This window comes from Macaca mulatta, chromosome 14 (genome assembly GCF_049350105.2).
Source record: "Macaca mulatta isolate MMU2019108-1 chromosome 14, T2T-MMU8v2.0, whole genome shotgun sequence".
In the NCBI taxonomy this organism is placed as follows: Eukaryota; Metazoa; Chordata; class Mammalia; order Primates; family Cercopithecidae; genus Macaca; species Macaca mulatta.
In genome coordinates, this window is record NC_133419.1 from 131,133,189 (window position 1) to 131,205,277 (window position 72,089).

The 72,089-nt window shown below is 41.7% G+C and overlaps 1 protein-coding gene across 3 annotated transcripts; it reads right to left on the bottom strand.

The window, feature by feature from the left end:
• Positions 1-954: 954 nt before the first annotated feature.
• SNX19 (sorting nexin 19) lies at positions 955-41,383 on the bottom strand. Of its 3 annotated transcripts, XM_001113851.5 has the most exons (11): positions 39,176-41,383; positions 36,530-36,668; positions 35,169-35,269; positions 34,915-35,034; positions 32,839-32,969; positions 31,476-31,572; positions 30,807-30,987; positions 28,172-28,301; positions 5,649-5,833; positions 4,655-4,742; positions 955-3,587 (listed from the first exon to the last, which is right to left on the bottom strand). In XM_001113851.5, the coding sequence occupies exons 1-11, from the start codon at positions 40,844-40,846 to the stop codon at positions 3,455-3,457; spliced, it is 2,976 nt and encodes a 991-aa protein (XP_001113851.3). In that variant the 5' UTR covers positions 40,847-41,383; the 3' UTR covers positions 955-3,454. The 3 variants fall into 3 exon arrangements, with proteins under 3 accessions (XP_001113851.3, XP_028689999.2, XP_028690001.1); XM_028834166.2 differs by lacking the exon at positions 5,649-5,833; XM_028834168.2 differs by lacking the exons at positions 36,530-36,668; positions 39,176-41,383 and adding an exon at positions 36,349-36,507.
• Positions 41,384-72,089: the final 30,706 nt, after the last annotated feature.

Here is a 72,089-nt window from a genome sequence, read left to right on the forward strand (position 1 = left end):
TTTTTACTTCATCCAGGACCTAACAATTGGTGTTGGGTGCTAAGAGCAAAGGAAGAGCAGTAGCTGGAAATGAATAACCTGGGTAGGACACAGGAAGACTAAAAAATGTTCCAGGCTATGTAAATCAAAACCACGAGATACTAATATCACCTAATACCTTTTAAGATGCCATTATGAAAAAAACAAAACATTACAAGTGTTGGATGGGATGTGAAGAAATTGGAACCCTTGTACATTGTTGATGGGAATGTAAAATGGTCTAGTCAGTATGGAAAACAGTATGAAGGTCTTCAAAAAATTAAAAACAGAATGATATATGATCCAGCAATCCTACTTCTGGGTATTTATCTAAAATAATTAAAAGCAGGGCCTCAAAGAAATATTCATACTCCCATGTTCACTGCAGCATTATTCTTAATAACCAAGGCGTGGAGCCAACCCAAATGTCCCTCAATGAATGAACAAAGAAAATGTGGCATAGCCATACAATGGAAGGTTTTCAGCCTTAAAAACAAAATTCTGTCACATGTTATAACACAGATGAACCTGGAAGACATTATGCTAAGTGAAATAAGTCAGTCAAAGGACGACAAACACTGCATGATTCCACTTATATGAGGCGTCGTCAAACTCACAGAAGCAGAAAGTAGAATAGTGACTGCCAGAAGTTGGTGGGAGGGGAAATGAGGAGATGCTGTTCAATGGGTATAAACTTTTAGTTATGCAAGATGAAAAACCTGTAGCAGTCTGCTACAAAATAGTGTGCTGCTTCTAGTTAATAATGTACTATCTCAAAATAAACAAATAATGTTCTGTACACTTAAGAGGGCAGATCTCACATTATGTGTTTCTTTACAACAATAAGAAAATCACCTTGTAAACTGGAAATTTCCAAAATGGAAATAGGAGTAGCCTGTATTGTTTTTAAAACTTATACATGCTCCTAGGCTCAGGTTTAGGAATTTACTTTCCATTTAGGTTTTATTAAGTCTAATCCAAAAATGTGAAAATGAAACTGTGAGTTATATGTGATGAAAAAGTACAGCTTTCTTGAATTCAAATAATCAATGGCAAGGATCACATTTAGAATTGGACAGAAAGAACACAGCATCCCTGCCTCGTCTTTTTTATAGATATTAAGAAAAGGGAAAGTAGTCTTATTTCAAATATCAAAATTCTGACTTAAATGAATAAAATTTAGTCACGAGTAAATACAAGAAACAAGCAAACAAAACAACCTTCCTGGATTAGCACAGGCCCAATTCTTCCCTGCCTTTTCTCACCCTGCCAGCTGGGAGCATCTTTTCCAGAACCTGTGGCTCTCTACCAGTTGTTACTCTCTTGTTGTCTGAACCTGCTACCCAAAATTGGCAGGTCATTTTCAAAGTTTTGATTGTTCCCTTGGCAATATCCATTATTTCCCTCCTGGGTAGAAGGAGGATCTGAGGACAGCTTATCTTTTTGGGGTACATGGAGTAGAGGTGGGGACTCTTATATAATATGAAATAAAAATAAGTTCTTTGGGCTGGAAGTGTCAAAAGATTCCTTAGAATTTACAGCCACAGGGATTTCATGGTGTGTCTGATGTACTGATTTTGTGCCACATTTGAGCCAGAACTGGCAGCAGATTCAAAGCAACACAGGTGGCTAAGTACACATGAAAGGAAGGTATGGGGAGAGAAAAGTGGCATAAAACAGGGCTGCCCCCTATGCCCATCGAGAATAGGATCTTAGCCCTCACTGAAGGAGCTGAATGATCAGCTCTAATACATTGGCTGGACTCCTGTAGGTACTCATGGAAGGTAGAGATGCTGAGCAACCTTGTCCTGTCAAAGTCTAGGGCTGGAGATGCTTCAAGAACTTTGGAGCCATAAAGTCACTGTAATGGTCAACTTTTAAGGCTAGAAGGAGCCATGAGACATCTCATTCATCTCCTTGCCTTTGGGCAAGAATTGCACACCTAAGCCTCCCAAATAAATCAGACACAATTTAGGGTTAAAAGCCTCCAGAGGAGCAAAAAAGTAAAAAGATTTTACAAGTTTCTCTCACAAACCACTTTGTGTGCTCATCACCTACTTCAGAATCTAAGAGAACTTTGATACTTGTTTTTGACACCCCATTGCCTTCTCATCAGTCTAACTCCAAGACCTTCCTTCAAGTGGCAGGCTCTGGTAATTCAGTGAAAGCAAGGCGCTAACAGGCAAGTGTGAAGCCAAAGGGCTCCCAGTGACATCCTTGACACCTTTTTGCCAGCTATTCACATGTGTTTAATATACAGCACTTCCCTGTGACTGTCTGCATCCTTTTCCATCACCGTTTATCCTTCTCCAGCAATTCCCAATTGCTTTGCCTTGCTAATAGATGTTGCAGTCTGACAAAACACCTTTGCCTTCAGGCTGGTGTTGTTAAAAGACTAATTATAACCATAAGGAACGGGAAATAAGAAGCTATTCCTTGTAAGTTTGCTAATCTTATCTGTTCAGAATAATAAAAGTTCTCTGTCAAAGACTTATAAAGGGAGGTTTCATCCCCCAGGCTTGCTAGTCCTATTCTTTCTGCATTCTTAAGACAGGAGGCAAGTGCTTTACCTTCTCCTTGGAAAAACTGAGGCTGAATATGCAGCTTGTCATGCAATTTTGCTGAAGATATAGAGAGGGTCACCAATTCAAAAACTCCATTGCTCTAGGGCAGGGGGTTGGGAGAAAAGCCAATAAATGAAATGTGTGGTACAAATGCCTTTCAGGAAAGGGTGTGAAGGGTGGGGTGGATTTACCAGAAGCTTTGGCAGTCAGCTTTGAAGTCTTCTGGAAAGGAGAAGTGTAGCCTCCCAGGGAAGCAGCCTCATGACATCTTCCATAAGGCTGATGTGTTGGGAAACAGCAACACATGAGCAAGAAGTTCCTTGAAAAATTTTCTTCCCTCCTCCTTCTTCTGGAACTGTTGGGAAACTAGATTAGACCCAGGAGTCTGGTTTGTGAGAATGGCCCTGAATGAATTTTTAGTTTCCGGTTAGGAACAGAGAGCTCAGAAGGTTGTTTTCTCCTCCAAGGAAATCTGGCCACGGTTTTTTTCCTGTTCTATCCAGAGCTTGTGTGCTGGTGGATTAAGCACATGTGTGCACAGGGCCAGGATTCTGGCAAACAATCTCAGGGAGGATGGCAAAAAGAGAAGCAAAAGGGGCTCATTCCTCTACCTCACAGCTTCTTTTCCTAAAGGAAACAGGATCTACTCACATTTGGAACAATCCCAATGTTCCAAAAGAAACATGGAAATAAATGTGCATGCAACTGGGACACATATACCCCTTCCACCTGCTACAAATGGAGAAGTGGGAGAGAAGTGAGCCACTGAGAACTTAGGCCTTCTTAGCTGTAGAGGGCACAGGCTTCCTGACTGGTCTTTGGTGCTGAGTAACTCTACTTCCCTGAACTGGGAAGAATGCGTGAATAACCAGCTAAGAGGAGACACCCATCCTCTTGGAGTTGCCTGGGGTATCTGAGGCAGAGGTGGTAGCAGCAGACTTCTCAACAGAGGCACTGAGATCCAAGAATTCCAGGATGATGTCCCCAAGACAGTAAATCAAATGCCTGAAACAAATGGGCAAAAAACTTACGGTTTGGCTCAGTGAGGAAACACAAGATCCTGTTTATGACATTTATTTTCTCCTCCCCCATCACCGATATGCTAAACTTCAATAGCTTGATGAAACTTCTGCTAAGAAATTAATGTTTTTTGAACTAATAAAGCCTCTGGCCCTAATAAAGGCAAGAACAGTTTTATATAAGACTAGTTTTACGTAAGACTAAGTTTTATAAAATTCCATTTCTCTTTACGTAGTTACATTAGCACTGCGCTGAGGAACTGTGATAACAAATCCTTGAGATGTCAGGTTCCTAGACACTTTCAGAGCTCCTGACTATTGCTGTTTCTCATAATTAATTACCTTAAATTTATAGGCTGCCTTACAGGCAGTGAGGCAAAGCCAGGATCCTTGAGGAAGTTAACAAACACAGTCTGCTTTGGGGTAGGGTTTGAATGTAAGATTACTCAATACTTCCAGAAGAGTAACAGCCCACGGGATGGAATCTACCTCTTCTGGATTATTCTAGGACTCCTCACCCAGCATTTCTGGTCCCTTTATGAAATTCCAACCTTACTATCTTGTCTACCTGATATGAAGCAAAGACAACTCCTGGTCCTGACATGAATCACAGCTTTGCTATGACGCCAGGGGCTTATGGTGAACATCTTTACGTGGTCTATGACACACAGGCCAGGGTACGCTCTTGGAGCATTCACAGCGGCTGGCAGATGTTGGAAAGAGCACTGAGCAAGTATGCTGAACAAGCCTGGAGGATAAGAGGTCATTTTCAGCAGCTCATGTGGGGGCCTGCATAGGGTTCTTCCAAACACAAATGGTGGTTTGTCCAAGAGTGACTTCCTAGCACATGAAGATCTGCTCGGAAGCCTGATGGTGTGGGTTTTACTTAGTGTGTGGATCTGGACATCAAACTCTGTAGTCAGTGCCCAGACCAAGTAAAGACTACAATCCTATTCTTCGGAATGTGGGCTTTTCACTCAGAAACCTTGGATACCTCTAAGATCAGAGACGGCTTTAACTATGCTGATGTTGGAATAACATTTTTCCACTTACCTGTTGATAAGCGGTTGTTGTAGTGACTCCAAGACTAGACCCCAGCTCACCTGGCATTTGTTCACCCCAAGAATTTCTACTACGAGATCTGAGGAGGAAAAAACAGATGGAATGTGTGTATTACCACTGAAGTTTTAGATTCTAAGGACAGTCTCTCCCCAGGATCTCTGCCGTTTTTACATAGGTTCGGTATTTCGGGCATACCTCTAAACCACACAGCCAAACTAAAATCCTCACAAAACAGGGAAAACCTGAGAAAAATTTGTTTCTTAAGTTAGGTGTCTACATAAGAATGGGCTTCAAAAATTATTTTGTAACCTTGTCACTCAAATGCAGGTACTCCTTCCAATGTAACAGTTTAGGTTGGTAAACACAGTTATAATGATAAGGGTAAATAAAATTGATTGTCCAGAGCTAAGTTCACAACTGTTTCCTAGTTATCACAGTCACAGGCAACAAACTGCCTTCCTGGCCCTCTAAAAATACAACGCAAGGAAAAACAACCCTCTCAGATTTTGTTTTTACTTATTGCTAAAGGCCATGTACCATACTCAATGGCTGCAATTTATTAAGTTGGAGCTTCTGTGGGATGTGTGATTTTCTTCCTTGGTCCCAGAATGCTATGAATTGTCAGAGAATCTGAAGTCTTCATCTCCTGGAAATGGCTCTGAGACCTGTCCCTGCAGGCAGACTTCCCCAGACCTGCCTGCAGGTAGAAAGTTATTAATCTAAATATCTGCAGGATTGTCACCTAGTATTTAGGGTGCAGCCATAGAGTTCTTTTCCATTCCCTTGGCATCAGCTGAGCAAGGGATAAAAGAAATGCAGCCCTGTTCATTTTCCTATTAGCCTGAGAAATGATGGGTCAACAGAGTTTTGAATGTAGCCACATGCAGGGCCCTTTTACAAACAGGAAAAGGTGAAGGGGTAATGGTGGCAAAGCAGAATGGAAGGGAACTGTGACTGGTATAATTGATCTCATTGGTCCACTTACCTGGGAGGACTCCCATCAGGCTCTGCAAAGCCTGTTTCTCAGCAGCCAGTTTCTGCTCCTGGGTCCTTACAGGCCGTGGAAACTTAGGCAAAACTCCACCAGGCCAGATGGACTCCTGAAGAAGCCTGAGGTACTGCACCCAGCGCTGTGGACTTGTTAAATTAGCTACCTGCACCTCTAGCCACCTGTGGTAGAAGAGAGACGAAAGCTTAGATAAAGCTAAAGGAAAGGAAATAGTAAGGCAGCGGACTGACTGTTTATGTTCCCCTGCAGATTTGTATGTCAAAATCCTAACCCTCAAGGTGATGGTAGGAGGAGGTGGGGCCTTTGGGGAGGTGATCAGGTCATGGGGGCAAAGGTAAATGCCCTTATAATAAGAAACCTGAGAGAGACTTCTCACCCCTTTTGCCATATGAGGACACAGGGAGAAGACAGCTGTCTATGAACCAGGAAAAGGGCCCTCAGCAGACACCAATTCTGCTGGTACTTTGATCTTGAACCTCCCGGCCTTTAGAACTGTGAGAAACAAATTTCTGTTGTTTATAAGCCATTCAGTTTACGGTATTTTGTTATAGCAGCCCAAACAGACAAAGATACCATCAGTTACATAAGCTATCAGAACACGACAAAGTCAGCACTGATTCTTGTAATGGAAACCAAGCCAATTCAACAACCTGGGATAACAGAATTTGAAGAATGAGTAACAATAAGAATCGTGTTATTTACTGAGTGTTCACTATGTGCCACCTACTGTACAAGCGGTTTTACAGAAGAGAACACTAAAAGGGCCTTGGTCTCTGGGCAAGGCTGCACCTACACCTTCTCAGCTCTCCTCTGATGGGAAGCATCATAACCTTCTTGGTAACATGTACACACAGCCTTTAGAACTCAGGGTCTGGCGATCTTTATACAAATTCTTCTCTCTATCCTCCCTAGCCATATCCCCTGGACTTCAAGTCCTCATGACTGTCTTAGGGATTTCCTACATCTGCCCTTTGTTCGTAACAGTTCTCTCACTAACAAGGGCCTCTTCTCGCCTTGCCTGAAGAACAAGTCTCAAGTCTGCTTCTGGCAAGACCTTTTTCAACCCCACCTCCTCCATGAAATCTTTGACCACCACAGCTGGAAGTGCTCTCCTTCTCCATAGACCTCCTTTGGCAGGTAGTTCTGGAACAATTGCTTTTTAAAGGTGTTTATAGCTTTACTTCTTCAACTAAATTATAAGCTGTAAGAGTTCTGTGTCTTGTACTTAAAAAAATATTTCCCACAGGGCTTGGTGCTCAAGAAACGGTTGACTGACTAACTGTTCTTATTTCAATGAAAAATTTTCCCTTTGTCTTACTTTCAAAAATGAGTCAATTACTCTGAGGGGGAGGTATACCAAATCTGGAGTTCAGCTGGAAACTTAGAAAGTGGTTCAACACTATTCTTTATCTGTTCCTGCATTTTTTTCAAAGTGATATGGTCAGAAGCTGAGGTTCAAGGCTGTTGAGGCCTCCCCTTCACCCACCTCAGTTAAGACTGACATAGCTGTGTTGGTCATGGATGGACAATCAACCACTTCTATTCATGCGTGGAAGACTCGTTTGATCCTGCACCACATGGCAGCTCATGCCATCGCTCCTCGCTCCTATACTCGAGTCACTTGTCACTCATCCAAGAGCAGAGGGGGCTGCCAAGGCAAACTTTATTTAACCTCCACTCTGCCAGACAGTCTGCATTCCACTCAAGCTGGGCATTCCAGCCATTGGGGGCTGCAATCCCCCAAGCCCAAGGCTCACAACTGATTCTAAGAATAGGAAGTGTGTAAGGTAATAGCAGGGCAAGAATGGCAGCCATCGATGGAGATCAAGAGTGGCACAAAGCTGTTCTTGTCCAAAATAGCCATCACGATCGTATTTGTTATTATTAGGGCCACATCTCCTTTTTATAGCGCTTTTCATTCAGCGAGCCTAAGATGCCTGATGAAAGGGATCCAGTAGCAAGAATTCCTGTTCCGGCTTATATAAGAGGGTCACTAGAGGGAGGTGGCTGCAATGACCTGATCGGCTTCTCTGCAGGGAATTAAGTGACCCAAGGTCTCCCTTCTTCACCTCAAGACATGTATACTTCTGCAACTTTTGCTGAGGAGAATGACTTGTCTTAGGGTCTCATCTAAGTGTCTTGAGGGAGAGGGGCAAAGTCTTGCAAACTAAAATCTTCAGCCACACAATCCTCCCTAGACTGAACATATTACACACCAGCAAACCTGCGTACCTCAGCCATCTTCTGGGCGTGTCTTACAAAGCAAGAGTTAGATTCTTCTGAATGAACATTAATTTATCTGATGGGACAGGACCTCACATGACATTATGACAAGGATATCCTCCTTGTTCTCTTGCATGCTGATTAAGTGTCTCATGTACATGTGTTGGGTGCAAAATGAATTTTATCATGTGGCAAAATATAAATTTCTAAACTTATATGAATCTATAAGACAGTTTTTCAAACTCTAAATGGAAATGTTGGGGAGACACATAAAAGTATGAAAAGGTAAAAATAAGCACCTGATGATAAGGATGAGTCTATGAGTCAAATAAATTTGTGGGAGCTAATAAGCACAACTCACTGACGAAAAGGACTGCCACCTCTGAGTAAGTATCAACTGCTGACGAGACAAATACACTGTCAAGCACTGTACACACAAGGCACAGAACTGGCCAACAGGAGGCCCTGGAAAAAGTCAGGCCCAGGAATGTCAGAAACAGGACTTCTATAAACTAGCAGAAATAAACTCCCTCCAGGCCTACAAAGAGGGACAGAGTTTAGAAAGTGGCTTCTAGTCCCTGGGAGCTGCAGAGTGCCAGCTTTCCTTATTCTTCTCCATACTCTGAAGATAAAAGACACAAACCACACACTTGCACCACACACAATTTAAACATTTGCTCTCTTTCCTGGATTCTCCTCTTGCCTACGTTCTGCCCACCCTTCCCCCTGTTGGCAAACAGAAGCTTTATCCTAGGCCTCTGGGCTCACATGGTCTTATTTCCTAGCCCCAGGCAGCCTGTAGAAGCGTGTAGAAGACCAAGTGCAACACATCTTTCTTGTTCGCAGAACTTCTGAGCGACGGTGTCTCGTTAAAAATGATGAGCATGCCAATCTGGAAGGAAAACATGATAAAGCCCAAACCAAAAACATCACCACCACTACTGCCACTGTCCTCACACAATACAATCTCGACATTTTTTAAGCTCTAATTCAACTTCTAAGACATACTTTATTATCACCCACAATGCCTTTCTCAAGTTGTAAATGGCCATATTCAGGGATTTGGTAGACTCTGCCTTGCCCAACACCTGGATGGAACCAGCTGCCACAGGTTCTTGAGAGCAATGAAGAAGGTGGAGATCTCTTCATCCAAAGATCTCTCCTCTCCCTTCCATCCCCACTTTCCCTTCCTTTGGTTCTGTCATCCTTCTCTAAGGTGAAACTCCATACACACCACCATTTCATTATCTAGCTTTATTAACTCCCCTAATCATGCTTGGTATATTTGGAAACTGGCTACAACATGGAAGACAAAGAGATTAGGTGTAGGATCGTTAAAAGGGACAGACGTCGCAACACCTCTCCATTAACTCTCTTCATCTCGCTATTCTACACTGCATCTTTCTATTCTTATCATAGGAGTGGGAAGGTTAAAAGGAGATTTGTATCCCTATAGAGCTCTCTTTAAATGGAAAGGATGGAATTTATGTGTCTGAAATCTAATACATCATAGGAGCTTTTCCAGCATCAGTTTCTGGAATTTGCTGGTACCACTTACTATTAGGCTGACAGAAATCTAAAGCTTCAAGGTCAAAACACACACATGTTCTTCTTACTATTCATTAGAAATTACTTATAATAGGCTGGGCACAGTGGCTCACGCCTGTAATCCCAGCACTTTGGGAGGCTGAGGCAGGCAGATAACCTGAGGTCAAGAGTTGGAGACCAGCCTGGCCAACATGGTGAAGCCTCGTCTCTACTAAAAATACAAAAAAAAATTAGCTGGGCATGGTGGTGCACACCTGTAGTCCCAGCTACTCAGGAAGGCTGAGGCAGGAGAATCCCTTGAACCCAGAGGCAGAAGTTGCAGTGAACCAAGATTGCGCCACTGCACTCCAGCCTGGACGACAGAGGGAGATTCCATCTCAAAAAAAAAAAAAAAAAAAAAAAAAAAAAAGAAACTACTTATAATAAATCATTTACTAAATACAAATGCTATTGTTTATGTAATACAAGATGCATGAAGTAAATACGCTAAAATAAATATGGTAGGGAATAGCCTCAGATAGCACTGGTTTTATTTTTCCACTACTACTCCAGGTCTGATACTTGATTTAGAGATACCTCTTTCTATTATCCTGCCTTCATCCCAAAGAAGAGAAGAAAAAAGAACCTAAACCAGGTCTCTCTCTAAGCCACCTCTGAATGATTCAGAGCCTTACCAGGGGGCCTAGAAATAGCCAATAAAATGGCAAGAAAACCCCACCATACAACACCATTTTGACCCCAAGACATTCAAAAGCTTCACTTATGCCAGGCAGGGGAGAAGAGAGGATGTGGAGATCAGGGCTTATCAGTACGCTGGGACTGCACATCTACTCCATGTTCAAGGGAACCTGGTCTGAAATAGCCACAGATACAGGAATGAAGCAATGACTAAAAAGGAGACAGTTTAATACTAGTGCTTAAGATGGCACTTCAAGGTTAGCAGAAGGTCATTTCCCATCAAAACAGCAGAATCAAATCTCATGAGTAAGAGGAGAAGGCTTTAGAGACCATGTCTAATCCAATTAGCCAAGTCCCCTTCACTTCTTTTCCAAGACAGCAGCTAGAGCTGAGTGAGAAAGGGTCTTGAATCAGTACAGCTTAATGAAGAGGAGAAAGGGAGAAGATACTAAAATCATGAAACAGAAAATATTCATAAGATCCACAACAATATTCTAAATGAAAATGCCTGGTGCAGTCTAAATACAAGAAAAATAACAGGTCCATTCCTTCCAGCCTATTTATCTATTGGCTGTACCTCTATAGACAATCCAAGGGCAATTATGCTCCAACCTTATCTTAAGATACCAAATATAGTTCAAAGGAAAAGAGACAGAAAAGGAAGATCAAGTTAAAACTTCTGTCATCCTAAATACATCTTCAATAAATTAGAATTATTGACTTATTTCATTACCCTTAGAGCAGGGTTTTCAACCTTGGTACTACTGATATTTCGGACTGCAAAATCTTTGTCATAGGGGCTTTCCTGTGCATTATAAAACATTCCACAACATCCCTGCCTCTCCTCCCCTCAAACTAGATGCTAGTTGTGCCAACCAAACATGTCTCCAAACATCGTCGCATGTCCCCTGAGGACAAAGTTGCTCCAGTTGAGAATCCTGCCTTAGACTTAGGGACTTTTGGATACAATTGTATCAGGCTACTTTCATAGCCATTTTAAACCCGATGGCTATAGCGCAGTGTTTTTCGAACTGTGGGCTGGACATCATTAGAGGTCATATAATCTGTTTTGCTATTTGTGATAACATAAAGATGCATCTCATGTTTGCAGACACTTTTTTCGTATGTATGTACATATATATGTATACATCAGATATGCGTGCATGCATATGTGTGTATGTGCCTGTGCCTATGTGTATGCTCATAGTCGGCTGCAATGTACAATGCATTTTTTACTGTAGGTTGAAGTTTTTTAAAAAGTTTGAAAAACACTCATATAGAGTCAAGAATTAGGAGTTCCGTTCAGAGGAGAAGCCCAAGCCATATTTTTAGCTTCCTGGAAACGCTCCCCATCTCCACCCACCAAGCACCCAGTAAAATGTTTGCAGGGGCCTCAACCACGAACACTGCGTTCTGTACTGCCAGTCCTAGCACAGAAGTGTGAGTATTGGCTCATCCAATCAGTAGCAGCAATCTATAGGGTGGGAGAGAAGGGAGGTCTTGGAGGTGATGGTGTAGATTCGGGACATTCTCCATTAAACAAACTGTTTTTGCCAATTTCACACCTGATAAAAGTTACACTTCTTTTCTCTCTGATGCCATTCCCAGGCCTCTGTCTTCCTGCCATGGCCCCTTCTTGTGTTTACAGACAGTTCCCCCTGTCAGCTCTCAGCTCTAGGCTTCTGTCCTGTAACTATCCAGACCCAAGTTACTCAGCTGTGTCTGAGAAAGTTCAACACTGCTGCCCTCTGACTGTGTATCTAGGTCACCATCCTTTCCTGCCCGGTGCTGGGGAAGAATGAGGAGGAAATGAACCCTGAGGGCAAGAAACTACTTCTTTCTCCCAATGACTACTGTGAAATCTAAAATGGCTCAGAGTTTGCACAATTTCTTCCCTGATTTTCGCTTTCATGTTTTAAATCATGGATCTACACCTTTGAATCATGTATTCAAGGGAAGACTTGACACTCTCCTAAATACCACAGTATAAGAATCTGAGTTTCATACATTTATATCTAGCCACAGTTTTTATTTTTGATTAGTAAAGTACACATCACAGATATGAAATTAATACGTATTAAAAAATGGAAGGATTCTTAAGGAAGGAATTTCAAAAAATCATCTGTTCAACCTTAGTGGTTTTTCCAATCTCACCAACTCCAAATATGGAAATACTGGGCCCCAAAAGGAAATATTTTACATCAAGTGGCTTATATGAACATACAACTTGAGAGTTGAAAGGAAACTTAGAGGTTATTTTATCCAGTCTCCTCCCAAAGCAGAAACTTCCTCTGTCATATAATGGCATAGACAAGGGTTGGGTCCTGTGAATTCAGAAACTTGGGCTTTTATCTTAGTTCTGCTACCCAATTAGCAATGTGACCTCGGGGAAGTGGCTTAATTCCTTCAAAGCATAATCGAAATTCGTTGAAGATGCTCCTTAAACTTTGCCAACCCAAATCTGCCTCCTTGTGTTAATAAATTCCAGTCATTGGTCCTAGTTCTACTCTCTGGAGTTACCAGATACTAGGTTAAATCTCTTCCAAAAGACAACATTTTGCATTTTAAAATTCAGCTATTATTTCTCCCCTACCTCCATTTTACCACCTATACATCCTTGATTTTGCCAAGCTCAAACACACTCAATAAATGTCTGATGAATGAAGGAGAGAATGAACCACTGCTTATCCTGGCTCCATCCTCTGGGTATGCTGCTTTGTTTTTCTTTTAAAATGACGTGCCCAGAACCAAACAGCTCTGAGATGTGACCTGACCAGCAAAGAATATAGGGGATTGATGCCTTCCTTGATTTAGACGCTATACTTCTTATATAGCCGAAGATTGTGTTAGCTTTTTGGCACACACGTCAAAAGCACTGACTCATACTGAGTTTTCAGTCAACTAAAATTCTAAGTCCACATATGAACATTTAAAAAAAAAAAAATCGTGTGCCCCTCTGTTAAGTATAGTCTTGTCCTTCTTTGTGAAATTAAAAAAAAAACTAAATTATAGCTTACAATATTTATTTCTACCAAATTCCATCTTGTTGGCTTTAGATTATCATTCTAAGTTTTCTAAATGTTTTTGAATCTTAATTTTTGTCATCCAGAGTATTAACTACTCCTCTAAGATTAGAATTACTTGCAAATTTTCTGATAAAAAAATTGATCAGAATAAGATGAAGAGCAGTGCTCTATCACTAGAAATTTCCCTCTAGGATGGCATCAGTTTATGATATTATTTAATACTCTTGGGCTAAAGACACTCGACTAGCCACAAATTACTTAAAAGTACTATAGTGCAGGCAACATACTCCATTCTGTCCATATGGATATTATGGCAAAAGTTTGTTGAAATCCATATACAATGTAACTACAACTGCATACTAATCAGGCAGGGCACATTTCTACTGAACCATAATGGTTTCTAGGGTTCCCCATTTCCCTTCCCAAATGCTCACAAACATCTACTTCATCATCTGCTTCAGAACTTTCCAGAGATAAATGTTGGGGTCAAGAACCTGTAACCATTTTTTTAAAAAGGCAAGATACCTGTGCATCTCTAACCCATATGGACAAATGGCAATGTTTCTTAATGACCTTAGGTCTTTAATGTTAAATATAAATTTGTTAAGTTTCATGGGATATAATTCATTTAGGCCATGTACAGGTTTAAATGTACAAACTTTAAAATAGGTTACACGCTCTGTTATTTTCATTTCTATTTTGGTCATCAATTCTACTTTAATCATGTCTGTTCAATTCTTCTTGCTAGGGCATTTTCCTTGACAAAGAAAATAGAAAACAGCCTAGCAAATAATAGACCCATTCATTCATTGTTGAGTGAATAAATAAATGCTTTTACCATGTAATCAGTTAATACTACAGCATCTGTCCCAAACCATTACCTATATATATTTTTTCTTGTTAGTAACATGTGACATGTGTGTTTTTCACCTAAGTCTTTTCCCTTAATATTTATCTACAACCTCAGCTCCTTCTGAGTTGAAGCTTACTAGACCCTGTTCTTGTTAGTTCTATTACTCCTGTTTTTGCATTATTCAGTATGTGTCCCCTCTTTCTATTTTTTAAATATGTTCACCTAGAATCTGATCGCAGTTTAACTACCCTGGTTTCATTTGATGTTGATTCTTTTTCTTCCTCATTGGAAATATGTGTTTAATTTGTTCATTCATTTACTCAAAGCATTGGCTGAGCTTCTTGTAAATGCCCCCCAACCCCCCAAAAAAGACTATTAAGGTTTTGAAGTCAGAAATCTTATATAATTCATTTTGACATCTCCTTTAGCATTTAATAGTGTCATTCACAAATAAACAATCAAATATTTACTGAATGAATCAATCCCGTTGCAAAACTTTCAGTGATACCTTCTGATGTGAATTTTAAGTTAATCTGTTCTTACAGCATGTAAAACAGTTTTTATCTCATTCTGTTATGCTCCTATGAATTCCAGTACCTCTCATCTATCTCTGCTTTCCTTTATCAGCTGTTTTTCACAATATCCAGTTTTAACTTTATCTGAATTTTTTTGTCAATGTCTTACTCTTCACTGGGTTGATGGTCTGCTGACAAATACATTATTTCTGCTGTTTTTGAGTTGTATTCTGTCTGTAGTCAAAAGTCCACCATGTGAATAATCACGTCATGGCACAGAAAATTTAAAAACCTTGCCTTGGTACCAGCTACATAGTTAGCTACTCATTCCATGTTTTCTTTTTTCTTCTAAAGAAACTTACAGATAGAAAAAAAGTTGAAAATATAATCCGGGCCTTAAGTTTTCTATTAAAAAGAATCTCAAAATTATTAGAAATACAGTATGGGCTTCTTCGGGTGTCATCATTTATTTTTATATAAATCAGAGTAGATACTAATCTATCACTTTAGTAAGCAATAGGATTTTAACCACAACCCAGATATGCTGTTCAGAAAGATATTACCGCATCTTTTTAGTTATCTTCTCAGTCTGCAAGGCGGAAAATTATGTGTGAGTCATTCTTGATTTCTCTTTTTCTCAACTTTAAATAGTCACTAAATATAGGTGATCCTACCTCCTTAATATCTCATGAATCTATTACCCCTTTACCATCTCTATAGCAATGATCTTAGTTGAATGCCTCATCACCTTTTCTATCAATGAAACCCCTTCCTAATTTGTCTTTCTAACTTTGGCCCCTTCAATTAATTATTCCTCCACAGCACTATTTAACTAATTGTTCTCAATTGCAAATTTGCTCATGTCATCATCTGTTTATGTTTTGTAAATTGTTTCCTATCAAATGAGTGACAAATGTTTTGTTCTTGGAATGACTCACAGGACTCTGAATGAGCAGACTCCCATTAAACTCTTCACCGTTATTATCAGCCATTATTCTTGCATATCATATATTCCTAATCAATCATACTCAACTTCTTTGAGTACCACAAATACACTGTATTGTTTTACCGCTCTGCCTTGAATGCTGTCTCTCTCTCTCACTGTCTGCTGCCAACTCCCCTCATTCTTTAAATCTCATCTCTGATGTCATCTACCATAAGCCTTCTCTGGACCTCTCATAATCGATAAATCCCTTCTCTGAATCACATATAGAGTTATTTTCAAAGCACTGATTTTATACTGCAACTCCTATTTATAAGTTTGCACCTCCAACTGATATTAAACTTCCTATGGTAGGGGTTTTGGGTCTTTTTCTGTATTTTGATCACTTAACAAAGTGCCTGCCACAGAGAAGGCAATCAATAAATATTGGTTACTGAGTGAATTCATGCTGTATACGGGACAAACACTAGTCTTAAAGCATGGCACACTGTTCAAAATAGGTTCTGCAGAAAGCACACATCCCAATACTTAAAACAGCAAAAACACTGAGCTCTTAATTATTCATGCTTACAGAGGAAGACAACGATAGATTTTTAAAAATCATGGACAATATAAAAATCCTTTGTATGTGGCATCCCATAAGTGTTTATATACACATCTGGCAGATTTGCTTTCCTAATAATCTTTTGTTTAGGCTAATAATAAAATTAAACTGTGGGCCAATACACCAGTAATAGAGCTGATGTTGTAAGGGGTATGCTAGGTAACAAGTCAGGTGATCTAGAGCTAAGTAATCCATGAAATGGGCATTCACATCTGGCTATGCATTCCCCTGGAAGGGAAGAGAGCTGGATGGCAAGGGAGTGGGTCAGCCAAGCTTCTTATCTCACACTATAAATCCTGGAGGAGAGAGACAGCTGCCAGTAGCCTATGTTTGGTCAGTTTTCCTGGGAAATAGGCCCAGAAGATAGAAGAGATTGAAAGTCAAACCAAAGCGAAGGGGGTTTATGAGGACTATGAGTCACACTTGTATTTTGGGACGTGCCTCTGATGGATGGAGCAGCATCAAATTGATGCCCCCATTATCTGAAACTAGTAAGAAGAGAGGAAGGTAGCCGAATGGGGGAGGAAAGACCAAAAGCAAAGCTCAGGTTACCTTTCTAACAAATGCAGAAGGAGAAAAAGACACTTGGGGATTGTGTATTTTTAGGGTAAATAAGACTGATAGGAAAGGGAAAGCTCCAAAAATCTCTTCTATATTTGAGTATTGTGACATGTTTAAAATTTCAGTCTGAAAGTTTTCTTTTCTTTCTTTTTTTTTTTTTTTTGAGACAGTCTCATTCTGTTGTCCAGGCTGGAGTGCAGTGGCACAATCTTGGCTCACTAAAATCTCTACCTCCTGGGTTCAAGAGATTCTCATGCCTCAGACTCCCAAGTAGCTGGGACTAAGGGCATGCGCCACCATGCCCGGCAAATTTTTTTTGTATTTTTAGTAGAGACGGGGTTTCACCATGTTGGTCAGGTTGGTCTCAAACTCCTGACCTCAAATGATCTGCCCACCTTGGCCTCCCAAAGTGCTGGGATTACAGGCAATAAGCCACCGTGCCCAGTCAATCTGAAAGTTTTCTATACACACATCTAGTGTGCCTCTAAAGTCTTTCAAGTCAACCTTTTTTTGGACTCATACTATGTTGCTATTGACTTACTATAATCCAGTTCTGAGAAAATCAGGACTGACAGACTTTAAAAATAACACTGAAAAGCTACAGACAGGTTTGAAACTGGCTTAACCACATAAAAGTTTAACGAACTCTCTGAGCTCTGGTTTCCTTCATTATAAAATGGGCAAATTCTTGCCTTGCCTTTTTCACAAAGTTATCATCAAGATGAAATAAGAAAAATAAAAAGCATTTCTAAAGTGCTTGTGCGTTTGCACATGTAAAAGAGAAAAAGACTCCTTTAGACCTTCTTTAAAAATTCAACCAGGTCCAGGGAACTAATGACAGCTGGATCTGGAGTAAGTTTTGCATTTCGTGCCTCAGTTTTCTCCCTGTAAAGCTTATTCTCCTGGCAGGCTCAGGGAAGTAAATACTGAAACCGGTAAAGCATTTGGTACTGAGTGGTTAAGAAAATTGGGAAGAGGCCCCAGGGGGTTTTGGATAATATGAAAACTCTATCTCTGAATCCTTGCGACAACCAGACCTCTATATACTAAACAATAAAACTTTCACTGCAGAGACTACAGGATCCAAAATGTCTCTGTCTCTTCTTTCCTTGTCCCCGTGTGAACAGCAAGCCTGGCTCATTCTCAGTCCCCAGGTAGTTATCCTGACCCTGCCTTTCTCAGCAGCAAGGGCAAGGGCAGAGAGGTGGGGTGGGGAAGGGGGAAGGTAATTAAAATGGCCACCCATTCAGAAGAAAATTGAGTCCGTGGAGGGGAAAGGGCAGGGAGAGGGACCAAAACCCTTAGTGCTGAAGCACCAGGAAGAAAGGCAAGACACAAAAGAGGGAAGAAGGCAGTAATTTAGTGGTCGTCTTGACAACCAGAGCTCCTATTGTTCATGGGGGCTTTACCTCACAGGGAGATCTCCCTGTTCTGCTCTGCACATAGAACTCCCACCACAGGAAAGGAGGATGGGAAGGGAACGGTTGGAGGAGGCAGAAGTGATAAGTAATTATGTGCTCGCAGAAGGGGCTGACCTCCAAATTTCCATAAATATTACAGATAACAGATTTAGAGTGTGCTCAGCCATGATTTGGAAGAAAATTATTAGGGATTTATTTAAATCAGCAGACATTGTAGGACTTCAAATTATGCTGTGAAAATGGCCAGAGGAGGCTGGAAAAGACCAGCCTTGAGGAGAATAAAGAATACATATGAGAAGCAGATGCCCAAGATAAACAGAGAAAAAACACTGAGGGGGTGTAGAGGAGAAGGAAAGTGACTATCATTAACACCATCACCTTGGTGTAGAAGAGCTCCCCAACAGTATTTCCAGTTTCCTGTCTACAGCCTGAATTGTAAAACCTTTCCAAGTAGAAGGCCATCTATCCTGATATGAAGGATGTAGGGACACTGAAGTGGTAACTCCAGAATCTCCACAGAATAAGAACTTTGGGAGCACTGACTATGGGCAGAAAACACAGAGGAGTAATAAATAAAACTGGAAAAACAACAAAAAGGAAACCTGGGGGAGAGAGGAGGTGGGTGTTGAGAAACTCATCTTGATGCTGCATTTGCACACCAGCCTCCCTCCCAAGAAGGCTGAATTCCCCCCGAGAAATCAGGGCCAGCATTATATTAGAGCTAAAGTATATTTTCCACCAATTAATCCAACTGTCTCCCTGCTCCAGTACCAAATAGCTCTGCTTCTCCAAAGGGCACTTGGAAAAGCCTGCAAGGACAGAGATAAAGATCAAAAGTAAGCATTAACATATGGTTGCTTCTCCAAAACCAAATTAATGGGAGAGAGTCAAACAGTCTCCATCCATGGCCTAAAGCAATAGGAAACGTCCTTGAATATGTAACAGGTTGATAAGATCCTAATATCAGGGCTATTCAGCACTGACAATCTCCACCTTAGTGAATACATAATGTGTAAGATTTTAGGATCACAAGAGACCCTGAATATAGGTCCAAGTAGTTTATAGAGAATATTGACAAAATTCTTTCAATTCAGATGTCTAGCAGGTCTCATCACCACAGACTCTGTTCTGCTCACTCTGTTCTGAATGAATCAGCTTCAACATTGAATTTTTAATGGTGGGATCCACTCAAAGGGGCAACTTCTGGTCATCCGCACCGCTCAGAGAAGCAAGCACATGCTGAAGACACATTAGAGCAGAAGGAAGAAGGGTGAAAGATGAAAGAAACAGGGCTTATCTAAAAGTCACTGGCACTAAGGAGTAGGCAGATAAGTGGCCTCTAAATCATGGAGCAAGCCAGGGAATGGCTTCAATACTGCTGTATGAACATCAGGGCAGGGGACCTGTAACTGCAAAACAAACAGGTCTTCCTCAAAGGACAGTGAATGGTATTGTTTAACCTGCAGCGCCACCTGGTGCCCAGAGGGAGAATTCCTGTACCCATGCCATGCAGCAGGAGTTAGGTAGGCTTTTTGTCACCTATTTGAAACAACAAAAGCAACACACATTCAGAAAGAAGCTGGCTAAAAATATTCCAGATTACTTTTTATTTGAAAGTAGAAATAATGCCCCTCCACTTGCTTTAAAAATGTCTTAGTGTATAGAATATTATTTAGTCTAAACCAGTCTAAACGACACCTATCTCACAAGATCTAGCTTTGTTATACCTTCCTCTATAAAGCCTCCCGAACATTTATCTCTACATTCTCTCTTACACCCCCAAAAAACTGCATGCACTAGGCTATGATTCCCATTTGGACAGTAACAGGCAAAGGTGGTTGGGTGGTGTGTTCTAAGTCACATAGCCTCAAAGCAAGATCTGAATTCAGTTCTGACTTCAAAGTCCATGTTCTTGCTTTCCATGTGGAAGGAAAGAGGTGGAGAAGGCACAACGGCAGGAGATGCTTCCAGAGAGGGCAGGCTTGGTGGGGCTTCATACTGGGAGGCCCAGGTTGGGGAGGGGCGCTGTACTCTTTGGAAAGGAGAGAGCCATTAGAATGGGAGATGGCCTGAAGGGCCCCCAAACCTCTTTGCTTAGGCTGTACCATGGCTCTGGGAATCAGAATTCCCCAACTAATTGAAGAGCTGGGTATGCCCTGTGTGGAGGGAATGAAAGATTCAGTTTCCATTTTGCTTCTGGTCCCCCAGCACTATTGACGAACTCTTAAGATTCTTAATAGTGAAAAGCAGAGGGACTGCCTCCAGTAGAACGATGTGTGATCTTCTGTGTTCATTTATTTGACACAAATTTATTAAGTGCCTTCTATGTATGGGGCTGGGTGTTGAAGATATGATGGTAAATAAGACACAGTCCCTGCCCTCAGGATGCTGACATACATTCTAAAGCTGTCATCAAAATGTCAAAATCTTAGGCTCCTGGTGCAGTCACAGATGGGCAAGAGACACCAAGAACCCGACTTCGAAAAAAAGGCTCTGAGGTTTAAATACCTCATGATATTCTGTTTTTTGTTAACTTTTACAATGAGCAATTTTGTACCTCTATTTGAGTATACGAGACTTCAAGAGCACACACACAGAAATGCAAACACAATGCACAAGCACACGGCTGTCAGCTGCCATCCACCTGCTACAATCTCAAAGATACATTCCAGTAGAGACTGTCACTATGTGACAGGGAAGGCATGATGTCTTTATCCTAAGATGGGTGTAGAATAAGCGACACCCAAGAAATACGACAGGCAGGCCACTCGTGTGACAGGGGAACTGCTAGGGCCCATCCTGACCCAGTCTCCAGCAGTCAAGAGCTTCCCTTTGGCCTAACGAAAGAGGCCTGGGACAAGCAGCACGCCTTCCCGAGGGGCCACAATACAATCTGAGCAAAGTCATCAATGAGAACAATTAATTTCAGCACCTCTGAAAACAGCCCAAGCCAATGATTAGAGAGCCAGAAAATAACGGAGAATTCTGAAGACTTAGCTTGAGTTAATTTTGTATTTGGGGGTCTTGCAAAAGTGTGCGTATTTCTAGAAAAGCTGTGCATGGGAAGAGATCGGGTATAAGACACAGCCCGGCACCAGAGCTGAACTGGAAGAAAAAGTTACACAGCAAAGGAAAAAACTGTAATCTATGTTTCCTGAGAAACTCTGAGTCTTAACGTTAATAATCTTTTCCTGATTGTGAATAGGATGTAAATAGAGATACCTAAGAGACAATCTCTGGCTCAGAAGTACTTTAAAAATAAAATCAGAATATGCAGACAAAAATAATTTATATGCTACCATCAGATGCATGTGTCCCTGAAACCAGCCGGATAGAAAGCAAGAGAGGCGAGATGGGAGTAAGGCAAGGGAACTTTCAGGTGAACCCAGCTCTACTGAACACTGCTTTGTGGGGAAGCTTGCATGGAGGGGAGGCAGGGCAGAGCAGTGGGAAACACATGAGCTCTGAGGCTAGGATGACTTAAGTGGAATCTTAAGGTGTGGTTGTTAACGACTTTTATGATTTTGGGAACGTTATTTTACCTGAATGTAATTTTCTTCACTTATAAAATGTAGAACTATATGTCTATCTCATAGAACTGAACATTAATACAAACAGTACATAGCTGCTTTCCTGGTATTAACATTGTAATAAACGTCAGTTCCTTTCCCATTGCAATTACTTGTGCCCTTTTGGTGGCAGACCTGGAGGTTCTCTTAAGAAATAACCAATGTCACAAAGAACTGTAATCCACCTGCTACTTAGACATGCCCAACCAAGAAGGAGGCCCTGGAAGCAGAGTTCCACTCAGAAAGCACCTTGATTCTGGAGCATCCTAAGAGAATAGTGGAAGCAAGAGGGTTCATGGTCAACTTTTCCCAACTGTCCTTAAGGGAGATGGACGTTGTGCCTTGCAGCACAGCACTCTCCAGTTCTCCCAGACTCTGCCACAACTCTCCTGACCTTTTCTAGGAGATGGTTTATGGAGCGACATCTTCTCTAAGAAAGTGATTCCAAGGTCTGGTGTAAGGTCCAGAGCTTGCCATCAAGTTTCTCCTGGGTCCCCTGCTTGTTGGACCCTTAAACCTGCACATCCTTTCTTTTCTTCTTCCTCTCTGTATACTTCCTAACTTTACACACTTTACACTCCCCTCTGCCAGAACCTTCCCCCGCCCGCTTTCTGCCAAGCCATTCCATTCCCACATGCCCCAAACACTCACACTCTCTGTCTCTATCTTAGACACACACACACATACACTCCCTCTTTAACTGAGAAATCCTGACGCAGATGCCAGGAATGTGTCTGCTGCCCTTTTGACACAGGTCAGATGCCATCGTCGGGGCCATGGGGAGGGCAGCGCCATGGACGTGGCATTCACGCATTCTGTTGCTGGCGTGGTTCCTATTTTTATCGTGGCATTACTCTGGGTGTCCAGGCAGGGCGCCGGTCCAGCTTCTTCTCATTCCTTCACTCTCCATCAGGGCTCCACACCAATCCTACCCCTTACCTTGGCTGGATCTTCCTGCCCCAAACGCCCTAACATCAGTGGAGCACAGTATATCTTTCCTCTTTCCCTCCAACCCAGTCTAGCTCTGAGGACTTGCCCAATTTGCTGAATCTGATTCTGATGTTCGTAGAGATATTTACAAGTTTCTTCTGTTTTCGGGCATGAGCAGAGTTTGCACAAGGCGGATTTGCTCCTTGGCTCAGACTGCCACCCGCTCTCCCCTTCCCCTCCCTTTGTCTCTCATTCCAAATAAGGAGTGCTTCTTGTTACATAATTGGATGTTCCCAGCACAGAAGCTGACACAAGAGGTTAGGCGCACATGCATGCAAGACTTCCCTTTGACTTAACAATGCCTTTTTTGGGCATCTAACTTCTCTTCAGCTCCCCTCCCACTTCTCTCCACATCATCAACAATCAAGGGAGATTTACAAGCCTGGCTCAGATCAGAGCTCTTCCAACTTTGGCTTAGAAGGAGGGGTTATGAGGTCGAACTTACTCTGGGTTTTTGTTTTTTTTTTCCCTTTGCAGGATAGAGTGTGCTTATAATTTGACAGAAGTCTATGGTGTCCAAGGCAGTAATGTATATAGGTCTTTTGAAGATGCAAGGAGGGTACACAAAGTTGGAAGCAGAGGAAATAAACTTGCCTGCTTGGGGATAATAATACTGGAGGCTGGAAAATGAGGACATTTTAAGGAGGAGATGCACTCAAATCTGGTGACTTTAGCATCCCTAATGGTCAAACTGCAGTGTGTTCCAAATAACTAGAGAAGTGGCAGTACCACCTGTGGCACCAACACCAATTATCCTGCTCTTTTAAGCACGGAACTTAAAGGAAGAGAACCCAAGTACCCTGCAAAAGCATGTGGCTCAGCTATCTATGGTTTCAGGGAGGGCAAAGATGTAGCCTCCTAGGCAGCAGTCATGGAGATGGAAGACAACGGGACCTCATATCATGCCTCTTGTGGGAGAGGCAGGGGATGCAGTGAAGAGGTGCTGCAGCTCTGGAGATGTTAAGTTTCCAGCACACTGGCTTACCAAAGCAAATAAAGCTGAAGCATGTAGCAATGCATACACCACTTTTAAAAATTAAAACCTGCAACTGTCCTGGGGACAGTAACATGGGCTGCCTTTGGACTGCAGCAGTGCCCTTATGTTAGATGCAAGTGTGTAGATACGGAGATGCAGTTTGGATTCTACAAACTGCCTGATAATCTCCAGTACTTGGAGACAAAGATTTTTGGGTTGGCTTTTATCCTGCTGAATTGCAGGGCAAAGATCTGATCCTGAAATTTAGACAATCATCACAGCTATAAATCAGAAAAACCTGGGTTCAAATTCTGCCTGTGATATTTATTAACCCTGTGATTTTGATTAGATAACCCACATTCTTTATAAGCTTTAGTTTCCTCGTCTTTAAAATGAGGGTCATAATACCTCTTTTGCAGGACTTTTGGAGGAATTAAATATTAGGTTGGTACAAAAGTAACTGTGGCTTTTGAACAGCATGTGCATGTAGTGTTCAGTACAGTATTTGCACTAAGTAAACTCTCGATAAATATTTGCTGGACAGTAAATACGCTGATGCTGATGAGATTATCAATGTGTACACTCTGAACGCTAAAATGAGTTAGTCCCATGTCTACAATGCACAGGGCGCTTGCAGGTGTGAGACCATGGGCCACTGATGCCAGATCTTTGGAAGCTCTGGTGGAAGAACCGGTTCTTTCTTTAGATACCATGACTTCTAGCTTCCTATCTTAAGGAGGCTTCAGGAAAACTGTGAAATCAGCTATAAGGTACTTCAGAAGAGGGCCAAAAATGTCATTAAAAAGATGGCAAAAATGATTTATAGGGATACATGATTGGCTTCAAACAGAGAAGTATGAGATTCTTCATTTAATTCTAGTCTGTGGAAGCTTGGGTGAGGAGACTGCTAACCAGATGTGGTCCTATTTTCATTGCAGCTAATACAAAACCAAATGGGTTACGGATAAAGTTGGATACTTAGATATAAGTAAGAACTTGTTGACAGGAAGGGATATGAGATAACTGAACATGTATAAAACATCTTCACCCAGAAATATGTATGATGAACAAAGATAATAGGCCACAGTTACACGTTTTTCAAAAGTAGCTGCAAAATTCTGTTCTTGCACAATATTCAGTGGCTTCATTCAAATTCACCAAATATATTCAGAGTTCTCCCACTTTTCCCATCACAATAGTGATGCTTTTCCATAAAATAGAATAAGACAAAACAAAAAACCAAAAACTCCGAATGTGAAAAGAGGAGAAAGTCAAGGGAAATTCAGCTGTAAGCCCTCTCCCTGATTTCCTTTATGGCATGAACTACACTTGGGTTTTGCTAGTCTTCATTCACCAGACTTTACCCAGCTAACTGGAGTTGTGGTTGTAGTTGGGGAGTGTCAGGGATAGGAATGGAAAGATGAGGAACCTGCCTGGGCAACATAGTCTCAACCGAAAACTTAAAATAATTAGCCAAGTATGGGGGTGGTGCCTGTAGTCCTAGCTACCTGGGAGGCTGAGGTGGGAGGATGGCTTGAGCCCAGGAGGAGTGAGCCCAGTGAGCTACGATTGCAGTGCCACTGCACTCCACCTTGGCGACAGAATGAAATCTCATCTCACTGGTATTTCATATATTGACATTTTATCCTCAATATATGAAAAATGAAAAAGAAAGAAGTCTCACAGTCTCTGCTCTGAACTCTAAAATGAGCCCTGTCTTTTCCATGTCTGCCATGCACCTGGAGCTTGCTTCCTTCGTATTTAACTTTTCTGCCTTAGATCTCCCAGGACCCTGGCTACATGAAATAGTATTTCTGTGATCATTCTCTAACTCCCAGAATATAGGTATCTCTCCTCTATGTGGACTAGCCCAAGCCCTTGAATACTCTGAGTTATTCAAACTTCAGGTAAACTTTTTCCTACCTCTTTTATATATGGATCTCAATCTTCTTTGAATTTCTCCTAACTCATCTATACTTTCATCCTCATACTGAATAATTTCTTGTGTTCTGAAACCAATTTGTCATGTAAATGACCTCAAGGAGAAGGGGTCATTAATGATCACATACTAGCTAGTTTTGGGATCTTCTCTCTCTTTTTTTTTTTTTTTTTTTTTCTTTAAACCACTTAGAAGATTAACAAAGGGAAATCCAAAAGAAGAAGAAAAATGAAGGCCTAATTAGCGACATACAGAGGTGACAGAATACAACTAAAGAGACTATACTTTCAAGTGTAAAGGTACTGGGAAGGGAAATGTTTATTTCTTTATTAAATATTTAATGAGTACCTACTATGTCCAGGCCCTGTATAAGCTGCTGGGGACACAAAGCTAGTTCTGGTCCTTAAAGAACTAATAGTCTACACAGGGTTTCTCAAGCTCAGTAATACTGACATTTTGGGCAGGATAATTCGTTTGGCACGGTAGACTGCCCTGTGTAGCTGAAGGATGTCTGGCAGCGCGCCTGGCCTACACCCACTAGATGCCAGTAGGCATCCCACATCCCCTTCCCAGTTGTGACAACCAAAAATATCTCCCGATACTGGCAAATGTCCCCTGGGGGACAAAAGTGTCCCCCAGTTGACAACCACTAGTGTAGGAAAAGCAGATCATTTATATAACACACTGTGATAAGCACTATTATCAAAACTTTGCGAGTTAGGGAAGAGGACTCCTTAATTCTGGGAGAAAGAGAGCAGATGCTACAGAAGGTTTCACAGAATAAATGACATTTTATGCTTAATATATGAAAAATGTTTTGCAGTAGGCCAAGCAGACAAGAAGAGGGAAAGTTAGGAACACATGGAAGGAACAGGGAAAGAATAGGTAGAGAAAGACCATTCGAAGTCAGATACAGGAAGATGAGCAAAGGCCTGGGGGTAAAAGACCACAGAATATTTAGGCAATGATGGACAGTTTACATGGTGGAAAATGAAAAATAAGACTCAAACCAGATCATGCCAAGTAAGAAAGGAGGTGGAATTTTAATATAAATTTAATATAAATAAAGAAATAAGTGCATACTTTAAACAGAGTGGAGCCCTTTTCCAAACAAAGCCTTACCTAGATCCCCAGTATATGAAACTGATCGAAGTGGAGCTTCTGTGGTTGGGTCATGGTCCACTCAGTTTTCCCTTAGCTTCTAAGTTAGCTTCCGAAGCACTTCTGCAGAACCCTAGCACCCTAGGACACATACTGGAAAAACCACTTTGGTAGGGAATAGGATACTACTGAAAGATTCTAAGTGCAGAATATATGTTCAGATTTGTTTTTCAGAAAAAGGCACTCTAGTGGCAGAGCTGAATATTGAGCAGGTACAAGGGGAAAAGCGTAAAGGGACAAAGACCAGTCAGCATTTTATATGCAGGTTTCACTTGGAGATCAGTCTTAAGGCTACAAGATACATGAAAAAAGCACACTGGGGTTGAAGTTGTACAAATCTGGCTTAAAATTCTAAGTGTGCTACTAATGATGACCTTGGGCGTGTTAGTTGACTTTGCCAAGCTCTATTTTCTCATTCTGTAAAATGGGGCTACCTACCTCACTTGACCACTATAAAAAAATACATGTAAATGGAGATTGGGTGCTGGCATACATAAGCACTTAGCAAATATAGATGTGCATCATCTTCTTTCACTTGGCCTCTTTATGATTCAAGTTTATTAAACCTCCCTGATCCTATGCAACTTAGAAAAGGGGGATTTAATTGCTTGCTGTTAATAACTTTTCAACTTGGTAAAGAATAGACACATAATTTTTTTTTATAAGGATATATTTTTTGAGTGACCTGTTACCATGAGCCTCATGCTAAGAGAAGGTCAGCATTTGGCTTCCTCTTACTTTGGGATGTGCCAGGATGTCTCATAAGAGGGAGTTCAAAACAAGAGTAGCCAAAACCCAAGCACTACGTGTGTCTGCCTCGCTCAGAGAGAGTGTTTCTGGCCTACTTCAGATTAGCAAAGCTTACATCAGTTCCACAGTTAGAAAGTCAGCAGCTAAAAACTCCACCTGTGTACAAATCTTTCAGGAGATCAAATGGTGTGAGGATTACAAAGCCTGGATTAGAAAAGCCAACTTGCAAATCCAAATTTCCCTCTATTCTTTACCATCCTGTGTCAGTAAGTACTTCAGCTGTGAATATTTATGCCCCTCTCAGAGAAAACAATCTTTATTTCAAGAGCACTGATGTTTTCTCCTTTTCTTTCCCACTGTTTATCATCACACTGGTGACATAATGTCAGTTAAGACAAATGTCCACCATAACCAAGTGAAAGGTGCGGGGCTGGAGGATAAAACTGGGTGGAAAATTGAGAGGAGGACGAGTTCAGCTAAGTATTTTAGGATCACACACAGTGTCTGCAACTCAGTACACTATGCCAGAAGTCTTACAGAACTGGATACTTTCAAATTGTAGACAACTAGGTAGTTAATAAAAGCTTTCTGATACTCTCAAGGCATTTTTGATTCCTGTAACCCCTGTAACAGAGAATCTATCTTCTCTTACGACTGCAGATTCCCTGGACACTATTCAGCATTGCATCCACCTTTTCTGCAATTTGAGATTCTGATTTGAGGGAGAATTCAGCAGTCTTACCTTTGAACTAGGGTCCCAAAGATAAGACGAAGAAACTTCTGCATGTTTTCGGTACACAGCCATTTCCACTGTTCTGTTAGTAGCAAGAGGAGCAGATCTAGGGCTGTGTCAGCTAACTCTGTCTCTGTTCCTGAGGGATAAAATGGCATCAAGAGTAACTCAGAAGAGACCCATACTTGAGGAACATCTTTCAAGGTACTGGGTGGCACCTGTGTCTCTCTACCTTCATGCCGATCATCTGGTATTTCTGCAATCCCTCTCCACTCAAATCAAGAGATGTTTAACTCATATCTAGAAGGCTCAGTGACAGGCTCAGCATTTCTTCACATTTTTAATTAATGTTTCTGATATTGTTACCTAATGAATGTTTCTATGTTTTTGAAAGATATATATATATCTTCTAATCATATATATACACACACGTATATATACATACACACACACACACACACACATGCACTTATTTTGCCTACTTAGTTTCTATTTCTTCTATATTTCCCCAGGATGCTGAATACTTTCTGTTCCAAATAAAAGCTCACAACTAGTGACTAAGTGCAACTGGCAAGGCCTCCTCTCTTTCCAACCTTGCATTCCACTCACCCCCACAAAGCATTATGGAAACACCAGGGGCAGAACTGGGGAAAGATTTGGCATTCACTTTCCTGAAAAACCTCCATTACACAGAGCTGTAGGGTTAGGATTCAGGAGGCTTCAGCCTGATTTTGAGATAACATTTGGTTCTAGGAAGAACACCACACCTCTGGTAAAATGCCATAACAATTACTACATTCTTCCTGTTTCAAAGACTGGAAGGGCCACACATGAGCTTATACCCATGCTAAACTAAGGTTTCCTGAACAAATGTATTTTGTGGAAGGAAGCATGTGTTGTTTAAACCTGTCCTGGGGTTCCAATGTCACTTCTGATTTGTCTCCAAGTATGTGATGTTACAGAATGAATCTGAGATATCTGGTGCTACTGCTGTGATTAATATTATAAGTAGTATCAACAAGGACTTTGTTAGTGTAGGACCAATGGGTATTCTCTGGGTCACCTTGCCCCAGCTCTCCTTCAACACGAATGACTTCTGATTTGGACAGATCTACTAGAACTGAATCATACTTCCCTCTTAACCCCATATAATATATATTTTCTTTTCTGTTTGTATTGCCAAGATTGGGAGCTGACATGTTGTTTGATTTCTAATCATCTTCTCAAAGATGGGATATTGCATTCCTTGTGAGACAGCATCATCCTGAGCCCTAGTCCTCAATTGTATGATTCTCTCAGGTTTTGCATTTGCCTGGAGCTGCCACCATGTGGTAACAATTAGTTATAGCAGTGAAAAATAAGAAAGCAAACAAGGTACCACCAAGCCAGTTCTCTTAAAGAAAATGACAGATTTTTTTTTTTTTAATCATATGAGCATTTTGAGTCTCTCAGAGATAGAAGAAGGGTTTCAGGCCTAAATCATCCCTCTAGAGATACTATGTTCAACATGTACAGGCTGGACTTTGCCTAGAATGATATTCTTACCCCACTGCCTCCACCCCCCCGCCATCTTTACGGTCTCTTAGAGTTCTCTGATGCTTTCACTGTCATATTACTTTATTTACTTAATTGTGAGATATGTGTGAAGGGATGGGGCTGTCAATCCCATTTTTCACAGACTTAAATTGAGGCCCTCAGAAGAGATGTCAGGTGATTTGTTCATGGGCACCTGAGAAAGAATAAGCTTTTTCCCCATTTTTGAATACAAGATTTTGCGATCTTTTATTCTCAACAGAGGGCTTTATCTTGATGGAAATGATATACTTATTTTAAGTTCTAGTTCAGTAAACATGCTAATTAATATCTAGAGCTTTGAATTTTTCTTCTACAGAGTACACATCTGCTCTTCTCCTGGAAGGTGAACTTGCTCTGCCTCCAATGCAATAAGGAAGAAGTAGAGCTTTCATCTCTTCTCCCTCCCTACTTTATGTTGGGTAACTAGATGGTATCATCTGCCATGGCAGTAAATACAGAAAAAAGAATAGATCTGGGGAAATAAGACAATTTCCATCTTGAACACATCATATTTCAGTTGCCCTATGGTATATCCAAGTGAAGATGTACAATATTCAATATTTAAGGCATCACCACACATGCGTTACAGCTGAAGCCAAGAGTACAGCTGGGGTCACCCTGGAAGAGTATGTAGAATAGAAACAGTGAGCCAAAAATCAAGCGCTGGCAGGCGGATCATGGGGCCAAGAGACTGGACTAAGAAGCCACAAGAAGGGCATGAAGGAAACCAGGAAACTGGGACACTAAAGGAAGAAGTTTCTAAAGAAATCCAAGAGTCTGATATGCCAAAAATAAGTTCAATGAGCTATCAATATTATCAGCATGATCTCGTCCTGCTGGATTAGAACTCCCTGTGTTTGTGCCCTGCTCTGCTGCTTGACTCCGCTCTGGCAACTGTGTCCTACTCATCTCTGTGCCCCAACACAGCACCTCCAACACTGGAGTTCAACACATAGCATGCTCAGCTGAATGGAACAGAAATCAAAGTTACAAACTTCAACTATCCCAAGTCCCAAGTGGATGCCACCCTGGCTCCCTTCTCCATGGGAGCAGAGACCTCGCCACTCACCTGGATCGCTGTTGCTGGGGTCTTGGGCTGGCACAGCTGCATCTGACAAGCAACTGTCCACATGTCCTCTAGGGGGCTGTTCAGGATCTTTTTCTGGGGCTTTTGTTGGCTGCATTTCCAGTAACTTTGTCTGTTTTTCAACAAAAGATTCCATCCCAGACATGGATAGGGTCTCGGATTCCTAAGAAATAGCCAGTGGCATATCACATATGGAATGCTGACAGTAGGGGAGCAAATGTGGCACTCTAGGTTTCCCTGCCTCTCCCCTGCATAAGTACCTTGGGTATAAAAGCCAACTGATGCTATGACTACTTTAGGAAAGATTTTATTTTTTACCCAAGTTGCAGGTAATACAGGCCTGCCCTGGGATTATCAAATCTGCACACATTTTTGGTCATCCATTTTTTTCCAGGAACTAGCTTTCTTTCTCATCTTGTCATCCACTATCCCAAACCCACCATGGTTGAGAAGCCAACCTGCCAAGCCAGAACTGGTAGGAATTCCAAACCACTCAGAGAAAATACTTTTAGCATAAAAGTTGGAGATCCAAAGGCTGATGAAGTCATTTAGCAGGACATTTCTGACTTAGAGAATATCTCAACTGCCTATAACTGTAGGACCAATATCTCAGATATTTTTGCCCCACATTCTTTGAGTTTTGGTTCTTACCACATTGCCTTCCTGGAGACAATAAAGAATCTTGTCTTGTGCTTCAGTCACACTTAGTGCTGGAGAAATTTTACTGGATGAGAACCTCAGCCTGGACCTGGTACAGAAACAAACAGCAGAAACAGGATGTAATTTATGGTCTGAGCCACAAACAAAGGGCTGGCAAGTACTGATAATAAATGACAACAAGAATATCCATACGTATTCTGGGGACCTTACTGTGGTCAGATGGTCAGAGCTGCCAGGAAAGCCTTGGCCCTGCAATCTCCCAAACAGTGTATATTCTCACAATTCTTAATAGATAATGTAACGCATACACTAAGCTAGGTCTACAGTGCACTTGTGAAATGGCTTCTGCTAAGTAAAACTGGCATCAGTCTGCATCATGGTTATATTCCCACAGGAAAGATTAGCTAACACATACTGGGCACTCATTAAAAATTTGCTGAAGATTAAACAGACAGGTGGCATAGACCAAGTTTTTATTATTGCAGTTCACGGAGTATCCTTTTTGGACATCCATTTATTCCCCGTGTTCCAAATAAAACTAGAGAAGGAACTGCAAGTGATAACATCAATGTTTCAAGGGACAGAGACTCATAAGCACAGGTATCATGGTCATCCTTCAATAGATGGGCCCAGTTAAGAAAAGGTTAGGTGCTGTGAGTCTGTTATTGCTGGCCCACGAAACATAAGCACAGAGACAAAGAGTCAGACACTCAGACACACACACACACACACACACACACACACACACACACAGATGCTCTTTCTTCATAAGGACCAGACACAGATGAAATTTGCAGTAAGGGTACATGTGGTGCCCTTGCTTGCCACATGTTGGCTTTGAATGCTGCCAGGAAACAGCTGGGGCCCTAGTGCAGGAGAGAGTAGCAGGAGTCAACCAGTTACTAAAATAGGCCCTGTGGGTTTCCATTCTAGCCCTTTCCTGTTTATTGCTAATATATGCAACTTCTGAGCCAAGATTTCCAGAAATGATGGCAAACAGAGATCAGTTATAAGCCTTAATTCTTAGTAGGAAAGAAACATCTCAATTTTCCAGGAAAAGAGAAAAGAGAATATCCTATTCAAAAGAGAGTATTCTTCCTAGTCAAACATCCCTGGTCAGTTGGGCCCCAGGTTCCCATGGCAAAACCAAACATTCAGCAGTGCTGCCTCTGCAGCACCACAGGCTCCTCCAGGTGGAGCACTGAGGAACCTGGGGTCTAGCTTCGCCTAAAAACTGGTATGTCTGACCCACCTCCTCTCCTCTAGGGCTTGAGAATAGGGTGAGCGTTGGCTGAGGATTGGGGATCAATCTGGGAACTGGGGAAAGGTCCCTGGGTGACTGAGGGCTTCTCACTTGCCAGCCTTCTTGCCTTCTGTCTGGGACTTGCTTTCGGTCTCGGCCTCACTCAGCTCCTCTGTGGGGCTCTGGGGTTCAGAGCGAGGAAACGCTGTCTTCAAGGTGTCCACAATGGCACTCACCACCATCTGCAGGGGTCAGAGGTGCAGGGTCAGTAAGGCCATCCACATCCACAGATGGAAACTGCCAAGCAAGCAGTCGCCTCACAGCACTTTATGCAACAGGATGAGGAGAGGGGCAAGGCTCTCTAGCAAAGCCTTATCCAGTAGCAAGGTCGAATACCAGCTAATGACTTAGTGACAACTATCTTTCCTTTTTTCCATGGCCATAAATATCTTTTTCCTTGAGGAGTAAAACAAACAATGCCATGGGAAAAGAAGCCAAAACCAACAGTGAGAGAAATAAAAACCTAGGAGTTATGCGGGCTGATGATGTATCTTTCAATTTCTTTCTTTTTATATAAAAAAGTGATTTCTAGTTTCCAAATTGATAACAACTTCATCAACATGTGCACCAGTGGAAGTACATAGGTAGGAGTATAAAGAGAAAGGAAGAGTGAAGAAGATGATCAAAAATAAAACTACAGTTTAGGGGCATAGGTAATATTAACATGCTTAGAGTAACTTACACAGAGCAAACAATCAGTTTTTCTAGTCAATTCTAACAATTTCTTTCTTTAAGTACAGAAAAAAATAACAAAAATCACTCAGCTCAAAACTCAGATATCTGGAGTTGAGTTGTTGTAACTTCTCTACTCATAAAGACCAAATAAAATAATCCTCACTGAAGATTAAGAATAACCTCTATTTCTTCAGAATGGCAAGATGACATACAGATATTTGCTAAAAAGGACAACGTACAAACGAAACCTTAAACGATCAAAGAAACAGAATGAAACATTTACTCTTCCTCTGGTGCTTCCTGCTAATTAACACTGCTGGCTCAGAGCAGCACCATGCCTTCTTTGACTCATTCTTTTCGTATTCCTCCACAAGGAGTAAGCTAGCATAGCCAAGACGAGGCTGAAGAGAGTGGTCAGCAGACTACAGTAAAGACTGGGGGAGAACAAACCAGGGAAAGAACACTGAGGATGCATGAATTTAGATAATGCAGCTTAGAAAATACAACTTGTTCTCCAGGATCACAGAATTGTAGTCTGTGAGGGTGGGGAGGTCCTCATCTGTCTCATTCACTGATGTATGAACAGCAACTAGTAGAGTGCCTGGCTCAAAACAGGCATCCAATAAGTAGATGTGGAAATAATGGATGAATGATATCCGCATGGAACTCTGGGCATTTACCCAGTTGATCCCTTTTTAGTTTGTAGTTTTTTCCATAGCAGTGGATATCCCCTAACACCTACTACATCAAATTCTATTTTATTTGTCACTGTAAGCCTAGATGAGAAGAGGGAGGCTCCTCTTCCGCCAATGCATGTTTCCCAACCTGATAAAATACACATCACTTTTGACAAACTTAAGCCTCAGACTTCTGCCCCAGAGACGCTCATATCAGTTGGTAATCACTGCTTACAAGCTCCGACATGTTACACAAACGTCCTTCTTCCTACCATCTCCATAGGTGCTGAGACAACTTCTTGAAGAAGGTACAATTCTCTCCATACTGTGTTCTCTAGCGGAGAACCATGACACCACTTTAAATCCAGCCTCGTGTCCTGTCTTACGGCTCTCTTTCCTGGGTGACCCAACACTGGAAATGACCTTTACCCTCTGAAAGACCACCCCTCCTGCCAGCTATCTGTGAAGACATAGATTGATCTTTACATGACTCCAACAGTGTAACAATACAGTAATACCCCCAGGAGATATGTGTACACTTAAGAGTGTTGGGGTACTGTTTCCCACCAGCTGTTCCCTGTGATTCAGTGAGCTGATGATTCACCCAATATTTGGCAACAGGTCTTGACAATTTGAGTCCGTGTTCTATTGACGCCTCTGTGCTGCCCCTTCCCACACCCTACTGCTCTTATTTTTCAAGCACTGCCTCCATTCTGATGAATCCTCCTCATGTATAGATCAAAACTAAAGCTGAGCACAGTGGCCCTGCTGGTACCTTGTCTATTCTAGAGACCATAAATGGTTTCTTGACAAAGGCAATACGAGCATCTGTGTTCAGAGCAAGGAACTCCTGCACCTCCTCACTGTTAGCGATCTCCGGAATGGCACAGAGTTGCTGCAAAAATAAAACACACACAAAAATTTTAAAGAGAAATTCCAGTCCCCAGATCTCTCCACTTTGGCTTGGGTGTTCTGGGGTTAGACACCCAGGTTAAAATGAGAACAAGGCCAAAAGAGAAGGATGCTGACCTTTAGGAATGATTCTAGGAGGCTCTTACGGGCTTCTACTCTGTCACTGTCCATATTTCCAAATGGAAGATCTGGAAAGAGCTTTTTAGGACCCTTCACATCTAAAAAAAACCCAAAATATTCACTCATTTAACATTCACAGAGAGCTATTCCATATAAAACATATAAAGAAAACAGAACTATTGAATATATTTCCTTGGATTAAAAAAAATTTCAGGAGTTCCAAATATGCATATGATCCATATGATCCACACAACACTAACTTGTTACAAGAGAGGGTTCTAAAGTGCAGAGACCCAAGTTTAAATTTGGGCTAAATCCCTACTACAATAATGATCTTAGACCATTTGTGTTATCTTTCTGACTTTGTTTCTCTTCTGTAAGATGAGGACAATGAGGGTACCTATCTCATAGGCTGATGGGAGCATTAAAAGAGCTAACATGTGTAAAGTGCTTAGGAGAGAACCTGGCACACATTTTCAAGCTTGGCTCAGTATTAGCTATTATATTAAGAAAGAAAATGCATAATTTATGCCCAAACTTATTAAACTGTTTATTTGGGTAATCACCACTATTTTTAAAAAACAAAGTAACCAGTTACTAGCTAATTCTTAGAGTGAAATTTTATTACATTAAAAAAATATTTAGAGAGGGGTGGTGGCTCACGTCTATAATCCTAGCACTTTGGGAGGCCGAGGCGGGTGGACTGCTTGAGGTCAGGAGTTCAAGACCATCCTGACCAATATGAGGAAACCCCATCTCTACTAAAACAAAAATTAGCCAGGCGTAATGGCAGGCTCCTGTAATCCTAGCTACCCTGAAGGCCGAGGCAGGAGAATCGCCTGAACCTGGGAGGCGGAGGTTGCAGTGAGCCGAGATCGTGACATTGCACTCCAGCCTGGGTGATGAGAGCAAGACTCCGTCTTAAAAAAAAAAAAAAAGTCCCCCGTGCCTGAGAGTTGTCAAACAGCACACAAAAGATCTGGGTATTAAAGGAAAGAGGGTGGCAACAACTTCTGTGTAATATTTTAATATTTAAGAACCACCTATCTATGAATCTGGAAAAGTTAATTTAACTCCTGACACTAACTTACAGGCACAGGTGGAAATGTGAACACTTATTTTTTAATCTTAAGCTAGATGGGGCTCCAGAACAAAGCAGTTGGCAGTAAAGGACTACCTCTGAAAGAATGTGATTGCTGCTGCCCAGCACTAAACCTCAGAACTCCTGAAGCAAACCCAGGGAGCAGAGAACCTTGAAACGGCATTCTCCTCCCCAGTCCCTCCCGTGAACCAACAGGCCAGCCAGGGTGGCTTGACGTGGGAAGCAAGCGGCAGTAGGGGTTGGGGAAACTCCTGACTTTTGATGAACTTTCGTAGATCTGGTTTCTCCTCCAGACGGGTCTGCAGATTCAAGAACTCTCGATAGCGACGATTCACGGTGTGGTAGGCCAGCTGCTGCAGCCCGCTGCTGTTTTCACCATCAAGGGCTGTCTCGTACTGTTCAATGAACAAATTGATTGACTGAATCAGCCGGGTTTCAGCAATCTTCTATTCTGGCTTTACTGACTACTTGGTCAATGGCCACATAGCAAGAGTAAGAAACTAAGAACAAAGGGAGGGAGATGTTCCTATTCTGTTCCAGAACCTCCTATATCTAATTGCTCAGAAAGTCAGAAATGAGTTTCACTCCTCCACACTACTTTCATCTGAAAGCTCCCTCTCCCAGATACTTCCTTTACTTACAAAAATGGCTACATAACTATTTTTCAAATGAATATTTGAATAGAAGGCATAACATCCATAAAAATGATACTGCCTCTATCACCTTTAAATTACAGGGCTAAACATTATAAGGGGAAAACAATTTTTCCATTATACTCCCCCGTGATTATTTATATTAGTTAAGGGAAGAACAAGTAATCCAAACAGGAGATAAAAATTTGTTTATCTGGAATAAATTAAAGGGTATTTGTTTTGTTTCAGGCAGATTAATTTTCCTGATTGTTACTCTTAGAGCTAAACCGAATTTTTCCTAAGTACCTATCATCTGTATCATAGAAGTCACATGAAAATTGGAGATGTGATAAGGGGTCAAAGTCCACTGTCTTCCTAAGCTTAGAGGGGTTGGTATGTGGAAAAGATGACTTACACCTCATGTTCCCCAAAGAGTGAACACCACGGATAGCATGGAATCTGCAACTCAGCTTGGGGGCGCGCTTCTTGACGGGGTAGTTAAGACACAATGAAACGTTGTGGGAGAAGTATATATGTGCACCCTCTCATTAGGAATAGGTTATTATTTTTTGGTTGAGGTATACTGTGGGCAAGAGATGGAAAAAATGAACTCCTTGTTGGTGGGACTTGTGGCTGGTGCTTTACAATTTTTTGGCGACAGAGAGGATATTCATTATGAGCTGATGTGAGCAAAGCAGTCTCTCAGAACAGTACTGAGGAGGAAAAGACCAGATAAGAGAGACAGGTGACATTCAGGGTGGGGCTCTCAAGCCTAGAGCATTTGGGAACTATGAGGCTTTCTGCGGAATATGTTGCTCCTCGAGGGCCAATTCAACACTGTTATGGTTACTTCCATCACATAAACTGAAAACTATTTACTATCAGAAAGTATAATAATATTGATATACAATTTAAAATCAGTTATATGTCCATATAAAAATCTGAAACCAATTTCAAACTACTCATAATTGGCTATATTACTTTGTTCTCATTTTTTACTTTACTCTTTTCTAATGCTTAATTGAAGTAGTAGCAGATGTCAAAAACTAGCAACGACAAAAAAGAACAAATAATGGGAGAAAGACTGTGAACTTAAACATTCTATTCACCAACTTAATTTTTCTGCTAATGAGGAGGAAAAAAAATCTGCTGTTTAATGTCAGTATAGGAATAGTCATTAAAAAAAGATGAAATAACCAGAGCCAACACTTAAATGTGAGAAAGGTGCATGGCATAGGGACATCCAGAATTACAACAAAAAGGCAGGAAAATGTTAACAATGTTATACCAGTCATTTGAGGCTAGTCTCAGTTATTTTACGACCAGTACTGATCTGTACTTCTACAATTTGCCTACAAGGAGTGTGAGTGTGTTTGTGTGTTCACATATAGGCATTTCTAATTACTTCCATTCTGTCTTACTTGAAAATGTCATAATGTTACTTTCTAAAATGCTATGTCATGATGCAGCTGTGTTGAGCAGATCAAGGAAGGCCTTCTCCCTCTCACCTGGATTGGGAGTTCTTGGGGAGGAGTGAAGCAAGCAGGCTGTGCCTGGTGGTAGCTTCTGGACTCAAATGAGAGAAATTCAAGTGGAAGGCAAGGAAAATCCAATGGGTAGGATCTTGCCCAAGAATTTTCTAAACTTCTTCCCTGCTCATTTCTTTTTCAAAATACTAGTATATTTTGTACTTTGTTTTAGGAAGGTAGGTTATTTACCTATATCTATCTCAGAAGATAGCAAGTTTTTGACTCTTGGAGGTGTTTAAGCACAGACTTGGGAGGAACTTGACAACAGATAATATGAAGAGGGTTGGCTGGATTAGAGAGGCAATTCTCCCAAAATGGCCGTAGGACAGGCTGACTCCATGTTATCTGGAGAGTTCTATTTGAAATATAAAATAAATAAATAAAGAGAGAATCCAGGGACCCCTCCTTAGAAATTCTCATCTGAACCCATCAGTGTGTGTCAGAATCTGTATATATGCAAGGCAGCTCAAGTGATTTTGAGGTGCAGCCAAGTTTGGGAACCACTGAAAATATAACCCTCAGCACTCTAGCAGCTCTGAAGTTCCAGGATTGTTTGTGTGAGTACAGGATAAATGCTACTCTGCTTTACACATTAGCTTCAGACCATTCACAGAGATAGATGCCTATTGAGAGAAACACTTCAAACTAAGAGCGTCTCTCCCCAGAGAACATTTGCTTCACTGACTGCTTTCCAAACCCACTCCTAGCCCGGGTGAGCACCCACAGTTTTAATCCTGTTACCTTCACAGTATAGAGTGTATATGGGTGGAATCCAGTGCCACTGTGCTCTCGGGCTGTAATGGTGCCAGTGATACGAAGGTTCTGGATGATAACTGGGCCATCTGGACTGCTTAGGGGCTCAAAGCTGAAGGTGGCTGAGCTGAGAGGACCAGGTGGAGAGGAGGAAAGCAGAACTGGTGGCAGAGTAGGATCAAGGGAGCTCATATCATGGGTGAGATCCTTCTCTAAGCATGAGGGCCGTGAGTGGCAGGTCTTTTCTGGCCCCTCCAGCAAAGCTGTAACAGAGGTGGTAACGTCTCCTTGTTCTATCTCGTCTGCTGTGTCGATCTGGATCTCTGGGTAGGAATTCAGTGTGGAGACCGGCAGGCCTGTCTCTGTTTCAGTCCCTGGACCCTCCTCAGCCTCTGCTCCTTCAGATGCCTCACCATCTTTGGGTTCCAGAGCCTGGGAACCCTCTAGGGCACATAGGGCATCCTGAATCCTGTCAGAGAGAAAGTTGCCTGGAGTCATGAGCACAATGGTTTCTTTGCCCAGTTCAGACAGCGGAGACTCCAGCTCTGAGTCTTCACATAAGAACAGGGGACCTCGAAGATTTGGCTGTAGGAAATGAGATGAGTTGTTTCCTACTTTTCTTTCTTCACACATCCCACCCAAATCTCCCTCTACAGCTTCGTGGCCTTCTTCAACCTCTGGGGAGGGGCCTGCAGGACCCTCTGGCTCACTGTAACTTAGAAATACTGGGGCTGCTACTGGAGAAGTTCTCCCTTCTGGAAGCTGCTCTACCTCAGCAATCAGTGGCAGAGATGTGGGCACTGAGGGCTGTTCGGGGGCACTGGCTGGGCAAGGTGCTGGATCTCTGGCCTTGGAAAAGATACCCACGAGTACAAGGTGGATCCAGTCAGGATCTGACAGCCTGCTGATCAGTGGTAAGATTACATTGCATGTGATGAGTTCGACCACTACATGGCGTCCGGTACGAGTCTCCAAGTGGGGCTTGGGCACCAGCCCTTGAAGCAACAAATTCACAACGCCACGTGTATAGGTGACTTCAGCACTGGGGCTGTGCACAGCAGGATGTGGGGCAGTAGCCCGACAGTAAGCCTCCCAGAGGTGAGAAGGCTCAACTGGACCATTCTTCCCTGCAGTGGCCTCCTTTGCCTGAATGTAGCTCTGCAGGTGACAACCGCAGAGAGTCAGAACACTCTGGGCAAGAGCATGACAGTCCATTATGCTCATCCTTCTCCGAAGCTCCTGGACCAACCCTTTCATGGCTGCCTCCATTTCCTCCTCAAAGGCTGGCTCCTGGCTCACGGAACGGTACCAGGATAACACAAAATCTCGAATAATCATCTGGATGGTGCGGTTGATCTCCCGTTCCAGCTGCCTTTCTGCCTCAGGGCATGGAGGACAGGTGGCCAATGGGATGAAGCGTTCCAGATGCAGTCGACCCGAAGCCGCTCCAGCGACGCTGGAGCCCAGCCATCCTCCCAGCACCAGTAGCAATGCAGACAGAAGGCACAGCAGCCACACATTGACCAGAAGGTGTATGACCAGGAGCCAGCCGAGCAAGACCCCCACAGCCATCAGCTTCCGGCTACTCAACAGGTTACTGAGGTGACAGCTGGATCCAGCTGGAGTCTCCTGGAACGGTGGTACTGTTTCTGTCTTCATGGCTGATTGGACAAGGTGGCTTCCCCAGATGACAGCCCTCAAGATTTTACTTCAGAGTTAGGGAGGGGGGCATGAACTGTGTCTCATGTGGGGCGATCTGGGTGTTCTTCAGGGCACCGGGGCTCCGGGCCCTCAAAGTCCTACAGGCACTGCAAAGCGACAGCGGCAGCTCCGCGTCTCCCCATTGCTAACACTAACAGAGCCCTCGAACTCGCCCCTTCCAGCCGAGGTGCGGCTTTGGAGGAAAACTCTGCGGCCTTCATACTGCCCCAGGCGGAGGGCCTCTTCGCGGCCTCGGGGCGGGCGGTGCAGGGCCCTGGGGCCCACGGACACTTACACACGCAGAGAGCAGCGGCCGGCAGAGACTGGGTCCCACGCCGCCGGGAACCGCGCGCCCACACTCAGCCCCGACCTGAAGTGGGCTCATCCAGGTCCTCTCCGCTGGCCTCGGCCCGCTGCCGCCGCAAACCTCGGCGACCGCGCTCCGCAGCCCGGCCTGTGTTAAGCCTGACCGCCGGCCGGCCGCCGGCGACAGCTTCCGGGTCGACGTCGACGGGAGTGAGGCATGCTGGGAGAGCGGCCGCGCGGGCCCTGAGGAGCGGCGCTGCCCGGCGCCCTCTGCTGGAGAGGAGCCGCCCTGACGGCAGCTGCGCGCGGTAGTCTCTGAGCCTGAGCCGGAGCCTGAGCGCGCACAGGGCGCATGCTCGGCAAGAGCGGGCGCGGATTCCTGAAGCGCCACGGAACAGCCGCCTGCAGCAGTCACCGCTAAGACCCAGACTTCCAGACGCTTTAAAACGCTTCCTAGTTCTGGTAATTAAATGAGGCCTGTCCGTTACTGCTTAGGCACGCCGTCAATAATCCGGTTTATTTTAATTTCATGGAGGCGTAGTTTCATTGGCCTGGTGTGTCTTAACATTTACCCGGTTTCCCCTAGAGCCAGGACCCCGCGTCCCCAGTACACAGCTTACCTCATTTGTTGTCAGGAATTGCAGAATATAAGGCATGAAACAATACAGAGATAGGTTTATGTTTTAAATTTCGTATACTGTATCACAAAAGCAAATTTGTGATTGAGGGTTATTTGCTGGTGGCATGACACAATCAATCAAATATTTTGAGCATCAGCTGTCTTCAATGTGAGAGGCAGGGTGGACGAACAGAAGCAGACCTTGTCCTCTAGGATGCCCTGCTAACCGGGGAGGCCAGCGCTTTGAATGCGATTGGCTATCTAATAACGCCAGTCAGCGTGCGATATAGTAAAACAAAAAATCTGACAGGAATTCAGGGGAAGGAAAGATCACTGGGGGTTGCAATGGTTAAGGAGACGCTCACAGAGAAGCTGCCTTTATGCTGAGTCTTCAAGGATGAGGGTTTCTATTCACCTCTATCTCTTCTCACTTTATCCTCCCCAAAAACATAGGAAAGGAAAGCAGAGATAGAGGTGTTCTTTCAGATAATCCTGTAATATATTTGCTTTGGAATATGCTCTATGTTGGATTGTTTTTAGTTTTAGCAAATTTGACTTCAGTTATCTACACAGGAACTTATCGGAAGACAAAGTACTGGAAGCACTGACCAGGTGTAAAAAGTGTTAGTGTCAGTTTTGCGTGAAGCTAGCTTCCATATCCACCTTGGGCCCTAGGAGCCGTGCCTGCAATGTGGGTCTCCTTTCCATTTAGGCATAGGATGCACATCGTTTGCACAGAGCTGCTCATGGTTGCTCCTTGTCCATCTTCTCTGTGCTGTAAGCAGTCTTTCATCATCAGGGACTACTCCCTAGATGTTTAAAGGAATCTTCAAACAAATCCCAACCCAAAACTCTGCCAACAAGAAGTGCGTTGCAGCTTCCCATCTCTTCCATTGCTACTTTTGGGGCAGAGACTTCCTTTGAATACAAAAGAAGCCATCATTTAGATGTGACCCATAGTTAATGATTAACCACTTCTAAAGCAAATGGTTTGATTTAGGATCAGTGTCCACTAAGCAGACTGGGCACTCCCCTGAGATGGCAGAATGTGAGTCCATGTTTTCATGGTCCATACCTTTTCACTGCTGCCTGCCTTCCCACAGAAAAGGAACCCGAGAAGTGGGCTCTGCCCCTCTCTACCTTCCCAGACCATTCTAATGTCCTCAGGAACACTTAGAAAATGGCAACAATGCTCTGGAAAATGTCCCTGCCACCTAGATGGGAGCTAAAACAGAAATGTGAATGATGAAGGGACTAACGACAGTGCTGAAGACTTTCTGTGGCAGTTCAAAGAGAAAGTTTACTTGGCAGCATAATCTGGAGTGTTCAGGGCAGTAAGGAAGTGACCTTGCAAGTGGGCGCTATGCCACCTGACCAGATGGTCTGGAGCATCAAGGTAGCCAACAGTGCCTTCCTGATTCTGAAGCGGGTTTGATGGACATGCCCATGCACTTGTCATTTGGACGGGTGTGAGCTCCTGCCTGGGGATCTGGGCAGGCCTCGGTCTCCAAACAGATTAATCACCGGGAGGAGGCGCGAGTCAGGACTGATGTGCCCTGGTGTGTGTATGTGGGGTGGGGAGACTTGGCCACACTACTCACCATCTGGAGACGTCCTTCCTTCTTTCCTTTTCCCTATTTCTCAAAACATTAAAGGCATAGTGCTCGAGTGTTGGAGAAAACAAGACAAATAAGATACAATACTTCTCCTCAAGGGACTCTCAGTCTAGTTAAAGGAGAGACACATAAATATATAAATGTAATGAAACATGACCACGTATGTAATGTGATGTGTTCTGATGTGTTTTAATAGAAGTGCATATAATAAAATTGAAACACAAAGGGGGTGGTCAGCTGTGGAAGGGGGTGGCTCATAGACAGTTTTCCCTTAAGTTGGGAGATGAAAAAGAATTGATTGTATTTTAGGAAATGTAGGGTAGCGAGAGCAAGGGGCAAACAGAGGAAAGGTCTTTCAGGCAGAGGCCTGCTCGTAAGAAACAGGCAAGGACCATGAGAGCAAGGGGCCCCATGACATAGGCCCTGCCGAAGCCAGCCCTCACCCCACTTCAATTTTCTCTCAAAATAGAAGGCCAGGTGGCTTCCTAAAGAGAAGCTCAGTGATGGGGCAGGTAAGTGAGAAGAGGTGATGGTATGGAATTATTGCTGTGGGATATAGAAAGGGAGCTATTGAAGGTCAGGTAAAAAGATAAAGTTGGGGCTGGGCGCGGTGACTCACGCCTATAATCCCAGCACTCTGGAAAGCTGAGGCAGGCAGATCACAAGGTCAGGAGTTCAAGATCAGTCTGGCTAACACAGTGAAACCCCGTCTTTACTAAAAATACAAAAAATTAGCCAGGTGTGATGGTGTGCACCTGTAATCCCAGCTACTCCCTTGCGTGAATCCAGGGGTCGGAGGTTGCAGTGATCCAAGATTGTGACATTGCACTCCAGCAGCCCGGGCAACAGTGCGAGACTCCGTCTGAAGAAAAAAAAAAAAAAAGAGAGAAAGCAGGGCTGAGGGACCTATTTGTAGTGACACCAATACATATGGTTGAGTTATTTTCTCTGGAGGTGTTTAGTATTGTATTAGTCCATTTTCATGCTGCTGATAAAGACACACTGGAGACTGGGCAATTTACAAAAGAAAGAGGCTTAATTGGATTTGCAGTTCCACGTGGCTGGAGAAGCCTCACAATTATGGCGAAAGGCAAGGAGGAGCAAGTCACATCTTCCATGAATGGCAGCAGGCAAAAAGAGAAATGAACTTGTGTGGGAGAACTCTTCTTTATAAAACCATCAGATCTCATGAGACTTATTCACTATGATGAGAATACAAGGGGAAAGACTTGCCCCCATGATTCAATTATCCCTCACCGGGTTCCTCCCATGACACATGGGAATTGTGGGAGTTACATTTCATGATGAGATTTGGGTGAGGACACAGCCAAACCATATCATTCTACCCCTGGCCCCTCCCAAATCTCATATCCTCACATTTCAAAACCAATCATTCCTTCCCAACAGTCCCTCAAAGTCTTAACTCATTTCAGCATTAATTCAGAATTCCACAGTCCACAGTCTCATCCAAAACAAGGCAAGTCCCTTCTGCCTATGAACTTCCAAAATCAAAAGCAAGTTAGTTACTTCTTAGATACTATGGGAGTACAGGATTGGGTAAATACAGCCATTTCAAATGGGATAAATGGCCAAAACAAAGGGGCTACAGGCCCCATGAAAGTCCGAAATCCAGTGGGGCAGTCAAATCTTAACACTCCAAAATTGATTCAAAAAGTGGGTTCCTATGGTCTTGGGTAGCTCCACTCCTGTGACTTTGCAGGGTAGAGCCTCTCTTCCAGCTACTTTCATGAGCTGGCATTGAGTGTCTGGCTTTTCAAGGTGAATGGTGCAAGCTGTTGGTCAGTATACCATTCTGCGGTCTGGAGGACAGTGGCCCTCTTCTCACAGATCCACTAGGTGGTGCCCAAGTAGGGACTCTGTGTAGGGGCTTTCACCCACATTTCCCTTCCTCACTGACCTAGCAGAGGTTCTCCATGAGGGCCATGCCCCTGAAGCAAACTTCTGCCTGGGCATCTAGGCATTTCCATACATCCTTTGAAATCTAGATGGAGTTTTCCAAACCATAGTTCTTGACTTTTGTGCACTCACAGGCTCAACATCATGTGGAAGCTGCCAAGGCTTGAGGCTTGCACCCTCTGAAGCCACAGCCTAAGCTCTACATTGGCCCCTTTCAGCCATGGCTGGAGCAGCTGGGATGCAGGGCAGCAAGTCCCTAGACCACACACAACACTGGGACCCTGGCCCCTGGCCTATGAAACTATATTTTCCTTCTAGACCTCTAGGCCTGTGATGGGATGGGCTGCTACAAAGGTATCTGACATGCCCTGGATACATTTTCCTCATTGTCTTAGGGATTAACATTTGGCTCCTCGTTACTTATGCAAATTTCTGCAGCTGGCTTGAATTTCTCCTCAGAAAATGGGATTTTCTTTTCTATTGCATTGTCTGGCTGCACATCTTCCAAACTTTTATGCTATGCTTCCCTTATGAAACTGAATGCTTTTAACAGCACCCAAGTCACCTCTTGAATGCTTTGCTACTTAGAAATTTTTTTCTGCCAGATATCCTAAGTCATCTCTCTCAAGTTCAAAGTTCCACAAATCTCTAGAACAGGGACAAAATGTCACCAGTCTCTTTGCTAAAACATAACGAGGGTCACCTTTGCTCCAGTTCCCAATAAGTTCCTCATCTCCATCTGAGAACACCTCAGTCTGGATTTCATTGTCCATATCATTGGCAGTATTTTGGTCAAAACCTTTCTACAAGTCTCTAGGGAGTTCCAAACTTTCCCACATTTTCCTGTCTTCTTCTGAGCCCTCCAAGCTGTTCCAACCTGTGCCTGTTACCCAGTCCCAAAGCTGCTTCCACATTTTCAGGTATCTTTTCAGCAGCCCCACTCTACTGGTACCAATTTACTGTATTAGTTCCTTTTCATGCTGCTAATAAAGACATACCTGAGACTGGGCAATTTACAAAAGAAAGAGGTTTAATTGGACTTACAGTTCCATGTGGCTGGGGAAGCCTCACAATCACGGCAGAAGGCAAAGAAGAGCATGTCTTCCATGGATGGCAGCAGGCCAAAAGAGAAATGAACTTGTGGAGGGGAACTCTTCTTTATAAAACCATCAGATCTTGTGAGACTTATTCACTATCATGAGAACAGCATGGAAAAGACTTACCTCCATGATTCAATTACCTCCCACTGGGTCCCTCCCACAACATGTGGGAATTCAAGATGAGATTTGGGTGGGGACCCAGCCAAGCCATATCAAGTATCCTCAGTAGAGAAGCAAGCAGGAGGTATCGAGGTACATGAAGTGAAAGGAGAAAAGGTTAGGACCTTCACATCCTGGGAAGAGAGTGGTTACAGTGGGAAATCATAGTGTCTAGGTATCTGGGAAGGAAAACGAAGCCAGGAGAGAGACAAACAGCTGTGAGGAGAAGATGGGCTGTACCAGGAGGAAGTAAGAACCAGAAGAAAAAGGCCTGTGGCTCAAGATTGGTACATCAGAGCCTGTGTTGGTTCTTATAGCTGTTCTACCAAATTACCATCAACTTAGCAGCTTGCAGTACACATGTTTATTCTCTTACAGTTCTGAAAGTCAGGAGTCTAAAATGGATTGAGAGGGCTTGCTCCTATTGGAGGTTCTAAGGGGGAAATCTCTTTTTTGTCCTTTCCAGCTTCTACAGGCTGCCTGTGTTCTTTGGCTCATGGCACCAGATGCTCTAACCTCTGCTTCTGTGGTCACATCTCTTTCTCCCACCTTGACCCTCCTGCCTTCTTCTTAAAAGGGCCCTGTGATTACCTTGAGCCCTCCCCAGTTATCTGGGAGAATCTTCCCATCTCAAGACCCTTAACTTAGTCTTATCTTTTGTTTCTTTTGCCAAGTAAAACAACATACCCACAGGTTCTGGGTGTCTAGATGTGAACCAATTTTGGTGGAAGGGGGGATTGTGTGACCTACTACAGAGCCTACGCACCTAAAGATGAAAATGTTTGTGTGACCTACTACAGAGCCTATGTACCTAAAGATGAAAACATTTTTGTGGCCAGATGAGTTACTGAAGTAGGGTCTGGATAACCCAGGGCTAGGGTTGAGTCTATGTTTTGGAGAAGGATGATCTACATGGCAAGGAAGTCACTAATGTTAGGGTAGAGAGGACCAGGATCTTGGTACAAATGTTCTCAATAAATGAGAAGAATGACCAGGAAGTTGGAAGGTGATGTAATACGAGGAGTGATATGGTTTGACTCTGTGTCCCCACCCAAATCTCATGTAGCACTGTGATCCTGAGTGTTGGAGGTGGGGCCTGCTGGGAGGTGATTGGATCATGGGAGTGGTTTCTAATGGTTTAGCACCATCACCCTAGTGCTGTTTCGTGATAGAGTTCTCATGGGATCTGGTTGTTTAAAAGTGTATAGTGCCTCCCCCTTTACTCTCTCTCTCTCCTGCTGCCTTGTGAAGACACGCTTGCTTCCCCTTTGCCTTCTGCCATGATTTTAAGTTCCCTGAGGCCTCCCCAGCCATGCTGAACTGTGAGTCAATTAAATCTCTTTTCTTCATAAATTACCCAGTCTCAGGTAGTTCTTTATAGCAATGTGACAACAGACTAATACAAGGAGTAAAGAAAGTATGGTGATACCAAAATAAAAGAAGGAATTTGTGCATAATTTGGGAAAGAATCATCTAAAAGCATCCGTGAAGAACTAGGATATTGCCAGGACAATATCGCCTTAGGCGCAGTGATGGAGAAAAATAGCCACCAGAGGGCAGCAGAAAGTATGGCATCTTAAAGAGAAACTGCATCTCATTTATTCATTCGTCATTCACATGTCTATCCATTCACCCCAAGAGGATTAAGCCAGATATTGGGAATTCAAAAATGGTCTTTATATAGTTTATCTTCTTAAAGAAGTCACAATCTAATGCAAGAGATGGATATTGACACAATGTAAAAAGTGCTATAATCAAAATATGTCAAAATATGGGAAGGCAGAAAATTAGGAACAGTTGCACACAAGAGATGACATTTGAGCTGGCCATAAAGGATGGGTTGAATTTCCCATAAAGACAAGAGTAACAGGTCATACTAGGAATAAAGGAGACATGAGAAATACTGAATAAGCTCCCATACTTGTTTGCTAGGACTCAGAACAAACTACTACAGACTGGGTGGCTTAAACAACAGAAATTTATTTCTCACAGTTCTGGAGACTGGAAGTCTAAGATCAAGGTATTGGCAGATTTGGTTTCTCCTGAGGCCTCCCTTCTTGCCTAGCAGAAGGCCACCTTTTCACTGTCTTCCTTCTGTGCACACACATCCCTGGTGACTCTTCCTCTTCTTATAGGGACAGAGTCATATTCGATTAGGGCCCACCCATAAGACCTTATTTAATCCTAGTTACCTCTTTACATGCCTATCTCCAAATAGAGCCACATTCTGAGGTGTACTGGCTTCAACATATGAGTTTTGAAGGGACAGAGTTCAGTCCATACTACCTCTTTTCTGTGGGTTATGTGAATAATCTGTGGGTTATGTGAATGGTCATATTTTGATTATGAGGATACTAAAAAGGAAGATAATAATTTTGATAGTTCCCAATATTTTTTTTCATTTCATTCAAAAGTGGAAAAAGCACTGAACTACAAGTTAAGGAGATCCAGGCTTAACTTCCTCGTCTAGCTGTATACAACACTAAATGCTCGAATAGCCCCTCCCTCTGCAGAACAACCAGGCCCTGAATAGGAAACAGTTTTTGATGAGTTAATGGGTTCAGATGAGGACATAAAGTAGGTGAGAAGTCCAAGGTACACTATCCCATCACACTCTAAAAACAAAACTATTAAATAAGTGCAAAATGAAACAGAAAACAACTCTGAGATGAGGGTGGAACCGTCAGTAGTGAGCAGATGAAAGGAGCAGGGTGGCCCCAGGGACAGATCCTTATCAGATCTGTAATTCAGGTTCTGAGCCCTGTTCCAGCAGGAGGAGGTGAAACTGAGCCCCTGACTCCACTTTGAGCCACAGTCCTTGAAGGGGTTTGAAGAAGTTCCAGATCAGTGGCATTTCTAAGCTTCTGGAAGACACAGAAGCAAATCCATTCTGGAAGAAAATATTCTCATGATAAGACCATGAAATAAGCACACATTTAATATAGAGTACTATAAACTCTAAATCCAAACCATCAATTACGAGAAGGAAGGCTAACATGAGTGAGAATCAGAAAAAAATAAACAACAGATTGAGAACACAAGAACTGTGGATATGAGTATTATCTGCTGCTTAAGATAGAAGATCCATGTATGAGCTCAAAAGGAATGGAATACAAGCATGTTCTAGCAATAACAGATTGTCAAAGATGCCCATCCAGTTTCAAAACATAGCCAAATGAAACTTTTATAAATGAAAAATAGGACTACTGAAATAAAATCTTAATGTATGTGTTAAATAGTTGATTATATATAGCCAAAGAAAAAATTAATAATCTACAGTATTTGTTGAAAAAAATTACTTAGACTATAGCATAGAGAACTAGGGAATTGAATATATGAAAAAAAAATGAAGCGAAATGAATGCTAGAATAAAAATTCTAATATTTATATAATCAAGAGTTCCAGGAAGATAATAAAGAGAATAAAGAATGATACAAATTTAAAGAGATTTTAGCAGATAATGTTCTAAAACTGGATGAAAACATAGATTCAGGAAGCATCAATAATATAAAGTAGATCAAAAGGCCAAAAGTTGATTGTTTTAAAAGACCAGCAAAAAAGAAAAAAATTTAGGTTAAATTAATTGAGAATGAAACAGAGATAAATAGTAATTAATATGGAAACTGATAAAGGAGACATAATTATGTATGTAGTAGAGTTAAAGGCATAACTTAATGACAGCAAATTTAAACTCAAACAAAATGGAAGAAGTTTTAGAAAAATATAAATTACAAAATAATCTAAGAAGAAATAGGATGTTTGAATAAGTCTATACCTATTGAGAAATTAAGTAACATTTTAAGGTTTCTCTCAAAGCAAATACCAGATAATTTTATAGGCCAATTCTCCCAAACCTATTCCAAATAGAATAGGTCATTCCAAATTTATATAATCTTATATAAACTCCTTAAGATTTTTTAAAAGTACATACTTTGCAACTCACGAATATAGTGTAACCTTGAAATCAAGACTAGACAAGACAGAAAACGAAAGAAAATGTACAGGTTAACCTCTCCCATCAACTTTTTTATCTTCTTTTCTCTTTCTGTCTGTCTGTCTGCCTGTCTGTCTGTCTTTCTTTCTTTTTTTTTTTTTTTTTTTTTTTTTTTTTGAGACGGAGTCTCGCTCTGTTGCCCAGGCTGGAGTGCAGTGGCGCGATCTCGGCTCACTGCAAGCTCCGCCTCCCGGATTCACGCCATTCTCCTGCCTCAGCCTCCCGAGTAGCTGGGACTACAGGCGCCCACAACCGCGCCCGGCTAATTTTTTGTATTTTTAGTAGAGACGGGGTTTCACCGTGGTCTCGATCTCCTGACCTTGTGATCCGCCCGCCTCGGCCTCCCAAAGTGCTGGGATTACAGGCGTGAGCCACCGCGCCCGGCCCCTGTGTTTCTTTCTTGACAGAATCTTGCTCTGTCACCCAGGCTATATTGCAGTGGCATGATCTCAGCTCGCTGCTGCCTCCTCAACCTCCTAGGTTCAAGTGATCCTCCCACCCCAACCTCCCCAGTAGCTGGGGCTACAGGCACACACTACCATGCCCAGGGAGTAATTTTTAAATATTTGATAGAGACAAAGGGGGTCTCGTCATGTTGCCCAGGCTGGCCTCAAACTCCTGGGCTCAAGCAATTCTCCTTCCTCAGCTTCCCAAAGAGCTGGGATTACATGTGTGAGCCACCACGTCCAGCTAGATGCAAACATTTCTTAAAGTATTAGGCAACTAAATCCAGCAGAGTACTTAGGTGAAACCCCGTCTCTACTAAAAATACAAAAAACTAGCCGGGCGAGGTGGCGGACGCCTGTAGTCCCAGCTACTCCGGAGGCTGAGGCAGGAGAATGGCGGGAACCCGGGAGGCGGAGCTTGCAGTGAGCTGAGATCTGGCCACTGCACTCCAGCCTGGGCGACAGAGGGAGACTCCGTCTCAAAAACAAACATAAAAAACAAAAAAACACGAGGGTGGTTTAATATTAAAAATTCTGTAATTGGCCAGGCATGGTGGCTCACGCCGGTAATTCCAGCACTTTGGGAGGCCGAGGCAGGTGGCTTTAGCTTGGGAGTTTGAGACCAGGCTGGGGAACATGGTGAAACCCCGTCTCAACCAAAAATGTAAAAATTAGCCAGGTGTGGTGGCGCATGCCTGTAATCTCAACTACTTGGGAGGCTGAGGTGGAGAATGGCTTGAACCCAGGAGGCAGAGGCTGCAGTGAGCCGAGATCACACCACTGCACTCCAGCCTGGGCGACGGAGCGAGACTCTCTCAAAAACAACAAAACAAAAAACCTCTGGAATCATCACCCGCTACATTAAATGAGAAAATCTTTACGTTGTCTCAGTAGATGTGGTAGAAACGTTTAACAGCATTCAATATTCGTTCATGATTTCAAGGAACAAACAGCTATAGGAAGGCATTTCCTTACCTCAAAATATTATTCTGAATGGGAAACATTAGAAGCATTTCCCCGGTTCCGTTATTTTCTTATATTTAAATATTTTAACAGCTCTATTGAGGTATAATTGACATAAGATAAATTGCAAATACTTAAAGTGCACACTTTGATAAGTTTTGACATAAATATATGCCAATGAAACCATCACCACAATAAAGGTAACTAAGACATCCATCATCTTCAAGTTCCTCCTGCTCTCCCAGCATCACCCTGCCGCCTTTCCCAGGCAACCACTGATTTGATTTCTGTCACTTTAGACTAGTTTATCTTTTCCAGAATTTTGCATACATGAAATCACATATAATGTACCTTTTTGTGTCTGACTTCTCTCACCCAGCATACATAATTATTTTAAGGTGCATCCACGTTGTTATATAAATCAGTAGTTTATTTTTTTATAGCTGAGTAGTATTCCATAATATGGGTGTATGATAATGAGTTTATTCTTTACCTGTTGATGAATATTGTCTTGCTTTTTTGTTCTTGTTTATTATGGATAAGGCTGGTGTGAGCATTTCTGTGCAAGCCTTTGAAGATGTCCTTTCATTACTCTTGGGAAAATACAGGTTAAGCATTCCTGACTCAAAAATTCAAAATCTGAAATACTCCCAAATCCAAAACTTTTAAAGTACTGACATGATGCCACAAGTGGAAAATTCCAACGTGACCTCACATGACAGGTCTTAGAACACAGTCAAACTTTTGTTTTGTGTTTATAATCATTGAAAATATTGTATAAAATTACTTTAGGCTATGTGTATAAGGTGTATATGAAACACAAACGAATTTTGTATTTAGACTTGAATCCTATTCCAAAGATTTCTTATTATGTATATGCAAATATTATTCAAAAATTCAAAAAAATTCAAAATCCGAAACGCTTCTGGTCTCAAGCATTTTGAATAAGGGATACTTAACCTGTACCTATCAATAATGTGATAGGGTTGTGTGATAGGCATATGTTGAACTATTTAAGAGGCGGATAACCTGTTTTTAAGGTAATTATACCATTTTATATTCCCTCCAGGAGTATACGAGGCTCCCAGTTACTCCACAGCCTTTCACGTGCTTGGTATGGGACTTTTTTTTGTATGGTCTTTTTTATTTCAAACATTCTAATATGCAATTGTGTGTTTATATGCATTATTCTAATGAATAACAATGCTGAACATCCTACAATGTGCTTATTGATACCTGTATATATGTATTTTTTATGAAATGTGTTACAATATTTTGCCTGTTTTTATTGAATTTTTAAAATTTTTGAGTTGTAAAAGTTATTTTTATATTATAGATGCAGGTGCTTTACCAGTACCTTCTCCCAGCCTATGGCTTGCTTTACATTATCTTTTGAAGAACAAAAGTTCTTAATTTTGAAGAAGCCCAATTTTTCATGCCTCTTCCCACACCTCTTTGTCACCAACTTTCCAATCATGGTCCACCCAAGTCCCTGACCATCTAGCCTCACCACTGGCCACAGCCTGTGAGTTGGTATATGATTGCACGACTGGCCACTTTCCTTCTGTGATGGTTACTTTTGGTTGTCAACTTGACTGGATGAAGGACTATGTAGAGAATTGGTAATGCATGATTTCTGGGTGTGTGAGTGGTGGTGTTCTCAGAGAAGACTGACATGTGAGTTGGTGAGCTGAGTTGGGAAGGTTCTCTCTCAATGTGGGCTGGTACCATCCAATCAGCTGGGGGCTCCAATAGAACAAATCGATGGTTTCTTCTCTCTGCTAGGGCTGGGGTGCACTTTTTTCCTCCTGTCCTTGGACATCAGAACTCCAGGCTCTCTGGACTTTGAACTCTAGGACTGACAACAGCACCCCGTCACCTCCCAGGTTCTCAGGCATTCATCCTTCTAGGACTGACAGTTACACCATGGGCTTTCCTGTGTTCTGAGGTTCTTGGACTTGGATTGAGGCGTGCTATCAAAGTCCCAGGATCGCCAGCTTGCAGATGAATTCTCATGAAACTTCTCAGTTTCTATAATCACATGAGCCAGTTCCCCAAATAAAGCCCCTCACATATATGTATATATGTAATACGTACATAGATATGTGTGTATACATATGGATTTTATCCTATTCATATATAATCATGTCTGGCCACTTTACTTCTGTGATGGTTAATTTTAGGTGTCAACTCTCTTTATATCCTATTGGTTCTGTCACTCTGGAAAACTCTAATATACCTTCCAAGCAAAATGAACAACTAGGTGCACTGCTTGAGTTCTGCTCCATGGAAAGATGTCCCCTCACCACCATTTTCAGGGATGTCTCAGAAAGGGGCTCTGGTACTGCAGTTGTCCATTCTGCATGGTGCTTGTATATCAGGCAGAATCGTCTGGAAACCAAGCCTGAGTTTTCTCTTCCTCCATCAGCTGATAATGGGTAACTCCCCATGAGGCCATAAGTATAGGCTGGGAGAAAGAAGGCAGTGTGGCAGGAGAGAAACCATAGGCATTTGGGCCACTTCTTCATGTAACTTACTTGTACCTTCCACTTCAGGGGTCAATTATGTTTATACCACTGCTATTTGGTAATGCAGTACCACTGTGTCCACCCAGTTTTATGGCTTGTTAGTCTAGATAATACTCAGCTGGTGATGGGCAACTCAGGTTGCAGGTGAATATGGCTAAGCATTCAGTCTCTACTAAGAACCAGTTTCAAGCCAAAAACTGTTCCTCAAAAGGAGACTAGTTATGTGTGTATGATGGCAGGGCTTTGCTTTAAAATCCTGAGTCTGAACTGTGATACACCTTTGCTCTAAAATCCTGAGTCAACATTGTGATACACCAGCCAAAGACTCCAAATAACATCTTTACCTGACACTGACTCCCCAGCCACCATTGGATCTGATGGATCACTGGTCCTACCTTGCAGGGCAGTTTTCATGTCAGCCTGGATGTGTCGCAGAGCTTTCTCTTGTCCTAGGCCCCACTAAGAAATAGTAGCTGTTTGGGTGATTCAATAAGTGGATTGGAGGAACACATCCATACGAGAAATATTTTTCTTCTAAATCTAGGGGGTCACTAGGCATTGTGCATAGGATATTTAGGGATATTTTGACATGTGTTACACAACTAGACTCGCAGAAATTTCAAGGATACAGAAGACATCTGAATTTTTATCAGATTTATTTCTCATCCTCTGATATACAAATGTGTTTTAGCAATTAATCCACAGTAGCTGCCACTTCTAACTTACTATATCCAATCCACATAATATAATCAAGCCATCACTGTAATGGACCTGAGCAATATCTCGGTGAAAGGAAAACTGATCAAGATCTCTGTGTACTAAATTGTGACATAGGACTGGAAAGGTGGTAACACTCCTGAAATAAGACAGTGAAGGTGTATTGCAAGTTGAAAGTAAATGACTGCTAGTGGTCTTTAGTAACAGGTATGGAGAAAAAAACATTTTCCAGCTTAATAATTGTATACCAGGTGTCAGGGTTTATGTCAATTTGTTCAAGCAATGAAATAACATCTGGAATAGCAGGTGCAATTGGAATCACCACCTGGTTGAGTTTATAATAACCCACTGCATTCTCCAAGATCTGTCGGTTTCAACTTTCCAAATAGAAGAGTGGGACTGTGGTGAACATCACCCCCCAGCCCCCAAACTCAAGTCCTTGGAGTGGCACCAATCTCTGAAATCCTTCAAGGGATGTGGTATTGCTTTTGTTTTACTATTTTCCCAGGGATTCTGCCTGTTGCTGAGATGTCCACACCAAGTATGCATTCCCGAACTGCAGAAATAACTACAGTGTGGACCCATGGTGAGATGTACCTTAGCTAAAACTTCATTGATTACCTGATCTCCATAAGACTCTACACTGATTGATGAGCCACAGTGACATTTTGGGTCTCCTGGAATTAGTGACAGTTTAGAGCCAGTGTTTAGTAATCCTCCAAAAGTCTGATCATTTCCTTTTCCCCAGTGCACAGTTACCTTGGTAAAACTGGGTCAAATTTGGGAATTGATTGAGGGGCCATAACTCTGTTCTGGTGATTGAAGTTAGACTTGTCTTCACTTGATATAGAACTCTTCCACTTAATTTAGTAGACCGCCCATCTATTTCATTTTATTTGTAAGGACAACAATCAGCTAGTGATACCATAGGTCTCTGTGAGTTAGACTATTCTGATTGCTGCTTTTACTCTGCTATCCATAATGGTAGCCACATGGACCTCATTTTTGGTGATTAAGTGCCACCACTTGGCCCCTTCTACCCTGTGAACCAGTTCTTTCTGGATCTTGCAATCTCTTACATTCCATGTAAGTATTCTGCCTCTGAGGTAGCGGTTCCTACTGTTATTTCTGGCCTGCAGAGAAGAGTGACTACAGACCTCATGAAAGATGACAGGGTTACCTTCACAATTTATTTCTCATAGCTGTGGTGAAAAGCATGCCCCTTGGACCTTCCCAGGGTGGGTAAGCAGGCCTTATTTGATAAATGCACTCTGACATTCTCATCTCCCCAAGCCTTTGGGTACCTTCCTGTACCATATAACAAGGAAGAAGTTCTTCACTTAGTGTTAGCCCACTTTTGGCTCATGCTTCAGCCAACCAACCAAACAAACATTTAGAGCCTTTTCTAACCCCTTGAGATATAGTTTTGAATCTAGATTCTGCTCAGAGAGCCCATATCAATAAATTTGTCCTGATGCAACTTTATGTTCCCTTTACTATTTTCCCACATGTTTAGTATTCATTCACACATGTATCCTGCAGGTTTCTGTGTGTATTAATTTAAAACACATCCACTTCATTTGGAGTGTAGCATACCACCTCATGGGTCACACCTTGCACCGCACCGTTTGAGGCCTGCTGGGACTTGAATCTAGCCAAAGGCCTAGAAGCAAAGGAGAATGGTGGGACGGTTCTGAGGAGAGTCAGCAGTGTCTTACAAGGCAATTACCTGGGGAGGACGTTAAGCTCCCTCAGGAAAAGCAGGGCTAACCTCCTTATACAAAGGTGGGAGGGCTGCTGCTTCTATTGGCAAAGGAGATTCAGGGGAATTTAAGGGTCAGATATCCCCACCTTCATGGGCCTGTTAGGAACCAGGCTGCACAGCAGGAGATGAGTGGGAGGCAAACCAGCAAAGCTTCATCTGTATTTATAGCCGCTCCCCATTGCTTGCATGACTGCCTGAGCTCCACCTGCTGTCAGTGGCATTAGATTCTCACAGGTCGTGAACCCTATTGTGAACTGCTCATGCAAGGAATCCAGGTTGAGCGCACTTTTTTTTTTTTTTTTTGAGGATTTAAAAAAATGATATTATTGATTTTAAAATGTAAAATTTTGTTAACTTCTACAGTCCAAATTAATTAAATTTAGAGGTTCTTTAGAAGACAATTTTTAAAAATAATTTTTCTTTTTTTTTTCTTTTTTATTATACTTTAAGTTCTAGGGTACATATGCACAATGTGCAGGTTTGGTACATATGTATACTTGTGCCATGTTGGTGTGCTGCACCCATCAACTCGTCAGCACCCATCAACTCGTCATTTACATCAGGTATAACTCCCAATGCCATCCCTTCCCCCTCCCCACTCCCCATAATAGGCCCCAGTGTGTGATGTTCCCCTTCCAGAGTCCAAGTAATCTCATTGTTCAATTCCCAACTATGAGTGAGAACATGCGGTGTTTGGTTTTCTGTTCTTGCGATAGTTTGCTGAGAATGATGGTTTCCAGCTGCATCCATGTCCCTACAAAGGACACGAACTCATCCTTTTTTATGGCTGCATAGTATTCCATGATGTATATGTGCCACATTTTCTTAATCCAGTCTGTCACTGATGGACATTTGGGTTGATTCCAAGTCTTTGCTATTGTGAATAGTGCCGCAATAAACATATGTGTGCATGTGTCTTTATAGCAGCATGATTTATAATCCTTTGGGTATATACCCAGTAATGGGATGGCTGGGTGTTGGGGTCCGCGTGTTTCCTAAACAAAGGAATGAACACACAAGACAACACAAGACAAGACAAACATGGCGGCCGCCCCGAATGGCGCGCTCTGCTTTATTTTATACAGTCGTTTGTGGAATGTTACCAAGTCACAAGACACATTGTTGTTTTTCTGACCTTTCCCTGACTTTGTTTGCAAGAGCAGGACTTATGGGGAACGCTCTGCTTTGTTTGCAAGAGCAGGACTTAGGGGGAATGCCCTGCTTCGTTTGCAAGAGCAGGACTTACGGGGAATGCCCTGCTTCGTTTGCAAGAGCAGGACTTATCTGGAAAGCCCTGTTTGTGAGCACATAGTCCTCTACACTGGGTCATATGGTATTTCTAGTTTTAGATCCTAGAGGAATTGCCATACTGTTTTCCACAATGGTTGAACCAGTTTAAAATCCCACCAACAGTGTAAAAGTGTTCCTATTTCTCCACATCCTCTCCAGCACCTGTTGTTTCCTGACTTTTTAATGATTGCCATTCTAACTGGTGTGAGATGGTATCTCATTGTGGTTTTGATTTGCATTTCTCTGATGGCCAGTGATGATGAACATTTTTTTCATGTATCTGTTGGCTGTATGCATGTCTTCTTTGAGAAATGTCTGTTCCTATCCTTTTCCCACTTTTTGATGGGGTTGTTTTTTTCTCGTAAATTTGTTTGAGTTCTTTGTAGGTTCTGGATATTAGCCCTTTGTCAGATAAGTAGATTGCAAAAATGTTCTCCCATTCTGTAGGTTGCCTGTTCACTCTGATGGTAGTTTCTTTTTCTGTGCAGAAGCTCTTTAGTTTAATTAGATCCCATTTGTCAATTTTGGCTTTTGTTGCCGTTGCTTTTGGTGTTTTAGACATGAAGTCCTTGCCCATGCCTGTGTCCTGAATGGTATTACCTAGGTTTTCTTCTAGGGTTTTTATGGCTCTAGGTCTAACATTTAAGTCTCTAATCCATCTTGAATTAATTTTCGTATAAGGAGTAAGGAAAGGATCCAGTTTCAGCTTTCTACTTACGGCTAGCCAATTTTCCCAGCACCATTTATTAAATAGGGAATCCTTTCCCCATTTCTTGTTTTTGTCAGGTTTGTCAAAGATCAGATGGCTGTAGATGTGTGGTATTATTTCTGAGGCCTCTGTTCTGTTCCATTGGTCTATATCTCTGTTTTGGTACCAGTACCATGCTGTTGTGGTTACTGTAGCCTTGTAGTATAGTTTGAATTCAGGTAGTGTGATGCCTCCAGCTTTGTTCTTTTGACTTAGGATTGTCTTGGCAATGCGGGCTTTTTTTTTTTTTTGGTTCCATATGAACTTTAAAGCAGTTTTTTCCAATTCATTGGTAGCTTGATGGGAATGGCATTGAATCTACAAATTACCTTGGGCAGTATGGTCATTTTCATGATAGTGATTCTTCCTATCCATGAGCATGGTATGTTCTTCCATTTGTTTGTGTCCTCTTTTCTTTCACTGAGCAGTAGTTTGTAGTTCTCCTTGAAGAGGTCCTTTACATCCCTTGTAAGTTGTATTCCTAGGTATTTTATTCTCTTTGAAGCAATTGTGAATGGAAGTTCATTCATGATTTGCCTCTCTGTTTGTCTGTTACTAGTGTATAAGAATGCTTGTGATTTTTGCACATTAATTTTGTATCCTGAGACTTTGCTGAAGTTGCTTATCAGCTTAAGGAGATTTTGGGCTGAGATGATGGGGTTTTCTAAATATACAATCATGTCATCTGCAAACAGGGACAATTTGACTTCTTCTTTTCCTAACTGAATACCCTTTCTTTCTCTTGCCTGATTGCCCTAGCCAGAACTTCCAACACTATGTTGAATAGGAGTGGTGAGAGAGGGCATCCCTGTCTTGTGCCAGTTTTCAAAGGTAATGCTTCCAGTTTTTGCCCATTCAGTATGATATTGGCTGTGGGTTTGTCATAAGTAGCTCTTATTATTTTGAGATACGTTTCATCAATACTGAATTTATTGAGAGGTTTTAGCATGAAGGGCTGTTGAATTTTGTCAAAGGCCTTTTCTGCATCTATTGATATAATGATATGGTTTTTGTTTTTGGTTCTGTTTATATGCTGGATTATGTTTATTGATTTGTGTATGTTGAACCAGCCTTGCATCCCAGGGATGAAGCCCACTTGATCATGGTGGATAAGCTTTTTGATGTGCTGCTGGATTCGGTTTGCCAGTATTTTATTGAGGATTTTTGCATCGATGTTCATCAGGGATATTGGTCTAAAATTCTTTTTTGTTGTTGTATCTCCACCAGGCTTTGGTATCAGGATGATGTTGGCCTCATAAAATGAGTTAGGGAGGATTCCCTCTTTTTCTATTGATTGGAATAGTTTCAGAAGGAATGGTACCAGCTCCTTCTTGTACCTCTGGTAGAATTCGGCTGTGAATCCGTCTGGTCCTGGACTTCTTTTGGTTGGTAGGCCATTAATTACTGCCTCAATTTCAGAGCCTGCTATTAGTCTATTCAGGGATTCAACTTCTTCCTGGTTTAGTCTTGGGAGAGTGTAAGTGTCCAGGAAATTATCCATTTCTTCTAGGTTTTCTAGTTTATTTGCATAGAGGTGTTTATAGTATTCTCTGATGGTAGTTTGTATTTCTGTGGGGTCAGTGGTGATATCCCCTTTATCATTTTTTTATTGTGTCTATTTGATTCTTCTCTCTTTTCTTCTTTATTAGTCTTGCTAGTGGTCTATCAATTTTGTTGATCTTTTCAAAAAACCAGCTCCTGGATTCATTGATTTTTTGGAGGGTTTTCTGTGTCTCTATCTCCTTCAGTTCTGCTCTGATCTTAGTTATTTCTTGCCTTCTGCTAGCTTTTGAATGTGTTTGCTCTTGCTTCTCTAGTTCCTTTAATTGTGATGTTAGGGTGTCCATTTTAGATCTTTCCTGCTTTCTCTTGTGGGCATTTAGTGCTATAAATTTCCCTCTACACACTGCTTTAAATGTGTCCCAGAGATTCTGGTATGTTGTATCTTTGTTCTCGTTGGTTTCAAAGAACATCTTTATTTTTGCCTTCATTTTGTTATGTACCCAGAAGTCATTCAGGAGGAGGTTGTTCAGTTTCCATGTAGTTGAGTGGTTTTGATTGATTTTCTTAGTCCTGAAATCTAGTTTGATTGCACTGTGGTCTGAGAAACAGTTTGTTATAATTTCTGTTCTTTTACATTTGCTGAGGAATGCTTTACTTCCAACTATGTGGTCAATTTTGGAATAAGTGCGATGTGGTGCTGAGAAGAATGTATATTCTGTTGATTGGGGGTGGAGAGTTCTGTAGATGTCTATTAGGTCTGCTTGGTGCAGAGTTGAGTTCAATTCCTGGATATCCTTGTTAACTTTCTGTCTCTTTGATCTGTCTAATGTTGACAGTGGGGTGTTGAAGTCTCTCATTATTATTGTATGGGAGTCTAAGTCTCTTTGTAAGTCTCTAAGGACTTGCTTTATGAATCTGGGTGCTCCTGTATTGTTTGCATATATATTTAGGATAGTTAGCTCTTCCTGTTGAATTGATCCCTTTATCATTATGTAATGGCCTTCTTTGTCTCTTTTGATCTTTGATGGTTTAAAGTCTGTTTTATCAGAGACTAGGATTGCAACCCCTGCTTTTTTTTGTTCTCCATTTGCTTGGTAGATCTTCCTCCATCCCTTTATTTTGAGCCTATGTGTGTCTCTGCAGGTGAGATGGGTCTCCTGAATACAGTAAACTGATGGGTCTTGACTCTTTATCCAATTTGCCAGTCTGTGTCTTTTAATTGGACCATTTAGTCCATTTACATTTAAGGTTAATATTGTTATGTGTGAACTTGATCCTGTCATTGTGATATTAGCTGGTTATTTTGCTCGTTAGTTGATGCAGTTTCTTCCTAGCATTGATGGTCTTTACATTTTGGCATGTTTTTGCAATGGCTGGTACCAGTTGTTCCTTTCCATGTTGAGTGCTTCCTTCAGGATCTCTTGTAGGGCAGGCCTGGTGGTGACAAAATCTCTAAGCATTTGCTTGTCTGTGAAGGATTTTATTTCTCCTTCACTTATGAAACTTATTTGGGTTGGATATGAAATTCTGGGTTGAAAATTCTTTTCTTTCAGAATGTTGAATATTGGCCCCCACTCTCTTCTGGCTTGGAGAGTTTCTGCTGAGAGATCTGCTGTTAGTCTGATGGGCTTCCCTTTGTGGATAACCCGACCTTTCTCTCTGGCTGCCCTTAACATTTTTTCCTTCATTTCAACTTTGGTGAATCTGACAATTATGTGTCTTGGAGTTGCTCTTCTCAAGGAGTATCTTTGTGGTATTCTTTGTATTTCCTGAATTTGAATGTTGGCCTGCCTTACTAGGTTGGGGAAGTTCTCCTGGATGATATCCTGAAGAGTGTTTTCCAACTTGGTTCCATTTTCCCCCTCACTTTCAGGCATACCAATCAGACGTAGATTTGGTCTTTTCACATAATCCCATATTTCTTGGAAGCTTTGTTCATTTCTTTTTCCTTTTTTTTCTCTAGACTTCTCTTCTCACTTCATTTCATTCATTTGATCTTTAATCATTGATACTCTTTCTTCTGGTTGATTGAGTCGGTTACTGAAGCTTGTGCATTTGTCACGTAGTTCTCATGTCATGGTTTTTATCTCTGTCAGTTCGTTTATGGCCTTCTCTGCTTCGATTATTCTAGTTATCCATTCTTCCATTCTTTTTTCAAGATTTGTAGTTTCCTTGTGCTGGGAACGTAGTTCCTCCTTTAGCTCTGAGAAGTTTGATCGACTGAAGCCTTCTCCTCTCAACTCATCAAAGTCATTCTCCATCCAGCTTTGATCCATTGCTAGTGATGAGCTGCGTTCCTTTGGAGGGGAAGATGTGCTCTGATTTTTTGAATTTCCAGCTTTTCTGCCCTGCTTTTTCCCCATCTTTGTGGTTTTATCTGCCTTTGGTCTTTGATCTGGTGACGTACTGATGGGGTTTTGGTGTGGGTGTCCTTTCTGTTTGTTAGTTTTCTAATAGTCAGGACCCTCAGCTGTAGGTCTATTGGAGATTGCTTGAGGTCCACTCCAGACCCTGTTTGCCTGGGCAGCAGAGGCTGCAGCAGAGGCTGCAGAAGATAGAATATTGCTGAACAGCGAGTGCTGCTGTCTGATTCTTGCTCTGGAAGCTTCGTCTCAGGGGTGTACCCCGCCATGTGAGGTGTGAGGTGTCGGTCTGCACCTAGTGGGGGATGTCTCCCAGTTAGGCTACTCAGGAGTCAGGGACCCACGTGAGCAGGCAGTCTGTCTGCTCTCAGATCTCAAGCTCCGTGCTGGGAGATCCACTGCTCGCTTCAAAGCTGTCAGACAACTGTCAGACTCCACCCAGAGGTGGAAGCCTCCTTGAGCTGCCCTGTGCTCCACCCAATTCGAGCTTCCCGGCAGCTTTGTTTACCTACTTAAGCCTCAGCAATGGTGGGTGCCCCTCCCCCAGCCTTGCTGCCGCCTTGCAGTTAGATCTCAGACTGCTGTGCTAGCAATGAGGGAGGCTCCGGGGGTGTGGGACCCTCCGGGCTAGGTGTGGGATATAATCTCCTGGTGTGCCCTTTGCTAAGACCCTTGTAAAACGCAGTAGTAGGGTGGGAGTTACCTGATTTTCCAGGTGTTGTGTGTCTCAGTTTCCCTTGACTAGGAAAAGGGATTCCCTTCCCCCTTGCGCTTCCCAGGTGAGGTGATGCCTCGCCCTGCTTCAGCTCTTGCTGGTCGGGCTGCACCAGCTGACCAGCGCTGATTGTCCCGGCACTCCCCAGTGAGATGAACTGGGTACCTCAGTTGAAAATGCAGAAATCACCCGTCTTCTGTGTCGCTGGTGCTGGGAGCTGGAGGCTGGAGCTGTTCCTATTTGGCCATCTTGCTCCCGACCGAGGACTTCTTATAAGAATCTAACTAATGCCTGATGATCTGTCACTGTCTCCAGTCATCCCCAATGGGACTGTCTGCTTTCAGGAAAACAAGCTCAGGGCTCCCACTGATTCTGCATTATGGTGAGTTGTGTAATTACTTCATTATATATCACAATGTAATAATAACAGAAATGAAATGCCTAATTAAGGTAATGCACTTGAATCATCCCCAAACCATCCCATCCTAACGGTCCATGGAAAAATTGTCTTCCACAAAACTGGTTTCTGGTGCCAAAAATGTTGGGGACCGCTGACATTGACACTTCAAGTTCATTTATGCTGAGCTTGAGCTGAGAATTTGGAGCCCTGGGATTAAGCTCATCCTTTTCCTTACAGTTAGGAGCAAACAACTAGTTTCATTATACTAGTTAGCTTAACTAAAATGTTCTAAGGACCAAATATTAGGTTGGTGCAAAAGTAATCTTGGTTTTAATACATGGTCCCACAGAATCTTGCCTTTTATTATAGGTATGTGATTCGAGGTATCCAATGGTAGTATTTTGCATTTTGCATCTGTCTGTTGCCACATCATGGCATGGACTATCTGCGCCCTCCTTCCATGGGAGAGTTGTTAGTGCCTTTAAATAGTGTTAGGTAAGACAACCAACTCCAGAAGCCCTAGGAACAATTCAGAAAACTCACCATTAAGATTTCTTTCATGTAGAGCCACTCACTCTTGATACTAAGATATATATGAGTCAGGGTTCTCCACAGAAACAGAACCAAAAGTTGTGTTAAAGCAGTAACGCTGTGCACTGGTTCCTGGCCTGCAGTTTCTACTGCTTGCACAAATCTGGTGAGACAGAACACTCACACAACAAGCCCAGTGAAGCAGCTTTATCACTCATCGGTAGGCAGCATGAAACCACAGAAGCTTAGGATTTATGGCATGCTGCTCTCCCAAGGCTCAGGAAAGCTGCCCAGAAGATGGAATATTTTCTGTGTGTGCTCAGCTTTGCACCACAGCTGAGGGACCCTGGAAAGCAGTCTACTCTGGGTTTTATACCCTGGGGCCCACATGGGTTTCATATCTTGGAGGCAACATTAGTTGCTGGGCTAAATCACTGTAGGGAAAGAAACAGCCCAGGCTGTTCTGGCAAGTTCTTTTTTAGCTCATGATCTTGCATTCTCAACACACTTGAAAGTCATTCTTGATAACAACAAGCAAAAAAGGGGAAGAGAACTGGGTAGGTCAAAGGCCTCCAGGAAATGAAGGATGTAAGTATGTATGTATGTGCACACATACATAATACTATATACATAATATTACTGTCCTGTTTTATATATGTATATATATTGCTGTCCTGTTTATATATATAAAATATTACTGTCCTGTCATATATATAATATATAAACATGTTTTTGTATATACACATATATAAACATATATATGTCTTGTTATATATATGAAACAGGACAGTAATATTATGTATGAAATATTACTTTTATAAATAACAAATATATAAAATACCTATAGATATATAAAATTGATTTGTGTGTGTGTATGTATATATATGTATCTGAGATAGAGTCTCACAATGTCGCCCGGGATGGAGTGCAGTGATGGTATCACAGCTCACTGCAACCTCCACCTGCTGGCCTCAAGTAATCCTCCCTCCCATCTCAGCCTCTTGAGTAGCTGAGACTAAAGAAGTTGATACATATTTTCACATATATATTATCTGTCTACCTGTCTAGAGATTTATTTAAAGAAATATGTCACAGAGTTGTGGGGCTGGCAAGTTTGAAATCTGCAGGGCAGGCCTTAGGTAGGAGTTGATGCTGCAGTCTTGAGGCAGAATTTCTTCTTCTCCAGAAAACCTTTCAAAGTTCCTAAGGTCTTTCAAGACTATGGATGAGATGCAACTGTATCAAGGGTAGTCTCCTTTGTTTAAAGTCAATTGATTGTAGATGCTACCTGCATCTACAAAATACCTTCACAGTGACACCTAGGCTAGTGTTTGATTAAATAACCGAGTGCTATAACCTAGCCAAATTGATGCATAAAACTAACCATAACATCATTAAATACTTTTTCTACATCTATTGAGATAATCATATGGTCTCTTAATATGGTGAATTACATTGATTAATGTTGTAATGCAAACCCCACCTTGGATTCTTGGGATAAGGCTCCTTCAATCACAATGCATTATCCTTTTTAAATATATTACTAGATTTAATTGGACAAAATTTAAATAATTTTCTTCTGTTTGTGTTTATGAGGGATAGCTACATTCTCATTATGTGTGTGTGAGTGTACCTCATCTTGTGTATACACACATACACACACGTTCCTTGACTTAAGATATGGGGTTATGTCCCAATAAAACCATCATAAATTGAAAATATGAAGTCAAAAGTGTATGGTTTTTTTTGTTTGTTTGTTTTTGAGATGGAGTCTCGCTCTGTCGCCCAGGCTAGAGTGCAGTGGCATGATCTCAGCTCACTGCAAGCTCCGCCTCCCAGGTTCACACCGTTCTCCTGCCTCAACCTCCCCAGTAGCTTGGACTACAGGTGCCTGCCACCATGCCCGGCTAATTTTTTGTATTTTTAGTAGAGATGGAGTTTCACTGTGTTAGCCAGGATGGTCTCGATCTCCTGACCTTGTGATCTGCCCGCCTCGGCCTTGCAAAGTGCTGGGATTACAGGCATAAGCCACTGCACCTGGCCCCAAAAGTGTATTTTCAATGTGATGCTTTCAAGTTATGGTTGGTTTATCTGGACATAACCCCATCATAGGTTGGCACCATTGTAAAGTAAAAAAAATGGTAAGTTGAATCATCGTAAGTTGAAGACCAATTGTATATGTGTGTGTGTGTGTGTGTGTGTGTGTGTGTGTGTGTTTTATTTTTTTCTTGTAATGTCTTTGGTTTGGGAATCAAAGTAATGCTGTCCTTGTAGAGTGAGTTGAGAAGAAGTCCCTCATTTTCAATTTTCTGCCATTATTCTTTTTGGTGCCCTGCTCCAAAATTGCCTAATGGTATTCCTTTCAAATTGTGTTCCAGCTTTTTTTTTGATTAGTGTTAGAATGTTATGCAGTGTTCCATGTATTTACTCTTAACATATTTGTGTTAATATATCTAATGTGGGTTTTTATAGGTAGTTCATAGTTCTTGCTTTTTTTAAATCCAATATGTCAACCTCTGCCTTTTAATTATGATGTTTAGACCACTAACATTTATTATAATCATATATAAGGAGTTTAAATCTGCCATCTTGCTATTTATTTTTCATTTTTTCCATCTACACTTTGTTTTCTGTTTCATTTTCTTGGATTGTGAGCATTTTAATTATACCAAATTGTCTCCTGTGTTGCTTCATTTGCTATAATTTATTAGTGTATTTTTAGAGTTTATAATATATATATTTAACTTAACATCTATCATGTAATGTCATACCACTTTACATATAGTTTAAGAGAATTATAACAGTATATATCAATTTCTCTGTTTTTGGCTATTGTAATGTTGTTGTTCTACTTTTAATGTCAGCATATCTTCTGAGCTCTAGAATATATTTATTATTATTTTCTGCTTTAAAGAGATTCAATTAATAAAATAAATTTTATATTTTTCCATGTGGTTACCATGTCTAGAAGCTCTTAATTTCTTTGTGTGGATCCACATTTCTTTCTGATACAATTTTCTTTCTGCCTAAAGGACTTCCTGAACATTTTTTATAGCTCAGCTCTGTTGGAAATAAAAAATTTTACCTTTTGTATGCCTGAAAAAGTCTTTACCTGTGAAATATATATTTTCTGTCTATAGAATTCTAGATTGAAATTTTTTTCTCTTAGTACTTTAAAGATATTGCTTCACATTCTTCTGGTTTTCATTTTTTCCGACTAGAAATCTGCTATCATCCTTAGCTTCATTACTCTGTATAAAATATGCTTTAAGATTTTTTTCTTGAATTTGGTTTATAGTAATTTGATTATAATATGGGTTTATATAGTTTTCTTCATGTTTCTTGTGCTTGGGGTTTATTAAGCTTCTTGGATCTGAGATTTTAGAGTTTTTATCAGATTTGCAATTTTTTGACCATTATTATTCAACTCTTTTTCTGTCCCCTAAATTCTCTCCTTCAGAAACTCCAAAAGATGTGTGTATGAGCCCCTTGACATTGCCACATGGCTCATTGATACTCTGTCTATGTTCATCCTTCTGTCAGTGCTTAGCACTATTTCCTTTGTTCTATGGTGGGCAGATAGACACAAACCTATCCCCAACAACTGAGGGAGCTGAGAGGTCAAAGGAAGAGGCTGACAAATCCAGCTTCTCAAAAAGAAACATTCAATAGGGACTTACAAACAAAAACTAGGTCTCAGACAGCGGGGAGTTGGTGAGTCCCCACACCCACTCTGAAGAAAGTATCTTTTTTGGCCGGGTGCAGTGGCTCACACCTGTAATCCCAGCACTTTGGGAGGCCGATGGGCTGATCACGAGGTCAGGAGATTGAGACCATCCCGGCTCACACAGTGAAACCCTATCTCTACTAAAAGTACAAAAACATTAGCCGGGCGTGGTGACGGGCGCCTGTAGTCCCAGCTATTCGGGAGGCTGAGGCAGGAGAATGGTGTGAACCCGGGAGGCGCAGCTTGCAGTGAGCAGAGATTGCACCTCTGCATTCTAGCCTGGGTGACAGAGCAAGACTCTGTCTCAAAAAAAAAAAAAAAAAAAGTATCTTTTTTATAGCAAGCTTTTAGGGTAAAACATGTTGCAGCTGGTCATGCCTCAGACTTTCTTGCAAAACTTGTGACCACTGGAGGGGTTAGATAAATATCTTTATGAAGGGTTACCTATGCTTCAGGCAGTGTTTCTTCATGAGGGATTTTCTATCCTATGAGAATTCCTTGGAATACAGCAGCCTAACATTGCTCATCATGGTGAATTCACTTCAAGACAGTTTGACTCTTTCCATGCAATAGGCTGTTTTCCTATAGCTATAATCCTTTCAAGCGTGTTTTTCTCTTTGGGCGTGGTAGTTTCTTTCTTGCATTCACCAACTGGTACTCAGTTGAAGATTTGTAAATATTCAGAGTCCTTTCTGTTAACCTTTCTCTTCTCCAGTACTCTGTGAACTGTAGCCATCTTGGCCTTCAGACTTTAGTCCATCTTCTTCACTCAGGAAAACTACCTATTTCTGTTTGTAGTGTGACCTGGAATCTCTCTTCAGGCCATTAGCAGGGTAATTTTAGAATTCGCCTTGTTTGGTTCTGTACCACAGGGATGATTTTGTTTTGTTGTTTAATGTCCATTGGCTCAGGAAGCATTGTTTTGTATATTTTTTTCTGGTTGTTATAGGAGTGAGAATAGGATGATCTTGCTCCACCTTTATCAGTCATGGAGGTCCTGTTTGCTTCCTACTGTTGCATAAATCACCCTTTTTGTACATTAGGCCTCAGATGTACAGGATTGAGTTAATCATTCCTCACAGTTCACACCAGGCAACTTTGGCATATGTAAAAATCCTCTCATTTTAATTTTCCATTTTTTCTTTTGACCCCTACTCTCAGTTCTTTCCTTTACTATAGGTAATCATTTCAGTGGGTTTATATGTATATTTTTATTGTCTTACAAATATGTATTGCAGATTTTGGGGAATATTTTAAATGTATGTAAATGCCATTAGTGTGTAATTACTCTTTAAAAAGGATTTATTACTTTGCACCATCTTTAAGGTTCATTCATATTACCATGTACACATCTAGTCTATTACTGCTCTCTGATGGCAGTAAACCACTGTATGCATCTACCACATCTAAGCAGTTACCCTCCTAGAAGTGAACACTCAGCTTTTCTTCAATATTCTATCACGAAATAATGTTGGGATTAATATCCTTGTCCACTTTCCCTTATAGACCTGAGTCAGAAAACTGCTAGTTTCACCCTTATGGCAAGTTTTCATGTGTCCTCTTTTTCCCACACATAGAGTAAACCTCTTCTCTAATAACTCAGAGTCTCATTCAGCTAATGCATCTGGTTCAAAATACAGGTCACTTGGGTGATGCTTATTTCTTTCCATCATATCTTATTATAACTTCTTATAGTTTGCTAATAAAAAATGGCAAAGTACATTCATCCCAATACTTCACACACAACATGAAATAGGGGATTAATGTGACTGCCTGTTGTCTTTGGAAATTCATTCTCTCTTCCATTTAACAGTAGAGTTTTAGGCAGGCACATGGGCACTCAGCTACAGACCACATTATCTAAACTTTCCTGCAGCTAGATGTGGACATGTGACAAATTTAAGTCAATGAGACATATGCAAAAGCAATGTGTGCACATCTGTGTTACCACCTCAGGGACAGGATACTCACTCTGGACTTACAGTTTGCAAGAAATTGACAAAAACTTAGATAAAAAAGGAGAAGCAACAGCCATATGTTAAGGATAACAGCTCTGACCTTTCACCATAAGGCCATGGGTTGCCTCTTAGAATCTGCTTGCTTTGGAAAATTAACTCAGAATGATATAAACTTCCATTTTGGGATATTTTTGCTATAACAGCTTAGTCTATATCTTTACTAATGAAAAAGATAATTACAAAGAAAACTACCACTTGGAAAGCAAAGAATGAGAAACGTGAAAAGTCATTAAATCTTGGGGGGCATGAATTGCAAAGGCTCCATACCCTGGCAGCAAAGCAGGTTCTCTGTTTAGCACACCTGGCCACCATTAATCTTGTTTTCTGGAAGTAAATCCATTGTCCATTTTTACTTACTTTTGTTCTCTTGAGTTTTCTTCCTCTTTCCACATTCTCTGTGTATGTGTCAATGGGAAAATATGCCTTACAGAACTGCACACTCTTCACAGTCTAATTTCTGCTAGTGCAGTTTTGGGGGGCCCAAGTGTGGCTTCAGGCATTGAATAATCTCATGCTTCTAAGTGCCAGGTATTTGGTTTTTGTGTTAATATAATGCTTCACAAACTAACTAGCATTTGGTCTTTGCGTTTGTAATTAGTTCCATGTAAGATAAACATCCAACGATTTCTTCATATTTTGGTTTTTACATCTGTGAGATCTCTTTTAGTTAACACCTTTTGTGCTCAGCTCATAACTCTTGCTCAGCTAATGATAGCTACACTGAGGCTATTTGCATAAATATTGTGGGGTGTGAAGGCATCATTCTTAATCTGATCTTTGCCATTAAATTATCTTCCATTCTGGTTGGTGAGAACAATTAATGGAGTATTCTTCAAAATGCCTCTGCGTATCAGTGTCATTGCATGTTGTTTGGGGATACAGAATTTGTTGGTTTTTCCAATACTGTTGGACCCCAATCCTAGTCTCAGTAGATTCGATTTCACCCCAGTTTTAAGGTTCTCATGAGAAAGTTTCACCTATCATGTTTACTCACAAGCTACTGTCCTCAACTAAGTCATTTGGTCACACCTTACTGCAAGTTAGCAATGACTGCAACTGAAATGAATAGTGTTCCATTACTAAAAAGAAGGAAAAAATACATATTGCGTATTGTTAGCAGTCTCTGCCACACATATAGACTGGAAATAAAGATGAAATTCTTATATCTTTCAGATACAATTACTTGTCTATAGTTTACTGACAATTTATTAGAAACAATGATAGGATTTATCTAAATGACTAGCTACAGAACAATATATAGAAATCATTTGTATTTCTATATATTATCAACAAAATGGCAAAATACAGGTATAGATCTAACAAAATATATATAACTTAGGTATGGATCTAACCAAATATATATAAGAACTTTGTGGAGAAGATTGTAAAACTTAATTGAAAGATATTAATGTTCAATGGTCATGGAAAGAAATGCTCAATACTATAAAGACAGCAATTTTCCCCAGATAGATTTATAATGCAATTCTAATACAATTTCAACAGCATTTTGAGTAGAAAATGACCCATTGATTTTGTAATTTATATGGAAACTAAAAGGGTCAAGAATAGCCAGAATGCTAAAGGAGAAGAACAAGGTGGAAGGACTTGCTCTGCTAGATACCACGTTTTACTATAAAGTTGTAATGAATAAAACTATGTGGTATTGGTGCTGGGATTGACATATTGTCCAATGAAACAAGACAGAGAGCCCAAAACAGACTGATAAATATATATGACCTGAAAGGCTTTCAGGGATACTGCAGAAAAGGAGGGACT

Coding starts and splice junctions, on each gene's coding strand:
- SNX19 (XM_001113851.5), bottom strand. CDS start 40,846: ATGAAGACAGAAACAGTACCACCGTTCCAGGAGACTCCAGCTGGATCC. Junction 35,035..35,168: donor TCCTAGAATCATTCCTAAAG/GTCAGCATCCTT, acceptor TTATTTTTGCAG/CAACTCTGTGCCATTCCGGA. Junction 32,970..34,914: donor TGGTCTCTAGAATAGACAAG/GTACCAGCAGGG, acceptor TGACCCCTGCAG/ATGGTGGTGAGTGCCATTGT.